The sequence below is a fragment of the Parus major genome, chromosome 1A (genome assembly GCF_001522545.3).
Source record: "Parus major isolate Abel chromosome 1A, Parus_major1.1, whole genome shotgun sequence".
Lineage (NCBI taxonomy): Eukaryota > Metazoa > Chordata > Aves > Passeriformes > Paridae > Parus > Parus major.
Genome location: NC_031773.1, coordinates 21,413,236 through 21,485,324, shown reverse-complemented (window position 1 = coordinate 21,485,324; position 72,089 = coordinate 21,413,236). Strand labels below are relative to the sequence as shown.

General features: G+C 39.3%; 2 protein-coding genes across 2 annotated transcripts; one reads left to right on the top strand and one right to left on the bottom strand.

Moving 5' to 3' along the window:
- Nucleotides 1-3,838: 3,838 nt before the first annotated feature.
- WNT16 (Wnt family member 16) lies at nucleotides 3,839-15,975 on the top strand. Its single transcript, XM_015628444.3, has 4 exons — nucleotides 3,839-4,146; nucleotides 4,239-4,477; nucleotides 6,364-6,644; nucleotides 13,239-15,975. Exons 1-4 carry the CDS (start codon nucleotides 4,061-4,063, stop codon nucleotides 13,701-13,703), a joined length of 1,071 nt encoding a protein of 356 aa, XP_015483930.1. The 5' UTR covers nucleotides 3,839-4,060; the 3' UTR covers nucleotides 13,704-15,975.
- Nucleotides 15,976-19,127: 3,152 nt separating this feature from the next.
- On the bottom strand, nucleotides 19,128-50,128 carry FAM3C (FAM3 metabolism regulating signaling molecule C). The gene is made up of 10 exons (XM_015628445.3): nucleotides 50,016-50,128; nucleotides 36,513-36,572; nucleotides 32,198-32,302; nucleotides 31,037-31,066; nucleotides 30,521-30,644; nucleotides 26,016-26,074; nucleotides 24,439-24,489; nucleotides 23,907-23,991; nucleotides 21,808-21,934; nucleotides 19,128-20,778 (listed from the first exon to the last, which is right to left on the bottom strand). Exons 2-10 carry the CDS (start codon nucleotides 36,523-36,525, stop codon nucleotides 20,689-20,691), a joined length of 684 nt encoding a protein of 227 aa, XP_015483931.1. The 5' UTR covers nucleotides 36,526-36,572; nucleotides 50,016-50,128; the 3' UTR covers nucleotides 19,128-20,688.
- Nucleotides 50,129-72,089: the final 21,961 nt, after the last annotated feature.

Genomic DNA, 72,089 nt, shown 5'->3' with positions numbered 1-72,089 from the left:
ATCATGCTACATCTGAATCAGCAACAGTGTGTACTTTCAGGTATAAACATTTAAATGAAGAACAGCAATAATGTTAAACCTCTGGACAAGGGGCAGAGGGATCTTGGAGGGCCATGTAGGGCAGAAGGGGAATCTCTGTCTTCCTCTCCCGACTTCCCTTCTACTGCCAGCCAGACCTTACTGAAGTCCTGAGACTTCTCTACAGACAATCCCCTGACAGAGAGATGCTGCACTGTGAGGGAGCACTGCACCAAGAGCACCAGGACTCCCACCCCAAAATCCAGGGACTCTGCACGTGTCTCCTCCTGCCCCTTCTCACTGAGGATGCAGTACTCCCACCACCCCATGCTGCAATGGCTCTGCCTGGGTACCGCTCTTTTGCCAGCAGGGTGCCTTCAGTGCAAGGACTTGGCACGTCCTCAGCTCCCAGAGTGGTGCAGCCAAGCACTGCAGGACATTGAAAGCTTTCTCTGTTAGAAGTACAGATTTTGAGCCTGACCTGATAAATGTCATAGCTGAAGGGATACCCTGATACCGGTTTTCCTCTGTTCTTTTTTATAAGATAAGGGGATAATGATCCCATTTTATCCACAGGTGGGATTATGCAGTTTGTTCTGTCATAGTCATGTCTCTGATTAGCATCAGAAGTTCCAGGAGAAGGAAAATAATTTGAATAAAGCTTTCTAAAGTGGTGGCTTGTTTAGGAGAAGTTAACTTTACATGTACTTACATCTACTAAGACAACAAACCTTGATTATAGTGAAAGCACTAACCACTACCCTTTTAAAGAGATAATTGGTCTATCTCTTAAGCACATTATCTGTGAAGTGAAACTTATTCACAGAGCTTCTGCACAACATAGTATTTTTTTTATATATTAGTGAATCATATATATATTTATACATATATACATATATATATACACATACATGCATATATATATATATATATATATATAATTGTATATGTAATTGACCCAATCAGGATCCCATTAATGTTCATTAAATATTAAATTAATAAATGTCAATTCAGGAAATACAAAGCTGCTTAGACTAATTTTCCTTTTATTTATTTTTTTCCTTTTGTCAGCATTTGTTTTTCATCTTTTTAACATAAAAAAATTTGGGCATTTTAGTATGAAAGGCCACAGATAGCCCCACCATGGCCAGAGAAAGCGAGATAAGCAGAAAGTCAAATTTATCTTCTGTGATTTATAGTAAGTTTTGTTCACTGAATCTTGGCACTTGACCTTAGCTTGGATTCGCTTCACTGTCTCTGCATCCCACTCACATTGCTGTCTGTGATGGAGTGAATGGTTTTCCAGCACACAGGGCTCTGAAGCCTCAGTAAATTAGGATTACAGCCTTCAGAAACATTTGGCAAATTACAATAAATTTTGGGAGATCAGCAAGGCATTTCTCAATTGTTTCCCTTTGCAGGTTTGCAAAGCACATTATGTGCAAAGGTGTATGCTCTTCCACTCCTGGTAGCCAGCTGACCTGCATGCAGACCCAGAGCTCTAGACTAGCAGGAACGCTCCTCTGTGTGCTGCCTTTGCCTGGGGAAGAGTGTTGTTGGAGGGAATAAAGCAGAGAGATGGTGTAAATAGCAGGCAGGAAGCTAAAACACAGGAGAAGGGCAGAGGATGGGGATCTGGTGGGGAATCCAGCTGTGACAGCAACAGGGGAGTGGTTGTAAGGGAAACAGATGGGAAGAAAGGCAGATGGGAGATTAGGATTCAAACACATAGTAACTGAAACTTTTTTAAATCAGATGGTCATGGAAAAATGTAGATTGCTTCCAGTCACTTCTAGAGATTGAACTGGATGATCTCAAGAAGTCCCTTACAATAAATACTATTTTTTGTTTAGCATCAGCCAGCCAAATTGGAAGTGTTTCACTTTGCAATCTATACAGTCAAAGGGCTTCCCTGACTAGACAAAGATGATTGTAGCAAAAAATGTACATAAAATCAGATCCCCATGAGAACCCAACAGAAAGGTAGTTTCTTTATTTAAGGGGCCATATATGAAATGCTACAAATAGGATTGGAATTTTTGAAATCAATATTTTTAAAATTTAAATCTTACACTGCAATTTGCATGTAAGATCCTGTAGCTAGTATGGAAAAATTCACACATAAGAATTTAGAACCAAACTATCCATATTAACATTAATAAATTAAAAATAAAAAAACAGCAACAAGAAAATCAAAACAAACAATCAACCACAGAGAAGAAACTTGTTTAAAGAACCTGCAGGAAAAAAATAGCTTCAGAGTGGATGATAAACTCACAGAGCAGATAAAGCAGCACATAAGGAATCCATGTCTGCTAGACCAAGGCTTTGAATTAACTTTAGAAGATGGAGCCAGGAAGCAGCAAAGAGGATAAAATGAACCGTGTGTCCTGAAATAATTAGATAATTCTCTGACAAAGCCCACACATTTTGGCTGGTTCAGGCCTGTTTCATGGCTGGCTCCCTGTGTTCCAATGTCCCTCACTCTGGTCTGAGTTCCTCTGAGTTCCTCTGCAACCACAAGCAGATGTTCTCTAGACTAAAATTCAGTACAAAACAGAGAAAACAAAGTTGTATTGAAGGTTTTAAATAACTAGTGGGGTCATTAGCAATCTGCCCAGAGTTGATTATGCTTTGGAGACACTTTGAGAGCAGACACATAAGCATGAAGTAGGAATGAGGCACCATTTTATAGATCTAAATAGATCACAGACTGTGCTCTTAAAACATCTCTGCACATTCAGGGGGGGAAAACGCAAGGAAAACAGCATATCTACGTGATTATTTCTCAACATGTTGTACTCTTAAAAATGTTCATTTGTCATTGAGATGATTTATTGTGTTCTTCACTTAGAGCTATTGTCAGTCCACAAGAGCTGTTTCACTAATTTACAACAGTGTCAAATCAAAGTTTTACAGATCTGTCATTTTATCCAGATTATTTTTAGTGCAGGTGTTTTGCTTACACAGAAAGAAGCAGCAATATATTGTGATCAAAGAGGACTTGAAAGTCCAGAGTGCCAATGCCAGCTCTCCATCAGGTGCTAGCTGACTCATTGGCTTTTAATGTGTAACTAAGGACTAGCAATCGAGGTAGCAGCTGATAAGACTGTCTCACTGAAGTTAGCAGGAATGAACAAATGTTGGCCTAATGAATACTGATGCTGACTCAGTGAATGCTGCTAAAGCATTAGAAAATATGAATAAAAAGTGTAGGGAATGTTAGGATGTATTAACATCTCTCTCATTTCTGTGGATTAAATCACTGCAGACCTACGGGTTCCTTTGCCCTCAGCTCTGCTCTGCCGTGCCCGGACCCCTTGCACCCCTCGCAGCCCGGGAGGCAGCGCCGCAGAGGTGCGGCCGTGCGGGACCGTGTGGAGGGGTGTTTTGAGGGGCTGAGGGGTGTTTTGAGGAGCTGAGCGGTGTTTTGAGGAGCTGAGGGGTGTTTTGAGGGGCTGAGCGGTATTTTGAGGAGCTGAGCGGTGTTTTGCGGCGCTGAGGGGTGTTTTGACGAGCTGAGCGGTGTTTTGAGGCGCTGAGGGGTGTTTTGCGGGGCTGAGCGGTGTTTTGCGGGGCCGAGCGGTGTTTTGAGGGGCTGAGCGGTATTTTGAGGAGCTGAGCGGTGTTTTGAGGGGCTGAGCGGTGTTTTGAGGAGCTGAGCGGTATTTTAAGGGGCTGAGCGGTGTTTTGAGGGGCTGAGCGGTGTTTTGCGCCCCCACCTCGCCCCCGCCCGGCCCGCCCCGGCCCGCCCCGGCCCCCGGGCGGCCAATGCACGGGCGGGGAGGCATTGGCGGGGAAGGAGCCGGGGAAAACATCAATCCCAACTTTCTCACCTTGACGGGAACGGAGCGCTCCCGATGTGTCCCCTCCCGCCGCCCTCCCTGCCGGCCCAGCCTCCCCAGGAGGGCCGTCCGACGGGCCGGGCTCGCCTCGCCAGCTGCCCCCTGTCCCTCTAGGAGGAGAAACCCGAGTAGGGGGGTGTCCCTGGGCACAGTCCCCTCGGTCCCCGCCGCCCGGGGCCGGGCTTGATGCGGCTGCCATGGGGCTCGGGGCTCCCCTCGGACCGTGCCTGCTGCGGGCAGGGCTGCTGCTCGCCCTCTGCCCCGCCGCCGCCAGCACCTGGATGTGAGTAGCCGGGCTCGGGGTCAGGGTGGGAGGGCTGCGCGGAGCCCTCGTGTCCGTCGGGGCCCGGCGCTGACGCGGGGCTGCCTCCGCAGGTGGCTGGGCATCGCCGCCGCCGGCGGGCCCGAGAAGCCGGGCTGCGCCAGCCCTCCGCTGAGCCGCCGGCAGCAGGAGCTGTGCGAGCAGAAGCCGGAGCTGATGCCCGCGATCCGGGAGGGAGCGCGCCTGGGGCTCCAGGAGTGCCGCAGCCAGTTCCGACACGAGCGCTGGGACTGCCGCTCGCCGCCCGCCGCCCGCCGCGGCCCCGCCGCCCTCGGGCAGCAGCTCAGCAGCGGTGAGTGACCTCCAGGCACGGCGGGAGGGACACGGGGCTGGCCCCGTCCTGGGTGTGCGTGGCCAGGAGCCCGCGGGGAGCGTCCCTGATCCCCGGCGGCAGAGCCGGTCCCCGCCGCCGCACCGGGAGCTGCCGCGGGCACACCGAATGCACCGGGCAGACGAAACCTGCCCTTGTCTTTGCTATGCTGCTGTTGCTTCTTGTAATTTTCGCGTAGTACGTCCGTGGATGACACTGCCCGTGGTTAGATCTACTTAACTGTGTTGAAATGCTGTTGTTCTTAGGCTTAGGTTGGGTTTTATCCCCTTGTGTCATAGTTACTAAATAAGTGGGTCTATGACATATTATTTCGAAAAGATCACTTGCAGGTAAAAAAGTCTGTTCAGGGCACTAAATACAATGTGAAATGCTTTAAAATATACCATATGTTCTCAATTATGTGATATTGATCAACACAGTAAAGCCAAAGCTGCTTGCTTTTTTTTTTTTTTTCTTTTTTGCATAAAATATTTATGAAATTGCTGGAATTTCCCCTGAAAAAAGGATGAGGTTTTTTGTATGAGATGTTGCACAAAAGATTTCCTGCAAGTTGCAAGGATCCTGTAACATTTTTTTTTTTTTTAGCTTCCTGGTAACTGAATGTATGGTAGACGCATTTTTAAGTATTGGGGTACTTGCTTTGTGTTCATGCAATCTTCACTTTGTACTAAAAGAGGCTAAAGTCCCTAAGCTTTAATCATGGAAACAAAAAAAGCGATGCATATCCCAGAAAGGAAAGGGGAAAAAAAGAAAATGAGAGTTTTCCCTGCTGTGTGGAGCCATATGTGTGTTAGTCCTTCTGTTCAACAGGAAGGACTGTTCCTGAAGACCCATAAATGAGTGCCACTATTCACCCACAAAGCTTCACTGGCATGTACTGTGGAAGCCCTTTATGATGGTACCACCACCACAGACTAATACAAACATGAGAAACAAACAGGAATTTTTCTTCCCACGAGCAGGAGCTTTGGAGACTGGAAATAAATAATTTTCACATCAGTGAAAATTGGCCCATTTCAGTAAAATTTCAGCTACATTTATTGACCACTCACTGATACTCAATTTCAATTTGCTTAGAGTATGCTCTGCTTAACACAGTCTAAAGCTGTGTGCTACATTATGCCAGAAGTTTCAGAGAATGGGACAGGCACAAGAAGCCCAGGCTGGTCCCTCCATGATTCCTCTGAGACATAGTGTAACAAGGAAAGGCCTTTCGTGCTGCTGTCCTTCCCATGCCAGCTTATTCTAGGAAAAGCACATGGCCTAAAGATCTTTGTGCCATCCCGATTTCTGCCTGGTTTAAGATTTTTAGGGCTCTTTGAAGCCTTTGTGAATTAGAAGAATGCTAACGTTTGCTAAATTTAGCATGAAGTAAGTTTTGGCCCTGTACCAAGTAACCTGGGATCATGACAGATTCTCTGAGGTTTAAACTGACCTTTTCTTCTTCAAACCAATATGAATAGTGAAAAGCAGAGTGGAGAGTAAGGGGTTTGGAATGTGGTTAGCTTTGAGTTTGATTTTTTATTTATTATTTGGCTTGAAAATTTCCGTGGCAAATAAAATCCCTAATCAGATTTAGAAAGAAGTTACCAAAAAATTGCTTGGTACAAGTAGTGAGAAACAGCATCATTAATAGCATGGTCATATGAGGAGGCCCTGAAGTCATTTTGGGGTGTGAACATCCACTGCTTTGAACAAGTTAACACTACAGCCCAGGCCGTGATGACTTTAGACTTGTAACCGTGCTCTTTTAATAATCCTCTGGCTTGTAAAGGCCCTGTGTGTAGCCCAGCCAGGAGGGCGATCGGGGGCAGTCACGGGGTGACATTTCACGCCTTGCCGTGCAGGCACGAAGGAGACGGCGTTCGTGTCGGCAGTGACGGCGGCGGGGCTGGTGCACTCGGTGACACGGTCGTGCAGCGCTGGGAACATGACCGAGTGCTCCTGCGATGTCACCCTGCGGCACGGCGGCTCGGCCAGCGAGGGCTGGCACTGGGGCGGCTGCTCCGACGACATCCACTATGGAATGGCCTTCAGCAGGACCTTCCTGGACCTGCCTTTCAAGAACATAACAGGCAAGAGCGGACTGGCGGCGATGAACCTGCACAACAACGAGGCTGGGAGGCAGGTAGGTGTCATTCAGATGTGACAGCACCTGCTCGGTGACCTTCATTGGCAAAATGGCATCAGCCAAAGGAGGCGGGTTCTTGGCATGAACAGCAGTAACATGATCAAAGAAACATGTGCAAACTCAAAATCAGAGCTGGTTTTAACCAACTAATCTCTGTATGTTAAAATAAAATCCACAAAAATGTAGTGCTTAGGTAGTAAATTTATCTTAATTAGATATTTGATATTCAGTTGCAAATTTGAAATAGTCCTGTTATCAGCATAATACGATATGATTTTTGTCACTGATTATTCTGTCACTATCATGACCTGCATTTTTAATTCTCTCTAATACTGAATGAGAAGGTCAGCTGGACAGAAGGCTTCATTATTCATCTGCAGTCTGCAGTCCACACCTGTGGGTGCAAATTTAACATTGTTCAAAGGGGAAATAAAGAGTTAATATTTTCTATAAAAATATGGGATAGAAATGATACCTTCAAAGTAGATCATTGGTTAGGACATGCATCAAAGAAGGAATCAAAGGAAACTGATTTTAGATGGCTTCTTTTCATCCCAAAGAACTTCCAACCCAGGGCTGCTGAGGAAGACTCTGTGTTTGGGTGTGTGACATTGGATTCTCCTTCCTGTCCTGCAGAGGATGTAAAACGGGGGCAGAAGTCACTTATACAGGGAGATGTGAGCCTGTAATCTAGTGCTTGGAGTTTGCATGTGGCATGGCAGAGATTTGTAGCCTTATTTTTACTTTAAATTGCTTTCTCTGCTTTACCTTGGAGATTTTATCTTTAATGGTCTCTCTGGGCCCATAATACTTTAAATCTGTTCTGCTTAGTGACACAGTTTTAGCTAAAGGAAAAAAAAAAAGAAAGGGAAAAACCTGGTTTTGACTACACGTTTTGATGGACTCCATTGTGACTCCAAAATTTCCTGTAGCTGTAAGCAGGATCAGTGGGTTTTACTTAACCAGCTTTCCTATCTGCCATAGACAAGGAATAGCTATTGTAAGCCATCGTAAGAGCCATGATGGTATAACTGAAAATTACTTTAATTTGAAGTAATTTTTTATAGGTAATATGTGTTATTTCATATAAGCTATATAATTGGAAAAGCAGAAAGTCTTTCAGGTTCCTTCCAACCCAAACCATTCATCAATTCCATGGTGACAAAGACCCTTTTCATAACAGAATTAGATAAAGCAAACTTTAAACCTAAGTAAAAGCAGAGAACAGTTACTATTCATTTAATTAGATGCCAGCTAAATAATCTCCAAGGAAGGGTGATTGGTATCTTGTAGTAGGAGATGTTAATAAGAGAAACAGAAGATTAAATGATTATTTCCTTAAGGAAAGAGAAAAGTATTGTTTATCATATTTGTAGAGTGAAATAGTTAAGGAAGAAATACATAGTCAGCTTCCATGCATAAATATTTTGTAATTTCTTGGCAAAATGTAGGACAAAACAAATATTTTGGTCACTGTCCAGAATGGAAAATAATGTTTATTGTTGGTACTTGGGATTTCTAGCAGCAATATTATCTGAAGTAAAGTTAGCATAACTCTTCCTTTTTTGTATTTTCAAATCTTAACTAGGAGATGCTGGAAAATGTTTGCCTTCATGTTTTGGGGCTTTCAAGAAGGATGTTTTGATCTCTTATGACCTTTTATAATAAATACTATCATGTTCCTGGTTTGGTGTCTTGCAAATGCAGTCTTCCAGAGACAATACATCTGAGTTTGTTTGGAGTTAGTAACAGGACTGGTATGTGTAGAATTCTCTTGTTTCTCTCCTATTTCAGTACAAAACCTTATTTTACACTTCCACATTTCATAGTTATCATATCAGCATCTAAAAATCTTATATTTTAAAACTGTGTGTCTTTTGAGTTGTCCACTAATCTGACTCAGAAGATTCAGATTGCATCCTTATTCTGTAACAAGAAAAGGATTCATCATCTTTTAGCATGGCAATTTTCAGTGTACTTAGATGTCCATATGTGAGTTGAGTTCTTCTGCTCCTTATACAAAAGGATGTGGGGAGTCAGGCACTATGGGTTGAGTACCACAGTAGTCAACTATGGTAGTCATAAAAAAAACCTAAAAAAAAAAAAATTGAAAATACTAACGATAGTATTTTTTTACTGCTGGAAAAATTCTGCTCACTTTTCCACTTGTGGAAATTTATTTGATGTGGGACTTGTGTTCTCTCATTGAAAAACCTGGCTTATCAGAGAATTTGTTTTTGCTGATACTTGTGGATTGGTAAGAGACTCACCAGCAGTTAGAGCTGTTCTTAAGTGCTGCACCTCTGGTAGGACGTGCTTGTCTTCACCAGTGGCTGAAATTGGACTTTTGATTACAGGCATTGGTTCCTATGACAAAACAACTACTGGCAGTCCTTGTCTCACAGCTGAGAACAGTGCCTGCGAACAGAAAGCTTAACTTGGAGGTGTTAAGCATTAACTGGCATTAGAGGGTATGCAAACTGTGATTCCATTGACACTCTTCATTGCTGCAAATCAGTCTCTGCTTTCTGTCTCCTCTGTCTGTTCCAGCCACAGGTTCCCACCCTGTGCTGCTCCCTCTGTTAATTGCATTGGATCTCTGAAAGGAAGACAGTTTAAAAATGATCTTTCTCTCAGGTTTAATTTTCAAAAAGAGCGGTGTTCATCCTGTTCATCACTTAACCCTGCACTCTTGTTGTGCGTGTTGTACCACCAAGGTTGAGTGGTGGCAACAGGGGCAGGAGGAACTGCTCAGATGGGTTTGTGGCTGTCCACAACACTTGTGGACCCAGCTCAGCTCCACACTGACCGTTTCTCACAGGCTATCAGTCAGTTCCAAACCCACCTAAGAAAACCTGTCACAACTTGCTCAGAGCAACACATCTATCTGTCTATCCCCTAGGTTTCTGTAACAGTGCTCCTCTGGAGCTCTCCATGGAATTTTGTTTCATAGGGGGAATCCTCTCACTATTCCATGAATAACTGAATAGATTCCCATATGAATTTGAAGTGTGGAACAGAACACTGGTTGTGGAGTCAGTCTGGAAGTCGTGGTCCCAGTAACTCTGCAGGCACTGCTGAGACACAGGTGTGTGCTGCAGCTGTGTCACACCTGAAGAGTGGCTTTAGAGGCACGATCTTAGGTTTGTTTGCAACATCAGAAAAAGATGCCTAATCCCTAAATTTTGCCAGATGTTCAATTATGGGAACTTTTTCATTGAAGTTCACATGGCAGACTGAGATGCAGCAGCATGTTCTGTGATCAAGCAAAGCAAAATGTCACCTCCCTGTGCTGGCAGCTTAAAGTATATTAGAGTCCAGGCTGAAAATTTGCCCATCCTAGCAGCTAGAAAGCAAGACACTGAATCACATTTGTAGTTACTGCATTCATCTTCTCATCCACACACTGCTAATGTATGCTGCATTTTTATATTTTGATATCAGTCTAAGACTTCAACATCAGTTTCTGCTCCTGTTTAGAAATGGTCTCCCTCTACTTTTGTTTAATTCATCCTCAGATGACTCTGAGTGTCATCTGCTGGGCTACCTGCCCACATGGAAGTAACTTACCCTTTGAACCAAGCAGGCATGTCCAGAGCTTCCTCTGATAATTTCTGGATCCTTCAGCCCTTATCTCTTATACACATCTAGATGTGGAAGTAACTTACCCTTTGAACCAAGCAGGCATGTCCAGAGCTTCCTCTGATAATTTCTGGATCCTTCAGCCCTTAATAAGTACTGCAGTGAAAACAAGGATTACATCTGTAACCTTATAAATCTAGTAGCACAATTTGATTTAAAACTACTTTGAGATTCTAGTTATTCAACAAAAATAAATTATCATTCAAAATTTGAAAAATACTATTAAATCCTCTCTATTTTTAAATTGTGTGCAAAATTTATCTTCTGATATTGTGTTTCTCTTTTCCTTCACATTTTTATTAGGTCATCTCTCCTCTAGCAGACTTTTTGTCCTTTTATTTTAAATTCTTATGTGCCTCAATCACTCTTACATCTTAATGATTAATATTATGACTATCCAGTGATTTCACTATTGACAGATTCTCGAGATATGAGCAAGGCCAAATCTGTCTATTAAAGAGAAAGTAGTCTGTGTAGAAGAGATGGTAAGTATCTACCAGTATTGACTAGCAGTTGATTTGCCACTAAAAGAGTCTGTATGTGCTCATGGGTGAGAGTTTGCTTGTTGCAATGTTTTTTTTTTTCTTCCAGTAGTGCAGAAAAATCTCCAATTGCAAAAGCAGCCCACAGCACGTGGAAGTATCTCCTCTCTTCTCCAGGTTTAATTTGCAAAGGCTAATGGCTGTTCTAGGTCAGGGCCTATGCCTGCTCTTTCTTGCTAATGTTTTTTGTGAATGTCTTGTATATTTGGCTTCCATAGTAACCTCCACCTACAAATCATTCCTGTTTATTCACCAAAGATGTGACTCCAAGCAAACAGTTAAATCATGTATTTTTTAAAATGTTTGTAGAATTTTGTCCAAATGCCAGCTCAGGATTGTGTACCTTTGGGGCAGAATGTGGCAGGAGGCCTCAATGCCCACTGAAACCAATGGAATAACCATGCTGGACTCATCCCCAACTTCAGTGACCACAGTCACACTCATGAAAAGTCCCAGTTTAGCACACAGATTTGAAATAGCTCATTTGATTTGACCTATTCCTTGGCTGGTTGTGGAATTTGTGCTGCCTGAGCTACCAATGTGGAGCCTGGGACTTGAGTTTTTTTCTGGTCCTGCAGAGGGACAGTGGGGCTCAGTAGGATTTGAGGTCTCAGATCTCACTGCAGAATCAAGGCTTAGGAACTGGCACAAATGAAACTACTTTCACAGGTACAACCAGAGGAGGATGTTATATTTGTCTTCTCTTTTTTGAATTCAGTTTCAGAAAGATATAGACTGACAGCAGTTAGTATCGGTGGAGGCTAAGGGATAAGTGAAGGCTTAGGATGAAATTTAATAAACATCTTGTAGTTGGGATGTTGGGTTTTCTTTTGTTTTCCCCATGTTTTGGTAAAAGTGGTTCCTCCAGAGAGGATTAATTTGAGTATGCATTGGCCTTGATGAGAAGTTTCCAGACAAACTTACTTGTGAGTTAATTTAAAATCCACACTTACTGTTAAATTTCCCAATTGCTTTGATTTTGGAAATTAAATAGGGGGGAAAAGTTAATAAAATGTAAGATGGCAACATGAGCTTTTCACATTACTAACCAATGGCCCATATGATTCTACAGGATGTCTCAGAAGGTACATTAATGCAAATGTGAAACAAACCAAAAATTATGATATCTTGTGCTACATCTGTACATGTGTGGTTCTTCAGTGCCCTTTCCAAACTCTAATGTGAGGGTTGTCACAAGACTAATTGTATGATTTTATACCATGACTATTAGATGTTAGAGAAGGAAGTATTGTATTGATTGTCTCTTGAGTGTTTGAGTCAGTCTCTAGATAAAGATATGTGACAAAGGAAGTTACTGCTTGTTTACAGATTCCAGTTATTTGAGGCTTGATATCCTATAAACTGTGCCAAAATTGTTGTGTGTTACAAAAAGCTTAACACAGGCTTCAGATTCCCATTGTTGGTCAGAGCTTTACTGTTCAGCCCAGCCCTTGCTTCTCCATGGGCATGGAAAAGTAACTCAATTAAGGGTATTTAAGTGTTGTCAATAACTGTGTAAACCTTGCTAGAACATTGAGAGTTTTAATTTAATATGAATGTAACTTCCTAATTGTGTGAAATAGGAAACACTAGAAACCCATACTAGAACTAGTTAAGTCTAAATTAAAAGAACAGGGTTTAAGACTATAAGTGAGAAGCACCTGAGATTTATTCCAGAATAACTGAGCTGAAGACACATCTGCCAAACCATGGTGGGCCTTTTGATAGACTTTCTGTGAAGTTCAGAGATGTGGGCATCCTCCTGCTCTTTCCACAGTTTGCCCTGAGGTGCCTCCTCTTGTGCTGCTTTGGCTGCAGAGCCACATTTGTTGCCCAGGCACTGTTGTGTGACTTCAGCCATTCCTGTGGCCTTAGTTACAAACAGGGCTGTGAATGTTTAGTGATCATCATGGTAGCTGTAAAGTGCCCTAAAAAGGCAACTTAACTGGGCACTTACTTGCCTGGTAAGTGTCTTCCAGCATAGGAAGGGTTCCTTGACCTGCCCTATCCTTGCTTTCTTTTTCTGCTATTCCCCATTAGACCCTTTAACCCATGAGAGCCTTTTGCATTTCAGCAGTGGGAGGAGTGACTCAGGACATGTTATTCAGATATTTAGGATCCTCCAGAACGGAAAGCCACCCAGAAATCACAGCTTTCACTGTTGTGGTCAGTATTGCTACATTACACCCATTGCAAACAGCAAATGAAGAGCACATCTGAAGATCATGCCTCTCACAGTGGGGGTCCAGGTCTGGAAACCTGGTTTCTAACACATGCTCTGACTTCCCTGTTACAGAAATGGCAGTGGCAGCTGCAATATTAAATACTTTGAGACCTCTGTGTTACTGATGTCAGGCAGCATTCCTGAAGAATGAAAGACCAAATGTTGTTCTCCCTTTGCTTTCAGGCTGTAGCAAAGCTGATGTCTGTGGATTGCCGTTGTCATGGTGTTTCTGGGTCCTGTGCTGTGAAAACTTGTTGGAAAACCATGTCATCCTTTGAAAAGATTGGCCGCTTTTTAAAGGACAAGTATGAAAACAGCATACAAATATCAGACAGACTGAAAAAAAAGCTGCGCAGGAAAGAGAAAAGCCAGAGGAAAATACCAATCGGGAAAGAGGACCTGCTGTATGTGAACAAATCACCCAATTACTGCGTCGAAGACCAAAGACTGGGGATCCCTGGCACTCAGGGCAGAGAATGTAACCGCACCTCGCAGGGGCCCGAGGGCTGTAACCTGCTGTGCTGTGGGCGCGGGTACAACACCCACGTCGTCAGGCACGTGGAAAGGTGCGAGTGCAAGTTTGTCTGGTGCTGCTATGTGCGCTGCAGGAGGTGCGAGACCATGACCGACGTACACACCTGCAAGTAAGATGAAGTACAGGAAACCTGGCCAGACCATCCATGCTGTGTGGTGCACTGGGGCAGCAATCACTGTTACCGTATGGGATTTCAGAGGGATCGGCCTCAGGGGGAACAGGTACTGCCGGACAACGGGGAGCCCAAGCATGCCGCGACCGAAACAGCTGAGCAAACACCAGGCTGCATGCAGGGACAGCTTAGACAGCAAAAAAGGACTCCTGATGACACATTTGAACGTGTTACTCCATGAACAGGGACAGATGCTAAACTTTTCAAGCGTTCAATAGACACGGTGTCCTGAAGATCCATGTGGTGGGTAGGTACAGTGGAGAAATATCAAGATCTCATTGAGCCAGAGACAGAAGAGTTAAGAGAGTTTGCAAGACACATTGGATATAGTCCTTATGTCTGTGCTTTTAAAACTGGGACTAGATGGATCCACTACATAGTTAATTTTTGCAGACTTCAGAAAAACCCACAAAGGTAGGGAAGGAGTTCAGCTGTTGACCACAAAGCATTTGCTTTGCAGCCGTTCAGAAAACTGCCTTCTGCATAATGTGCAGGAAAGTGTTGGGAAGTGAGGAACATGTGTGACTGCAGAGAGCTCAGCAGTGTCTGCTGGAAAAGGAGGGTCAAGTGGTGCCCAGGGGAGAGAGGCAGCAGAATGTGAATGGGGTACCAAATAGCAATTTCAGGATTTTTAACATGTTGTCCTTCAAACATGCAAGGGATAAGTCTGCATAGGGACCAGTTTGACATTTGAAGGAAATAAAATCCTCTGCAGGCATTTCCCGAGTATCTGAGCACATGTTCTGTAAGTCAGCTGGTTGTCACCCCACTCTTGAATTCTATGCAATAACCTGCTGCATTCAACAATCTCACTGGTGGTTCACCATCGTTATCAAAATTTAACACATGAGATTTAGACCAAAGGAATCTGCCATAAAGCAAAGGATTTTTTAAAACATATTTTCTGTATAGAATCAGCAGCTAGAATTTTTCATTAGGTTGCATCCTCAGTAAGTTCAATGCACAAAGTAATTTATAGATTGACTCACACCACTAAAATATTTAAACTGTTAATGATAACATTTTCTCTGTCTCCATATGTTGGCTTAATTTTATTTTACATCTGTGAAAGATTGTTTATTTTTATGCAGCGATTTAATGCCTGGCTTAAAAAGCATCATGTGAAAGGATTACTGTTGTTTAATTGTGCAAAGAACTATTTTTGATAAGACAAGAAAGTTTATATTTTGTAAATATTTAAATTATGCAAGTTATGTAAAAGGTTTCCAAAACTAATGTGATAAGACTACAGCCCTTGAGATTTGTTGGTTAGATATTTGTTGATATTGTAGTAGCCTTTAATTGATTTTTATTTGCATGTGCTGGGGGAAATGAGTCAGAGAACTGCATAAATGTTAGGGGTTTTTACCATCAGGGTGGTTATAACTATTGCAGTTCATACACACTGATGAGAAACACTATGACTTTGTAAATGATCAGTTAATTAGTATTATGCATACTTTCCTTTTCATTATTCTCTTAAATACATTTTACAAACATTGAAATCCCAGGTCCAGCAGTAAGTTGTCCCACTGAAATCAAGGGAACTTGGAAGGGTTTGCAATCCCTTTTCTTCTTTCACACTAACAGCCAGTTTTTAGAAACTTGGGACAGTTTGGCTGGGGCTTTCAAAGTTACTTTGAAGAATTAATTTCCTAGTTGTCAGTTATTTTTCCTGGAAAGATGGTACCCAGATTCTGAACTGTCACTCTTTATTGGATGTGTAGGTCAGGAAGAAGGAAACAAAATCTTCTGTGTTGTGGTATTTCATTGCCTTTATGTGGATTATCATAGGAACATCAGTTCAGCAACAGTGGAGTCCATTATCTGCTATTTGGACCTTTACTCCACATTGGCCAGTCCATCTCCATTGGCCTGACCAAATTATTATCTTGGGACCACAAAATCTGCTGTCTTTGGGAAGGGTGCTCAGCATGCCTCACTGACACAGGAGGTTTCAACACCTTCTCTGTGAAAACTTGGTAGGGAGAACATATAATGGTGGAAGACCCTGAAAAGAAAGTTGTGACCCCAGGCTGTTTCCACATGAAAACAAACCCACAGGTTCCTCAAGCTGTGCCACAGGACTGACTGGCAGCAAGGATGGAAGATGACAAAAAAGTCCAGACAGAACAGTATCATACTCTCTGCTGAGACCATATTTGGGATAATACAATTTTGACCACTTAAATAACCTTGAAATATTATTTGAACTTAGTAGTTGTTTTGGTTTTGTTTTTTTATTTTTTTTCCTGTTCACTGATTTAAAGATCAGCAAGAGAAAGAGAATTAAGTAGCTGCTTTGTCTGCCTCCAGGGATCAACAACTCCCCAAAGGATGGAGTGATTTCCATACATTTTACATAGCAGGCAATGTAGTTGGACTATTACAGTGCTCTGTGCTGAACCCTACCTCTCTCCACATATATTCTAATGCCCTGAAACATTGTTTTCATATCTGCATACTTCAAATGATGATAAACAGATGTTTTTCATTTTACTAACTAATATACTAAAAAACACAAGGTATAGCTATCTACATGGTGGGTTAAGTCTTTTTGAGGCACTTACGAGAACTAAGATATAAAAGTCAGAAATCGAGACATCCACCAAAGTTTTCAATGAGATGATTCACCTACCAAGACCTGGGAACTTGAAGGCTGTACTGATAACAACAGGCAGAAAAGGATAAGTAGAGAAGATTGCTGTAGCATTTGGTAGGAAAAAACATTTTTGCAAGCTATGTTCCACAGAAGATAGCAGTCTCTTCCACTGCCACTGATCAAGCCCAAAGAGGAGTCATGATTCCTTCTCAGTTTGGAGTTTCATTTTTCATGTTTTTGCATGAGCCTGTAGCTATATCATGCTATGGACAACCCTAAGAAAGATACAGATCTTTCTGAGGCAGCAGGTGATTACACATTTAGAGATTATAGCAATCAAAATACAAGATTAAAGGAACTGGTTTGCAAGTTCTGGGGAGGAGAACATAGGGAAAGGAAGAATGTAAAAAGATACCTAAATATAGAGTCATCAGTTTTTAACTTGCTAAAAAGTAATTGTTAACTTTTCAGCTAAGAAGATTTGGACGGCACATGAGTCAGCTCACCTAGATGGACAGTTCAGCAGAAGTGATCTCTGAGGAATCTGTTTTAACCTATGAGTCTATGAAGGATGCATTAGATCTTTGTAACTTTGAAAGGGATAACTACAGAGGCAGCGAGCAGGAACTAAAAGTGGCTTTAATGTTATCAGAAATGCAAAGAAACAACTCAAGCAGAGCATGTTCTCTCTTGCCATTCTTCATTTTTTCACCCCCCAGGGAGGCAGGAGCAGGATGTGGCTGAAGCTCAGGTGTTTGTGCCCTGTTGCTCAGAGGGTGAGAAGCAGGGTCCCTTGTATCCCTTGTACAGCATCAGGAGCCACTGACACCCCATGGTACCACAGAACAGGTCATGAGCTGTTCTCACACTTTCCTGTTTCAGCCTCAAAGTTCCCATCTAGCCTTACAGGCTTCTTCAAGTTTCTTTAACAGGCCCCTTGGATTAAGGCTAGGCTATGGCCCTACAGCCTTAAAACTGAAGAGGATTTCATCAGTAAAAAGCCCTTTGCTCAGTATCCACCTTAGCCATGACCCAAGTCAGTTGGGGGGGCACTGCAGCCCTTTCTGTCCTTACACAGGAAAGTCAGTCAGCACTTAGGGTGGCAATATTATTTCCCCTTCTGAAATTACCCACCTGGCCTCTTACTTTATTAATACACTTATTCTTGAGAAACACTCAGACTGCAGCAAACCCAAACAGTTCAGGAGACATTACATACACATCAAGCATTTAGCAGTCAATTCAATGTTTGAGGAAAGTCCCACAGTAAGACATCTGGAAAGCAAAACATGCTGAGCAAAATAAAGCTTTTTCCAAACTGGCAACCAGGAAACTAAGGCTGTAAAAGGGTCTGCTTTTTTCCAGAAGGAGGAAAAAAAATTGGATCACGAAGGACACTAGGGAAGGTCCAGAGGCATCAAGGCTCTGAGAGCCCCTTCAGTTTATTTCTTAGGACTCCTATTAATCCATATAAAGCAGCACTAGTAAAGCAGTTGAGAGCTGTGGTTTACATTGAAGTTATATTCAGGCACTTGGAATCTCAGCTGGGTCTTCCTTGGTGAAAATTAAGTTGAATCCTTCTTGTGTCCTTCCCCCTCTCTTCTCACAGCTCTACCTTTTCAGGTAGACATACCTCACAACCTTTTTCTTGCCCTTCCCTTGTTACTCCGTTCTCAACAAGTCTGAATGATGTTAAAATATTCCCATCACCTTACATTGGAAAATATGGATCCTGGAGCTTTGTCACACACAGGTATTTACACACCTGTACCTTTGTGTTTATAACTGATCTCCAGCTGGAGAGGCCAGAACAGTCATCTTTGTGCTTGGCAACTCAAATGAAATGCAGATAGATTACCAGAAAGTCTTGCTAATAAGATTCAGAGTTCATCTCAGCAGCAGGATACTGTAACTTCCCCACTCAAGACCGAGGGGGCAGGACCAGATCTTGCAGCAAGTGAAGGAGGCATGATGGTGGAGAAAAGCAAGGAGATCCCATTTGTGTGGCCACACCAGTACAACTTCCAAATATTTGGTAAGTCTTACTAAATATGAAACCATACAGCTGTGAGGACACTGCTAAGAGAGGAAGAGGAAGATTTCCATCAAAATTGTAAGAATCAAATTATTTAAGATGTGACAAAAATAATTCTACCACATTGTCTTAAAATTCATTGTTTAAAAGGTTTGTTGCAAGTCCAACCTTAAGGGGTTAAGAGAATCATGATATATTTATTCAACTTGTAATAAAGGCACACATTCTTCATTTAATTTTGTAGAGGAAATTTGAACTTTTTAATTTGAAGAGAGATGAAATATTCATTGGCATTCAAAGTCAAAAGAATAAAGACATGTGTAGTCCAGGGAAACTACTAATGAAGCCAAATAGTTTCTTCCTCTTAAGACCCTGCTGAGTAACTTCAAAATTATTTTGATATTATTCTGAATAGCAGTGTAGCCAATACAGGCATACACACCAACAGAACTGTATTTATGTGAAAACTCCAGGAATTAAACAGTTAGTTTTTCACAACAGGCTTAAGTAGTGAAATAGCATTTCAAACTAATTAGAAATGGGGATTTTACTTCAGTGAAAAAAATACATATGATATTAACACATCCTCCTACACAGGAAAATCTGGAAGATTTAACAAAAGCACTTTCACTGTGTCAGGTGCATTTATAGCTAATTTACATTAATACTGAGGGAAACACACATTATTTAAAAAGCTAGTTAAACATACAGAACAACTCAGAATCCAGTCTTACTCTGGTATCAGAGTATTTATTTTTCTTACAAGATAATTCTCAATATTGCTTGAAACTTTTAGTGCACATAATTTGACTCAGATAACATCAACAATAATACTATTTCTAATGCCTCTGTGTTAAACTCACTGTGGGTTCCTGAAAAATCCTTTGTGGCTTTTGTCCCACAGTAGTAGCTTGAAGTTTTTGAGAAATAGATCAAAATTCATGACACAAAGCTCCAAGAGATTGTAGCCAGTTCTGTGTCAGCCCCAGTTTTGTGAATATGGACACAGTCAGCATGGTATAACTTAGTTTCAGGAAAAGTTCAAGCTGGTCCTACTTAAAAGAAACACGTGTTTAGAAAGAAAGCAAGATCTTCACACTGCTCTGATATAAGGTAAGAATAAGGCCACTTAAACTTGGTCCTTTTTTTTCCCCATGAAAAAAAGGATGAGGGAAACATCATCAGTGAAGTTTACCCGTCACACATTGCATATCCCAAGACACAATGCTCTCTCTGACATTCCACTGAAGACAAGATTGCCCCGGCTCACGAGAAGTACTGTAGGTGGTGAAGGTGCACAAATGTGTACCCTGAAACAACCCTCACTAGAAGGCACACTGCTTTCTAACAGGCTCTTTGTGATGGGGAATTTGTTCCTGATGTTAGAACTACAAGAGGAAGCTCTTCCATCACACACATTCACTGCGTGACCAGCCACTGCAGCTGATCAGCCATCGGGAAAAATCAATGGATAAGCAGCAGTACAAAAGCTGTAATAAAAAAAGAAAAAATCATCTGCAGTACTGCTGCTTAATGTGCCAGTTCCTTTCTATAAAGTAAACACTTTCAAGTTAAGTACAAATTCTTCCAAGCTGCTTTTAAATATCACACATGCTATTTATATATTTACCTTAGTTCATCCCCTAAAGATAGGAAAAAAAAATTCTATTGTGCCTTTCATGGCATATCTGTCATCTGTCATAAACCATCATGTAGTCTTCCTTTGCTGATCATTCAGTTTTGATGGGAGACTACAAAATACATTTTTGGAGCACTTGGTATTAGAATAACCAAATAGATTTAATAAAAATTGATGCTGCCATTAAAAAGGCAGAGGATAAAAAAAACAAAAATCAAAGCTCCTTATTAACGTATTACTAAAATCTACAATATTCCACCAAGTTAACATAGTCACAGCAACATTGCACTGTTACGAGGACAGTACATTTGTCACAATCTCTTTATTGTCCACATACATAATTTATTAGCCAGTTATCTACAAGTATTATTTACCACAGGCAAACTAAATACTGTGCTTTTAAGAAACCTGCATAGAAATGATTGGATGTTTCTTTTATTTTGGACTTATTTACAAAAAGAATTTCTATGTGTGTTAGCAATAAATAATCCCAATATTCAAAATGTCAGTGCTCATGCACACACTGACAAGATGGCTGCATGCTTTAAAAAAAAATTTTACAGTACAGTCTCCTTCATAGCCCTCTCTCTCTAATAATAGCAGAAAGTGCATTTTCTTCCATATTCTTTTTCCTTTTCTTCTGTTTTCATTTACTCTTGCTTCTGAGGGATACAGCCTTCCATCTCAACAACTTCTGGCCAGCCTTCATACTTGTTTGTGTCCTTGTTATTCTTTATATGCTGTAAACGGAAAATATCAATCTGCCGTTAACGTGAAGTCATTTATCCTTTTGCTTTAATTCATAGCTTTAAGGAATACTTATTTTCAGGCCATGAACAATGAAAAATCATTATTAACTTCTAGTACTTTAAATCAAATATAACAATCTGTAAGTATTCGCCATTTAAAGTAACTTGCTCAGACCAGTGTATGGTAAAAAGTTAAGCCATATGGGGAAAACATTTTTAAATTTTATTATAGATATTAGTTTTATTGTAGTCTGCTTTGGAAGCGAGAAGCAAGGAAAATTAATGCATTAAAGCATGAACCACTAGGTAAAAATAAATAAGGATTTCTAAATTTAAAGGCAATGAAAACAAATAGTGAGATTTGGATGAACATTTTATTTGTCCACCAAACAACCATCTACAGTCAGGTAAGACCTTATTGCCTCCAAGAGTCTGCCACTGTTTCTGCACTTAGTTTCTCCTCCCTTACAAAGCTGGCAGAAGAAAACACATTTTCCTTACCCTGCTACTACAGAGCTACTTTTACCAGTAATTAAAGGCAACACTGACACATGCTGAATTGTAACAGCTAAAATATGGGAATATATTCTATTTCAAAAATTTTGTGATGGCAGCAATTTGAGAGAAGAGCAAAGGTAACACCTGAGAGCTGGGAACACCAACACCTTAACTACCCACTTATCTCATGGAAGTTCAGTGTTCTTAGTGCATCTAAAATACAACTCAGGCAGAAAGCTTTGAATTCCTCAGTTCAACTTTATTCATTAAAAGGATGAATAATCTAGTTACTGGCATAGTAAGATCTACACCATTTAAGATTTTTTTTCCTTATTTATGAGTCACCAAAGAACTTCTTTTGGTATGTTTAAAAGGAGGACAATATTTAAGGAGAAAACGTGAAAATAACACTGTGTGCCAGTACTGCAGTAGATACCCATCTTGAAGAAATGCATTTATAAAACATGCTATGCCTCTATTAATGCAGGCTCTTAAATTACAGAAAGTTATAAAATCACAAACCTGTTCAAATGGACTTTTTGTCTTAATTCCTTTACCACCACAGAAGACCCAGTTGTCTCTGAAGCCAAGGTTAGTAATGGATGTGCTTCCCAATTCTGCAATCAGTTTCCGTGCTTCCTCATTAAGCCTTGAAAAAAACAGAGAAGTTTGTATGCAAATAAAATGCATTAGCCCTTAGAGCTTTCATTGCTCAGTGCACCTGATCTTACTTAACATACTTCAATATATTTTAAGTCAGTCAATATTGGGCAAGATCTATCTTTCAGAATCAAGCAAGGTTAGTTCTGAAATCACCTGATGCAACAAGTGCTGCTCTTTCCTACTATAATGTCAAGGAACCAGGATATAAAGCTATCACTACACCAACAACAGCCAAGAACCCTCTCCTGTGAGAATTTATACATCTCAAGTTCTGTTAGCAGTTCTCCAGGCAACTAAAAAAGTCAGCCTTTAAAGCAAACATTGTTTGCAGGCTCAAGCTGAAGTCTAGATAAAGTAAAAGCTATTTTAGATTAGAAGAATGAAATGAGTATCTGAAGTTCTCATATGCTTGGGACAGTTGATTGAAAATCCAGAATGCTGCCTCACAGCATGGTTCAGTGTCTGTAAACCCAAGTAGGATAATTTTAGTACCAAAAGGAAAACAGTTCTGTAGGATAAGATATCATTCCAAAATCTCCAAATAGAAGCTCTTTTTTTCTTCAATTTACTAAATGTGCCTGATTACCAAACAGGACACAAAACTTCTGATTACTACCACCTATTGAGATATAGCTGTATGACTCACTTTTGGCAAAATTAAGAAAATAATTAAATACTGTGGAAGTTATTTGCCCAACCCATAGTCCAACTTTCTCAAGCATTAGGGCAGCTTGATTCTTTGCAATTTTGTTTCTAAGACCTGGCATTTATATTTACTATCAGCTACCAGTGGTAGTTGTAGTATTGTCAGTAAGCAGTAGTTCCTGTCTGTCAGCATGACAAGGCCAAATACAACTTCTTGTTTAGCTGTATTTTATCTACATACAAATTTGCAAAAACATCAGCTGTAACATAATTACTGAAGCAAAACTAACACTACTTATCTAAAATGTCAAAGAAGAAAGGGAAGAAAGTAAAATGTAAAGTAAAAAAACAAGTGAACAGAACAACAGAGATTGATCCAATCTTGGCTAAAACCCCAGTAAATTGCTGTCTTCTTCCCTAAAAGCAGTGGATGCAAACACACACTGTTTACTGTGAAGATTCCACACTGCAAAGTCAGGACTTAGTCACAGGGAGGCTGCTTCTATATCAAAAATACAGACAAGTTGTACATAACAAATTGAACCAAAATAGAAAAAAAAATGTACAGATCACATTAACAAAAAAAGTTAATTATTAGTAAAATAACGGAGGAAAAGGAAAGAAGTTTCAATTTTCACTGTGAAAGACAATCCTTTGCATAGGATGACTTAAGTGAGGAGTAGATTACAATACATATTCTACAGTGATTTTAGTATCTATTGAAACTGACCCAAGTTGTGAAAGTTGGAAGACAATGCTTCTAAGAGACCTGAACTCTCTTAGAATACATCTAGATTAATAAACTGAATAGCTTTAGGGTGGAACAGTAAAACACTGAGGCAAAAAAAATATAAGGCTCAAACTAGTAACCTCTGTGACTTTAAATGTAAGGATACAGGCAAGGTTTGTTGGAAATGGTCTCTGCCATCCTGTAACCACTAAACTCTGTCTTGGAGATGATCTGAAGGAAGTGCAGGACAGAACAGTCACTTTCCACCACAGTATGTTCTCATAATCATGTTCTTGTGTCTGGACCTATCTGAATTTACTAGCCTAAGACAGAATGACCTATCAGCAATAGAAAAATCAGCACACCTATATCTGCTTAGTTTTAGTTTGATTTTTTTTGTGCCCAAATCACATCCGCATTATAAAACTAATGGACTGAAAGTATAGTTCCAAATCTGTCACCTTGGAAGAACAAAATCTTATTAAAAGTGGTTGTGTGATAATTTTTTTTTAGTGTATATTTAATGTATAAAACAGCATGCAAAAGTTAAAGAGATATTTAGTGTTTAAAATCAATTACATACTTGGTTGCACCATCATCATATGTTGCCATTAACACAATCGTTCCATCCTGGATGGTCTTCAGAAATTCAATAAGTGGTGCCACATCTGAAAAGAAAGAGAACATAGAACTGTTTAATAATAAGCAATAATTCAGTATTTAAACACCTGCAAAGATATTACTTTTAAGAATATTTTTAAAGATAATATTTATATACATAAATATATATAATACTTGTATATATATCTTTATTATAAGATACGGAGTGAGAGAAAGCTAAAATGCATCAGAGAAATCTTATTTTATAAAAAGATTGTATAAAGGCATAACCACTAATGAGAACTACTCTGGAGAACAAGTCTGATTAACCACACCATTCCCTCCCATCTCAACTACTAGTGTTTCTTTAGAGTTGCACTCCTCACAATTTCCAAGGTAGAGGTGAAGCACTCCCTTAACTATCACCTTAAATCACACAGCAAATGGAATCTGAACAAGAAGGAAGAAAAAAGGCACATTTGTTGTTTCTCTCTGACCAGTGTAATTGCACCTACCTCCTCCCCACATGTCAAAGAATTTAGTATCCAGTAATTCTCCTGTTTTACCTGAAGAAAAAGAGAAAAAGAAACATTTGGTGCCATCAAATATAGCCAAAATTATTTTACAGATGACATGCCTGACTCCTCTTACAGTCTTTCAGAGAAAGTGCAGCAGAAGACATTAGAAAAATGAATTATGGTAATTTTTTTTTTTATGGAAACAGCGTAGTGGTTTGTGAAAAAGTGCAGGAAAAGGTAAGAGGAAAAAAGTGGGAAGATCCACAGAAGTGTTGGAGTCCAGGCCAGATGTGGCTTTAAGCAACCTGGTCTAGTGCAAGGTGTTGGGGGTTGGAACTGGGTGATCTCAAAGGTCCCTTCAAGCACAGATCATTCTATTATTCTTGGCAAAATTCTGATTTTGCATCAAAATCCCTTTGCTAGAAGTGGAATCTAAAATAAATGGTAACACCCACAGGCTCTAAAACCAACAAAGAATATTCAGTTCATATATCTGCCTTCTTTTAAAGACAGTTTCGCAAAAATAGACAGTACAGCCTTAGACTGCCTTTCGTGCCACATGGAAAGTCAGAAAGATTAAAATTAGACTGCATGTTTTGCTATAGACTGGAAATTTTAAGTAGACTTAAACATCCAGAATAAATAGAAAAAAGTGGACAATATAGTTAATTACCTTTTTTTATTATGCTGTCTACAAAGGAGTATTTGATGAAAGGTGGAGTATATTTTAACATGTACATTTATTTAAAGTTTGGAAGACAAAGACTGGAGCTATAAAATACAAAGATAGGTATTTTGGTTTTGAAAAGATTGAGACAATTTAGGAAAGCAACACAGGATTAGGAAGTATTGTTCAAGTTATGCTTTAAATTATGTAAATCGGAGTACAATCCACAAATAACAAGAATTTATGTTATGCAGTGAAATGACAAAGTGTTATCTCAGTGCAACAAGGAATCGTTTACCAACACATTAAAGACAAATTTGCAAGTGCTGACATTCAGTTCAGCTTTCAAGGTAACACATAGTTAAACTTGTTTGCTTTTAATGAAAATTACAAACCCTGAACACAATTACCTAATATGATGTATTTACGGACAAGATCTATGGACCAAATATTCTGATTCAAGTGAGGAAATAATGAACTGCTCTTGTTGTGTAGTAACAAAACTATTGAAGATGCTAAAGAAGTTTCACTGAAAACAGAGCAACAGAAGAATACAGTCTACAGTTTAATTACTGGTGGCAACACACAAGGTCAAGAGAAGTAGCATGCATCTCATGTCTTTTTCCATTTTTCTGTGCACTAGGAATTTACATGATATATCAAGAAGGCAGTCACCACAGCATTCCACATTACTATTTTTATAACCCATTTTTAGAAGCAAAAATGCTGAGTTTTCTGCTTTGTAACAAGGTGTCAGTGCCAATACCTGACGTGATCTCAGTATAAATAAGCTGAATACTTCCTTTTCTCCTTGGTGCTTGCCTTTCACCATCAAATAGTATTTCACCTTAAATTTTAGAAACAATTTGAAAATGAAGACAATCTGCCCACTTAAAATGTCACTTACCATTGACCAAGGCCATATTTATTCCTCTGCCAACATTATTTTTTACTCCACTCATTAAACTGCAACAAAATAAATATTTTTTATTTTTAATAGGGCAATCTTCTGATTTCTGGTTTTTAAATAGATTGAGTTGTAAGAGATACATAGTTAAAAGACTGCATGTTCACAAGTATTTAAATGAAGCAAAATCTCCTTGAACTAATCTATGTTCTTAAAGCACTGCTGAATTTAGAATAATACATCATCACCAGCTGTATTAATTTTATTTGATTGCTTAATCATGGTTTCAAAGTATGTCTGTATATTAAAATTGCTACAAAACTAGTGTTATTTATGTAGTTATGTTACTAGTGTTTTAAAAAATAACCAAATATTAATTTGTGGAGCTCAGCAGTCACATAACCAACATTTTAAGCTTTAACTTTTTTTTTTTTGCAAGAACACAATGAAGAAAAATGTGTCAATGAGTTTAAAAGTTAACTGAACAGAAGCATTTAAAATTCACATTAAGAAACAAGAAAGGCAAAGCACTTAGCTTACATGTAACAGGAAACCTAACTGTAAGAAAAATGGTGCAGTGATGGGACTTCAAGCAAAAGTTGCATGCAATCTTGGACTAAAATCCCAAAAACATGTCAGAATCTATGACAGTAACTTATTGAGCAAACTCAAGAGGGGAAAAGGGGCTGAAAATCAGAGTCCCATTGTGAAATGGAAGCCCTTCAGAGTGGTAAAGAGGAAGAAACAGGAATGTTAAGATTTAGAGAGGATGCTGTGCTGCCTTAGACGATGGTGGCTGTACCACTCCAGTGAGTGAAAGCTTCCAGACCTGCCTCACTGGCAGTTCACACAGTGTGAAGAACTCTGATCTGCCTTCAGGCCCCAAATATCCCTCAATTAACAAGCTAGGATTAAAAGAGGTAACAAACAGGACAAACAGTTGGAACAATTACATAATTTAAGATAATGAAGAAGCCTTCAGCTGAGATTAAAGAAAGCATCTCAGCAAGAGCAGAGAGGTGCACACATGTCCTTAGTTACAAACACTCTAAAAGATGTTTTAATTTCATCCTGACCAGGATTTCTTTAACCTCCCTAGCTGGCTCTAGGAAGGGGCTGCACATGTCTACAATCCTGTTACATTCAAAACTTTTTTTACGTTTCTTCAGCAGCAATATGATTTTCAAGTCATGTCTGAACACCTGCTATCAGCAATGCATCCTTACACACACAGCTTCCACACCAGCTCTCTCATGCCAACTTCCTAGTGACAGGCTAGAAACAAGAAATGGTCTATCATGGAAGTATGTCCAAAATCTTCCTCTCTGGTGCTATCTTTTGCACCCAGGATGAAGAGAGAAGCCAAAATTTAGAAGAATGACAAACTGAATAGACAAGTATCAGAAACAGACTCATTATTCAGAGAGGCTGTGAAAGACCACCAGATAAGGCACCTCTTGGCAGAGTGAATTTAAAAGGTATTAAAGAACTAGTAATCAGAGATGATCAAATTCATATTCTTCTGTTAGTCCCTTAAATTATACTATCTGCCAAAAACTGTGATTTAAATTAAAACTCTAATTCAGTAATTTCTGAAAGAAAATACTTGAAATTTTCTGCTGACATTCAGAATTTAATTCTAGTTAGTAGGGAACTCCAGAAGTATTTTAGCTACTGGAGGATCAATTCTGCTCTGATCATGTGATTTTGATGTCATGTCTGAGCATCCATTCTAAACAAGAAAAACATGGCAAATAAAGATTGGAACATAAATTAATAAGGGCAGTGAAGTTCTGAATCCATTCTTTTCCTCCTGTAAAATTAAGTGGGCATTTAATTTACCAAAAATAATAACTTCCTTTTATTTTAACTACAAAATTCTTTGTAAATAAGTACCAGTAGAAAAATATCTAATACTGAGGTGACTAGACACTGAAACTCCACATTTTCAGTATCTAGTCATAGACATATATTAAAAGAGTTATAATGGATTCAGATATCAAAACCTGCAACTATGAATCCAAGAATTGCTAGTTACTAAAGGAATGTAGTACAACATTCTGCCATTGGGTTACTGTGGCACAATCATGCAACTGGCTTCATACTAAAGTAAAACTGCATGGAGAAGTTGCTGGTAAAAAAGTAAATACAGCCCCTTCTAAAAAGCCCATGAAGTGGCAACTACAATATTTAATATTTTGATGATGCGTCCAGCATGTTTTTACTATTTCAGATTATGGCCTCTCAATACAGAATAAGGCTACAACTGAACTTGTATACAGCAGAAATCCTGTTTCACATTAAAATACGTATATAATAAAGAAAAGTTGAAAAATTATTTGCATTCTGAATAGTATCAGCAACTTGAGTGCTTTCATACATCAAGTGACATCCCTACATTTAATACAAAGGAAAAATACTTTAAATATCATTCACAAATTATGAAAACTCTTTCCTGATGTCCTGTCTTGGAAGTATGAAGAACACAAAGTAATCAGAAAAAGAAAAATCTCTTTGCAGGTATGAGCTCAAAATATAAAAAAAATCAACTCAAGAGGAAACAATATTCTTTCAGAGCTCAGATATATTACTTTATACACTTGAGACAGCTTGTGCATCATCACAAACTCAACAGGCTGCAATGCAACAGCTTCTCACAGGAGGGCAGCCCTTCATCAGTTTTAGAATTCTTCCAAGAATTTACAGTCAACAAGTTGAGAGCTTTTGAAAGAGAAAGAAAACCTCTTTTGAGCAAAGCAGGAGATCATATAAAATCAATCAGAAAATCTGATTGATTTGACAGATAGGTTTGACAGACATGACCAGTTCTCCTCTGAAGGAATTCAGAAATACGCTTGCCAAGGAAAGCTGGACTTTAGAATCCAATAGCTGTGAATTGAAGTGCCTGCTTAGAGGACTTTTTACAGCAACTACTTTTTTTTCATCACTTTCTTCAGCAAAATATCTAGACGAGGATTTTCTCTTTTTTGGACAGAAATAACAAAACTCTTCTTAGTTAATCAGTTGGCAAGACATCAAAACAAAAAAAAAAGGTCAAAAATCCTTGGTCAAAACCAAAAAAAGGTCAAAAACAAAACAACCCAACAATCCTGAAATTAAAATATATTACCTGCATTCTCACAACTTTTAATCATCAAATCAGCTTAAGTCTTCACAGATATAAAGCTTCCTATATTAAGCAACCAGAACGAGACAGTGGCATGTTTTGTAACAGCAGCAGAAATACCATGCTGAGAGATGAGATTAGCCTGCCCAAGGTCACCAAGCAAGTCCCCAGTGAGAATGGAAAGCAGAAGGAGCAGCCTGCAGTTGGTAGGTGCCAAGGTGAGCTCACGTGCTCCCCAACCACACCAGCTGCTCTGCTGCAAACTGACTCCCACACAAGGGAGCTAAGCCAGCCTTACACAGGAATGCTGCTTGGTGCTAGATACAGGCTCCTCTAAGACCACTTGAGACTAGTTCCACACCTATGTTAGACAGTAAGGTGGTGGAAAATGCTGCCAATACATTTTTGTCTCTGCTACATGAATTATGCTATTTAATATGTGGGGTTCTGTTGTTCACAGCCAAGTTGCCACTGGCTCTAGAATTCATTAGCACCAGCTGCTGTGTGTGCTATCTGTACTAATATAGAGTGAGTTGAGAAACAGGTAAACTGGAGAAGCTTAAGTGGAAGGCAAAAGCATTAAGTGTGACTGATACTGAAAAAAACAACTCCTTTCAGCAACATCATGCCTTTTCTGACATGTTACCTACAAAATCAAGTGGATAAATTATGAAATAGGAAGCTTCACACTCTGGGTAACAATAAGCAGGAACAACATAAGAGGAAAAACACATGTAAAAATAAATACTAATATTGCCATTATGGGAATTACTGAAAAGTACTCAGTTAAATACTTTATGCACAGTACTATTGATAATACTGTGTCAAAAGCATTATTAAAAAGAGGACTTAAAACCAAACTGTCTCAAGCACTTGTTTCAAAATTATTTAAAGTTTATTAACTTTAGTTACCATCAGCACAGATAAATAACTACCAGTGGCAAATAAATATTTTCCTTTTTGAAGGCAACCTTAGAAGGAAAGTAGAAAATATGTTCTGACATTGGTACAGACGAAATATAGTTTAGAAGATTATTTGCAAAAGACAATACAATTATTCACTGAATTACTGTTAGAGGCACAAGGACAAGTTAGAGACAAGTGTGCATCTGACTTAACAAAATCGAACTAACCCTTAAGTCTGAAAACCTGAAACAAAGTGCAAGCTATCTCACATGTATTAAAATAACATACATTTGTTCATTTACTGGCATAGCATTAAGTGTGCTTCATCAGAGATAAGGTTATAATGCAATGTGACCTTTCCATGGAGTCAAACTGTTTACAGAAAAACCCTAATTTAACCTGCTGATTTTGTGTGTAAAGTGATCTAAGTATTTGAAAGAGACACTTAAAAACAACAGGTAAAAATACTTACACATTATCCTCTACACAGATTTTGGGTCCAACTACATTCGCTGCTCCACTTGACATTTTGAATGCAAAATGCTTTTCAGGACAAGCTTTGGAGATTCCACACTTGTATCTTGGAGGTTTTGTAGCTTTCAAAAGGAAATAAACCAAGATTTTAGAGAACACCAGAGGTAGGCTAACTGACTAATCTATTCTGAAGGAATTCAAGGAAGAGAGCAAACACAAACACTATTGCATCTGTAGTTACACAGCAGTTTAAAATACTCTAAGTTCCTGAAGCACTTCATTATTCCAACTTGTTGCCACCCTGCTGCTTGTTCTGGCAATGTCATCAAAAGCCACAAGCCAAAACTACAAAACAGACTTTACCAGAAATTTAGGAAAATCAGGAGAAGAGGAAAATTAGTTTCTGATTGCATTTGAAGTGTAATTAAGACTTTCTTAAGTATGAAAATTCATCAGTCTTTCTGTTATTAGTAAAAGCAAGTCACAGCAGTAATACATGTCTATGAATACTCACAGCGTGCAGCTGCATCCAATGCTGATCTAGCTAAAATGAAAAAAGAAAGTTTTACAAGATGTTACTATTAAAATGTCATCTGCTAAATCATATCCTATAAATGTAAAGTCTTTATATACCCCTACAAAAACAGGCTGGTTGAAATGAAGTATCAAACACACCTGAATATTATGCTCCAATATAAAACAACTTTTATGCATTAGCAGAATGAAAGTGATTAGGAATCCAGTTGAGAAGCACTGCTTTAATTTATGGCTCCTTGAGAGTCATGGAGTCAAAAACCCACAGATATCCAAAAACCTCTGAGAGTTTATGGAGTTCAGGGCATTGAAGTGAAATTAATTCCCTGCTTACAGTTTCACTGGGATATTTCACTGATTCGCCTAAACTAGAAGCCTGCAGCTCAGCTGTATTTCAACCCAGCCATTCCTGACTCCCTTTCCTGAGATATGAAGAGACACAGGAGCCCCCATCATGCACACATCTGGATGACACCTCTGTCTCTTCAGTAACTGCTAAAGATGTCTCTGCTGACTGGTTTGGATGGCAGCTCACACTGCAGTAATCCAGAGTTAAAGAGCACAAACTCCACCCATGTACTGACCATTGTTTGGGGGTTTTCTGGTAATAAAAAGCACCTTGAAAGAAAATTCTGGTCCAAAATAGACTCTGAAATTTGAGACACCTCAACTGCTAATCTTTTTCTGCATAGGACACCTGGGCACAGCTGGAATGTTTTGATTACTGTACATTCAATTAAGCATGGTAGCATATCTGCATAAGAGATAAAGCCCCCCCAAAATAAATTCCAAATCTCTTTAGCAGTAGTAAGGCAGAGCACAGATTTCCAGAAACATGGTTCAAGTCACCTGATTTATTATTCTACACTAAGAATGCATTTCCAGTAAACAACAAAAAAAAAGCAGGTAAAATTATATCTCCTTGGCAGATAGAATCAAACTGATTAAGAGAGTAGGTTAAATATTTCATACAGAAAATAAATTATACATATATTATATACAAAAAATAACAAGCACACATATTAAGGATAAACACAGTATTCTTAAGTTGAAGAGTCTAAGGAAAAACTAATACGATATTCTAGATAAAGGCTCAAGTAAATATTAATAAACATCCAGACAAAACAAAGCCACCACTTACCAAAAATGTGTCCTAAGTTTGCATCCATTTTTATTTCAAACACTTGAGATATGACATAAAATGTCAACAAAAATATTGCTATGACTACTACCAACTTTGCAGCACCTGTTAAGAAATGGAAAGAAGTTTCAAAAAATTATCTGCAAATGGTAACATTGGTTTACCAAAACTAGCAACATGAGAAACATGTATCAGATTACATTCTGGGGAACTCAAAAACAGGATGATCATTTGTAGACCTACTAAACAGAGTAAGTCTGAAAAAAAGGATGGCTATTCAGGATGGATATCGTAACATAGGATGGATATCAGAATGTAGGATGTAACTGCACCAGTCCATCAGGTTATCATACTGAATGCACTCTGCTCTTAACTTTCTCTACCTTCATGCTTGTCTGACACCATAGTACACCAGCTTAGCTCAGCAGCCAGGAGAAACCAGACTTCCATGAAAATCCAGCTTAACCAAATGAACTAAGATGATCTACCTAGCTATCGTCCAAAGGCAAAATTCCCACCTTCCCCATTCCACTTCCCTCTTCTTAGCCAGGAGTTCTGTTCACAAATACTGTGCTTCCCCCTGCCCTCAAGTTGAGCTACCTCTGTTTTAATATATGGCCCAGACTGAGTGATTAGGGATCGAAGGTTTATATGGGTTTACATGCTGTAGCTTGGCTACTATAGTCAGTCAGCTCTGAGTAGGATATTTAAAAAAAAACAACCAAACAACAACAAAACACCAAAATCAAACCACCAGCCAACCAGAAACAAGCAGTCTCACTTAAGAAAAAGTGAGACTTCTTTTAAAAAGCAAGTTGGATGACTCAAAGGCTATTTTAAAATAAGTAAGAAAAAGCAGTACCTCTCCTGTCCCCCTTTTAACATACTGAAGCAGGCAGCTCTAAGTTTTACAAGGCTAAGTTCCTGAAGTGCTGGGTGGCCAATCTACTTCCTGGGAGAAGAGCTGTAACCACACAACCACAGCAACCTGTATCTGAAATGGAAATGTATCTGATACTGCCACAAATCTCACCATTTTTTAGTATAATTTGCAATACATTTTTACAGAATACTCCACTCTTAACTGACTGCAAAATACTGACTAAGAGTACGAGTCATGTGAGGAGGCATCTGATCAACATTCTGCCTTCCTATCTCACTGCAGTATGTCAAACTGGTTGGAAGAATCAACCTGAAAGCATGCTCTTTTTTCTCAGATTGCCAGCCAAACCCTTTAGAAAAAACCAAACTTATATACTCCTGCAGATCTCAGACTGCTGCTGTGATGGGCTGCTCAGAAAAACTTAAAATAGACAGATTACTCAGCCTTCAGAAGGATGAGAGATGCTAATCAGTCCTCCCAAAAGGCTAAAAAAAGACTAGGGGATAGAAAAAGCAAATAAAGATGAAGAAAGATACAAGGGTTTTTTGCTTGTAGTTTGGTCTTTTTTCCTGTGTGAGCACATACATATTATGATGTAAGAAAACACAGGTGCAGACCTAGTTTAAAAACATTATGCTGGAACTCCAAAGATCACTGCACTGGAAAGGAAGGGAACCATGTGTAAGCACTGGAGAAGCAGATGATCTGAACATATGTTAAGAAATGGGGTAAAGGTTTTCCAAGCAACACTCCTTAAAACCACAAGATGGTACCAGATTTTGGAATGTGTCATCTAGCAAGTGGCATTTGGAGAGCATGTTTTAGTATACAGTATGTGAGATGAACAAGAACTCCATCTGAGGACTAACCATCCCCTCTATTCTATATTCTGAGCTTTGCAAGTGAACTGCAAGTGCTCCCTCCAAAGGAACAGTAAGAAGTCTCCTAGAAGGTTCTTGAAGCATTTGAAGCAAAACTGTATGTTTGATATGGGTGAAACATTCTATGGGAACTGCCATATCTACTTTGTGGTTTTTAGAAAAAAAATAAATAAAAAACATGTATGTAAGGGGAAAAAAAACCCTAACCATGTTTAGAAAGTAATTTTTCAGGTGAATCAGGCACCTGGAAAGTGGAGCATTTTCCAGCTCTTTATCAGATTTACTTTAACAAATTGCTCCCAGTTATATATATTGTGGTTAATAAAGCAAAATTAGGAGTAGTGACAAAAATTGCTTGCATTAACAAGCTCTTGGAAAAGGTGTCATTCTCTTCCAGATGAGGCAACAGTTTCTCCTTCTGCAAAATAACACTGTAACTATTAATAAAAGTGCAATGCAGCAGAAACTCAAAACTGTTCCATTGCTACACAGGCTATTCTACTACTGTCTGTGTCTGTAAATGTCTAAAACAATGTTTTCTTTTACTGCTATATTAGCAAAGATCTTATTTTCACAACTACTATAACTTCTGTCAAATAGAATTAGTTTCTTAAAGCCTGTTCTACAGTAACTTAGCTTTGTGAAAAGGCTTTTATAGTTTCCAAGCTCCCAGCAGCCATTCAGAAAGTTTCAGACACTTAAAACAGCACATAGCAACTTTAGTGAGGCGGGAAAGAAATGGCTTAAGACAACCATTTCCAATTTCCTTATTCCTTCATTGTCTTACAGAAATAGCAGCCGAAATATGTCAAGTCAAGGCACCCTAAGCAGTCACTGCAGATCAGCTACAAGCACTTTAACAAGGTAATTTCTCTTCAACCAATGCCAATTCCTAAATGAGTTTCATTAAACATCAATAAAGTAGAACAGCAATGCCTGTTATGCCAGTTCAGTGAAGCATACCCTGACAGAGTTTGATGGTGATACCAAACTGAGTGGGAGCAGGCATGTCTAAAGGGAGAGCCAACCTGCAGGAACACCTGGATGGGCTGGAAGAATGGGCTAACAGGAACAGTGAAGTGCAACAAGGACAAGTGTAAAATCTTCCACCACAGAACTCATAACCCAGCAGTAAAGAACAGACTGGAATCTACCCAGCTGGGGAGCAGGTTTGTGGAAAAGGACTAGAGCATTCTGGTGGACAACAAGCCAAATAAAAATGGAGGGTGCTGGCAAAGAAGCCACAAGATGCTGGGCTGCATCAAGGAGAGCATCACCAGCAGACAGAGATAAAGTCATTATTCCTCTCTGCACAGCACTTGTCAGGTCATACTTATTACACTCCCTTCAGTGTTGGATCCTGCTATTAAAAAAAGAAAAAAGTCAAAGACATGGACAATCTAGAGACAGTCCAACACAAAGATAATCAAAGGACTGGGAAGCCTGCTGGATGAGGAAAGGCTGAGACTGCTGGGTTTGTTCAGCTTTGAGACAAGACTTACAGGAGAACTTAGTACAATGTTCCAGTATTTCAAGGGTGGCTACAAAGAAGATAGAGACTCCCTTTTTAAAAGGAGTCACATGGAAAACAAGAGGGGTAGTGGGTACAAGTTATTCTGGGGAAGATTCCAATTAGACATGGAAAATTTGTCGCAGTGAGAACAATCATACATTGGAATAATCTCCCCAGGAAGTGGTGGACTCCCTAACACTGATCATCTTAAAATCTGGCTGGATAGAGTGCTGGGCTAGGGTTGAAATTAGGCCAAGTTATAGCAGTATGAAAATTATAGGGTAAAATACAGTTGCCACTTCCTGGATGGAATGCTGTGAGCATGCTCAAATCCCACCCCACAGTGATTCCATACACACACAATCCGCAACCTCAAGCACATGCTAACGGACAACAGAGTGGAGCAGAGTGGAAACTCCTTGGACAGGCTCTGTTGAAATCAAATGGTCCTTTGAGCTGATAAACCAGTACCAAGGGAGATAGAGCAGGTATCCTGCTGCTGAACCAGCAACTGTGGTGAAATCACTCATCTGAGATGAACTCTGTTCTTTGTAACTTAACTGTAATATTAACTTACACCATCATCCCAAAGTTACCTGCCCCCAGTGTACAACCACCCCTCACTGAGCACATGCTCTATATTTTATTGACTATATCTGTAGCAGCTAAGCAAAAGAATTTCACATCAATGAGTAACAGAAGTATGTATTACTAGAGTCACTCAAGATCCACCCAAATGAAAAGGAAGTTCATTGAAGGGTCCCATAACAGGACACAGACTAGTCAGGCACAAGGATCTCGGCTTTCCTGGTGTGCTGACAGACTAATCAAACACTTAAGGTTTGAGGAAGTCTCCACTTTTCACATGACAACTTTCTTGTGCTTCTGACAAGAAATGTCAGACCAGATGATTCTTGAGATCCCTTTTAATCTGTTATTCTACAATTCTATGACTTTGAAACCTTATTGTCACAACTTGATAATGTTGTCTATAGCATTCATAAATGACCAAAGTCTGATTTTACAGAGCATACTTACCTGCTATTCTCATGTTTAGTCTTCAGCCAGCTAATGACACTATTGCATTAAAACAGCCACCTACGAGAAACAAACAAAAATAAAAAATAAAGCAAAAACTAAAGAAACAATTCACCGTAATTAGAGCCAAAAAAGCACTTTTGTGATGAGTAAAAAAACCCCCATCCATTTTCTAGTCAACAAAAGTAATGATGATTGTTCTGAATACCTGTTTCTTAACACTCACAGCTAAGGGAAGATTTAAGATGTATTTCTGATGTCTTGCTTTCATCTGTTTCTCCACAAAAGAAGTATTCTGAAAAAAACCCATAAATTTCACCTAATCCCCTACAAATTCAGTTTAACTTTCAGTCCTTCAATTTGTGACCTAAGTACTTATCAGTGCACTATCTAAGCAGTCTTTAGTTTCCTAAAGCTATGTGGTAAAAGTCAACAACTCCACCTGCACTCCATCAAAACCCTACCTGCTTCTGGGTGCAAGTTGCTATTTGGCAACATAGCATAGCAAACTATGCTTTGGAGAGGAAAGATTTAAGCATTTTGGTCTCTAGGATACTACATAAACGGCATTCAATGGAACTGAAAGAAGGTCAGCACTTTAATCTCTACATCACAGAAATGTAACAACGCATTTGTCACTCATAGGTACAGAGGAATAACATGATGGTCAACAACGACAGAAGCACCAACCCTAATACTACAATTACTTCAGAATAAACTGAAAACCACTCTAAGCAAACAGTGCCTAAGCATCTACCAGCTTCTTGAGAAGAGCAGGTCACCACACCGAGTCAAACTGGGCCACAAACTCCACGGGCTCTGAACAAAAGCTCCCACCTCCTCCTCCCTCAAGCAGCTCAGGGTCCAGGGGCCATACCAAATCTTCTGCACTCCACCTGCAGAGCCAGAGCTGCTCCAGGGTGGCTCTGTACCATGCTCAGGCTCAGTCCTGGAGCACACATGCTGCACTGAGCCTGGACATCTGGTCCAACTTTCCCCGATTCAGGGATCTTGTTAAGTCATCTACACTATTGCCACACTGAAAACATGTAATCAGCTATCACTATAATCCAAGCAGCTGCCCCAGACCCACCACAAAAGCTACAGCATCCCTAACCCTCTGCAGTCCTATGCCATGATTTTGAAAAACATCAAAAACATTATCTTTAGAAATTATTAGAAAAACTACTGTTATTAGAAATACAAATTATTTGGAGACAAGCACTAAAACACCCACGTAGTTCTCATGGTTTATACTAGAGAGAAAAAGTTGGTATTATGCAGACGACCTTTTGCCTTCACTTAGTTTAGTATCTTCAAGTTCAGTGGTGTGTGTTCAGACCCTCTTTTCTGAAGACTCAGTCATTGTGCCCTATCCCTTCAAGTTTACATGAAAATGTCAGCATAGGAATAAACAGGAAAAAAAAATAAATCCAAGTACAGAAATATTTGTTTCCATTCTATCAGAATTTGAAAATGCTTATCACCAAAGTTTAAAAGCAGACAAATGTTTTTGAGTACTAATGTTGTACAGTAAAGGAAATTTCACAGCATATTATAGACCATAATATATCCATTTAGCTGCAGCCACACATATTAAATCCTCATAGAAGAACTTCTTTCAGTGAAAGGCTAGTATTTATCTGTCTTGTAAAAAGGCAAAAATGAATCTGTTGGGGCAGATAAACTCATTTTATTTCAAAGTCTGGGAATAGAATTATTCTAGGCTTCTTCCTCTGCAGACACCCAGAAATATCTCAATGTTACAATAAACACTGGCTGTTCTTTGAACAACTATAAGCTTGTTTTAGGTCTGCATTGAAAAAAAAGAAGTTTCCTTTTTTGTTTTACCCTGAAAAAAACCACATCATGAATTCAAAGCATGAAAATAAGAATATGAACAAAACCAGAAAGAAGAATCTAAGTGAAACAATCACATGATCTAACCTTGACTGCTTTTATCCCCATATTCCCTTTCACCCATTTCAGGGATCATTATTTGCTGCAATCAACAAATGAGAATATGCATTCTTTTTTAAGTATGGAATGTGGTTTGATTTAGAAAAAGGAAAAATGAGTATACTATGCCTAAACTTGAAAGGAATGTAAAAATTTAGTGATTCTTTTTCTAAATTACAGTATACTGAAAAATCATGAGGTTTGATTTACCAAAAAATATAGTAGTTCTACAGTACAGACGTGTTACACAGCACTTTCCAGCTGCAGGAAAATAATTTATGGACATCAAGTCCTTTTCCTACACTTATTATCTTAGATTGTTTTTTTGAACTATTTCAAGACAGAACAGGAATAAAACCGGAGAAGCTGTGAACCCTTAAAAATGCTTATGGACCATTACTCCACATCTTTGGTATAAGATGTCATTAGATTTGGAATTTCATAATTGAAATTAGAGAACTGATTAGAATTGGTTTGGAATTTTTAATAGTCTACATTTTTAGATCATTTAAAAACAAACAACACAGGATTGCAACTGAGCTTGCTCAAACTCAGACGCAGAAAACCAGTACCAACAACATTCCTTTGATTGCTTTAGAAATGGGCCAAATCAACCTACATGCTATTTTTCTCTTCTTTGACTTAAATTCCATCAAGCAGAGGCAGGAGAATTAGAACCTTAGTATCCTCCTGACTTAGGAGGGACAAGTAATACAAATAACCATTTATTACTACATCATTCTCTGTCAGGCAGTACAAAAAGGCCCCTGTGTATCCCTTACTAGAGACTGAGGCAGGAGCTGCAGCCCATGGCAGGGTTGACAGGCTTCCTGACTCCCCATGAGTACAGCAGAACCTATGGAGGTGCAAAGACCAAGGAAAACACCACAAAACAGGCAGCAAAAGCAATCAACATCTTCAAGTTGCAAAGTAAATGGCTGGGTTTGGGAAGCATGATGTGACTTAAATATGGATTTTCTTTTTCTTCAGACTCTTTTCTTAGCACAAAACTTAGGAAGTTTTTCAGTCAAAGTCTACAGCTTGGACAGCAGAAAGAAACCAAAAATTCTCGCATGCAACAGTGCCTTGAAATGAAAAGATCTCCACAAAAGACCCTGAACAGGAGAAGACAAGAAATTAGAGGTTATAAATCCTTTTTGAATGCTGGCATGTCACTGTCCAGTTCCCCACACAGAGTTGCAATCCATCCATGCAGAAAAAGATTATTTATTCTAGATACAAATTAGGGAGAGGATATATGTAAAGACAGCAGGGAGCTGAGATTACTGGTTGCTTTTTTCCTGCCTCCTTGTGCATCCCAAATAACCCCCATGGCAGTTTAAAATGCTCTCCATGGGACACAGAAAACAGCAGTTTACAATAAAAAAAAAAGAAAAAGGTAGAGAAAAAACAAAGGGCTTTCCCCCACTCTGCTCCACTTGATTAACTTGTGTGCTATGACATACTCAAATACAAATACAAAAAATTTCATATATGTATTTCATATATAACTCCACAGAGCTACTACAAATATTTTTGTTCATACCTAAACTAGTTTCAATAAGTAGACCAGTAGATGCTTGCTTTTAAAACTAACCTGTGTCTCTTGAGGGAACCCTGCTAGGCCATTCCTGGAGGAAGCTAATAATATGACTTCATTTAGGAAAATTACAAGCCTTTAATCCTTCCAAGCAAATCATCATCATATTTTGTTAGATGATATAAAGTTTCTAACACACCAAGACTGAGTTCTTCCTACATTCATGTGTTAGACCAAAGGGTCATCAAGCAAGTTTTCCTCCTAGAATCATTGTGCAAGAGAGGAAATGGCATTGAGATAATTGACAAATTAACACTTCCTATTAATCTGGCCTCACTGACATAACACTGAATGAAGAGCAGATTTCAGTCCCAAGCTGAATGCAATTCAATTTGGTTAATTCTTTATCAGGCTTTTCTCAACACTTGTCCAGAGATGGGACACACGTCACTAGGGCAGGAGCACAGCCTCTGCCCTACTTACTGTGCAGAAAGCTGTGGCCACTTACCACAAACTTTGCCTTAAGAGGGGTTTCAGATATGATTGTAATTAATGTTTTGAAGGATGATAATGAAACATGTAGATTAGTCTATTTCATTTGCAGGATAATAGTATTTCCATTAGCAACTTGATAACACGAGTGGATTATGCTTACAAAAAGGGCACACAAAAACAAGCAAAGATGAGAGGCAAGAATTTAGAAGGTCAAGATAATTTTGAATGCTGACCTTAGCTGATTAGGAAGAGGTCCCAAAACCAATAATGATACTTAATAAAACCGAAAATTATACACTCCAAAACTGACATCAAGTGCAGCAAAACAAGCAGCAGAAATGGAAAAAGAGATTATAGCAGTTCTCTAATATTGGGGTCAACAGTGTTGTACTGCCACAGAAGTCTAACTGTTCATTGTGAACTGCACTGATAGGACAGCTGTGCATGGAAAAAAAAGCAATTACTCTGTACAGCCTAAATAAACAAAAAATACCCTGCTCTATGTGCTATCTTGACTTTTAATTGAGACTTGTGTAGTTTTTTCCTATCTCAATGCATAATCCCCAAATAGAAGAATCTAGATAAGAATTACATGACCTAAATAAACCAACTAAGGGATAAAAGAATCAAGTCTGCTTTGCAAGGAACTGTGAAAGAGAAAAGTCAGTCTTTATCTCTTATCTTCAAGGTGCAATTCTAAAATTTTTTAGAATTTTTTTTTTAAAAATAATACTACTATTTATAGCAAATCTAAAATATATATTAAAGACATTATTACTTTAAATATATATTTTTATAAGGAAAAAAAAATGCTGAGAAGAACCACTCTCAGTATTCCCTGGCTGCTGCTTACCTATTTGCAGTTATAATATTAAAGAAAAACAACCTTACAGTTACAAGGATAAACAAAAAAATTAAAAGGAGGCTGTAAATCATCATAAAAGTCTGGAAACAGACAATTTTTCTTAACACAGATAGTCTACAAGGTGTGAGCTAATGTCCCCTTCAATATTAAGCCTACATTTCTATACTACTACATGCAAATCTGTACCCAGGTTATGTAATATTAAATGTGTGGCAGCCTGACATGTTTTGCATTCAATTCAGGAGGAAATTTTTTCCCCAGACAAGGACTTAAGTGTTTGTACACTTTCTAGCAAGGTCAAATAATGTTATACCTGGTTTTGTATGTATCTGCTATTTGTTAATATGAATAGCATACACTACACTGCATTTAAACACATATTCAAAATTACTTGGCACCGAAAAAAAAAAACAAATTCTCCCCTCAAAAAAACCACACCCAAAGGAAAAAATCAAAAACACTTGAGCTTTTAGTTTTATTTCCAAGACTTTAGTAGATTAGGCCATTGTCTTTTGTTTTAGGGTTTTTGGGGGTTTTTTTAGCACTAACCACATTCCTCAATGATTAGCAGATGCATTTTATTCCTGTGAGAGAACAGCAAAAAATCCTCCAAACAAAAAAAATTAGCTTTTCATACCTGGCAAAATATAATCATTGTGTTTAATTCAGCTTCTGTTGATAAGACATTTCAGTCTGCTGTGTTCAAGCAGTTCAGAGCAGTGGTGGTTTTTTAGTCAATATTACACAGGGAATTAGATATGTCAAGGACAGCATTAGCTATTTTTATGTGAATTCTGGTTTTAAACAGTGGTTGTGCCAACCTGAATTATATGCCATGGACAAAAGAGCTGAGACATCCAAAAGCATTCAAGACTATTTTATTTAAATGCAGGATGCATTTTCTTATCCAGATGATTGCTTACTTTTCTGCTAGGCTATGAATAGTTTTTCCAATACATTTAAAAAATTAATTTAATTTGCAATTAGTGAAGTACACACATGGAAAAGAATTAAAGTAAATAATATAACTCAATTTTATTGTTATGATCACACACCGTTTGTGTCTTCTGGAAAACAGGCTATGACTCCTACAGGAAGCACTCCTACATCCATACAAATTCTTTGAGGTTCTGGTAAAACTCCACATAGGGGAAAGGTTTGTCCACACAGAAAAATTTAGAGATTCAGGAATACATATTTTCTTTTCTCCCTTGTGACAAATGTTACCATGAAGTAAAAATATCAATTTCTTATAAAAATGAGAATCTTATAAGAATTGTGTTCTTCCAAATACATATCAAGATTCATCTTGGTATTCCAGACAATTGAATCAGACTCAAAGTGTTAGCTTGTAAATACAAGTTTTACTTCTATCAAATTATAGCTACAACAAATGAATGTAGATAAATGTAGGAAATTAAACTCAAACTTCTTCCAAAATTAGGAGATAATCCAGCTACTGTTGCATGTCCTGTGTTGGGACTACCACTCTGTGGTTTCACTTTTAGGAAAGGAAATACACACGAGAAGCAGCATTGTGCTGGAGTGTTTTGAAAGTTGATGTGCAAAACAAACCTTTCCCAAACAGGAAGTCAAATCACTGACCATGAGAGCTTTTGCTAGTGGCATCAAGCCAGTATTTTCATTTTAGGCAGCACACAAACTAGCCAGGCTCAAACACTGAAAAATTCTTCTGAAACCCAAGAAGCTAAGATAAAAGTACTAAGGCATTCATTCTTCCCACAGAGAATGAAACTCAAGCCACATTCCTTCTGCAATTAAAACAACAAAACCACAGCAATCCAAGAAAAGAAAGCAACACAACCAATCAACAGCAACAAAAAATTAGCCTTATACCAATATCTCAATCCATACTTTGAAGACTCTTCCCAATTACTACAAAAATTTTCTGGTCCATATAGATAAGAATGTGATTTATGGTCCCTAAAACCCACACTATTTATATGTTATAAAGGAAATTGTACCATTACTGCTGATGTACCTATTGAAGAGAATCTTAACTCTCTGTTTCATGTGGTTGGATAATATCACATATTGAAATTCAGATAGATAAAATTATCAAGGACTAATTGCTGAACTTCATCCACCAACTTACGTCCCCACATCACAGCAAACTACATAAATATCACAATAAAGATTTAAAAGAATGAGGTAACTCAAACTATTTTGTAACTGAAACACTGCTGTAATTACCACCTGTTCAAAAGTTTAAAACTTAATTAGTTGTTTTCTGTCATACTTTTAAGAAATAAATTACAACCTTGATTTCATAAGACAGCAAAGTCTGTTCAGTTTTCCCACAACAGGAAGTAGATAAAGCTTTGCAATACTTTAATCTGTGGGATCACCAGGTCTCACTTGAAGGTGTTGCCAGAACTTAGTAGATGTTTCCAATATACAAGAGCATTCACATCAATAAAAAATGCCAAGCCTCTTATTAGAATATTGCATCACTATCAAGTAATATTATCCTGCCCTGCTATAGAGCAATTCTCAACAGAACTACCAAACCAAAGGATATGTGCCTGAAGAACAATAAATAATAAGTAATAATAAATAAATAAAAATAAAGTACCCATAACTGTGACTTCACAGAATGGCTCAGGTTGGAAGGGACCCCAGTGGGTCATCTGGTACACCCTCCCTGCTCAAGCAGAGCCATCCCAGAGCACACAGCACAGGACTGTGGCCAGTTCTTGAGTATCTCCAGTGAGGAGATATCTCCACAGCCTTTCTGGACAACCTGTTCCAGTGCATGGTCAGTGCACAGTAAAGAAGTTCTTCCTCAGAAGAACTCTAAGGTGGAACTTCCTGTGCATCAGGTTCTGCCCATTGCCTCTTGTCCTATTGCTCAGCCCCACCCAGCAGAGCCTGGCTCCATCCCCTTGGCACCCTCCCTTCAGATACTGACAGACAGGGATGGGGTCCCCTCTCAGTAGTCTCTTCTCGAGGCTGAACAGGCCCAGCTCCATCAGCCTTTCATTGAAAGAAAGATACTCCACGCCTTCACCTGGACCTCACCTCACTGCTGGACCTGCTCCAGGAGCTCCATGTCTCACACGTACTGAGGACTTGATAAAACCACATATGACCACCACATAAATTTACTTGATGGAATGGTTATGGAACATCATTTTACACTGAGGTCCATTTTAAATAAATTTATCAAGCAAGCAAGAAGAGGAAAGGAGCACTACAAACACCTCCTCTACAGTTCCAGGTTTATTGCAGGAAAACTAATATTCTCTCCAACCACAATAAGACTCCAGATAGTAGCTTTAAAGTGTCAGAATGAGATGATCATCCTTTGAATGAGATTCATTTACTACACAGACCACCACACCAACCTCATGCCAGAGATGCATACCAAGGCTACAAACATGGCAAGCCACTGAGTTTGTATATACTTTGCAAGGCAGAGAGGATTAAGACTACTAATTGTAACAAGGCACATCTCCATACACTGCTGGAAATAAAACCCAATCTAAAATCAGCATGATCTGAGGCTGCATGTTGGAAAGAAGTTTTAACCTTTACTTAGTAGCACCCTGATCTCACCAGGGAGCTGGGGAAAAGTCCTCCCCAGTGACAGGCATTGCTCACAGCACTGTTGGTATCTCAAGTTCTTGTTCTAAGGGACAATGAAATCCATGCTTCACTGAAGAGCCCTTTGTCATCTACTCATCTCCCATGTGAGGTAGCATTTGGATAGGTTTTGGCCATTTGCAGGATTAGAAGAGCACATCACTGGCTGAGCAGAGCACCCAGCAGAGAAAGCGCTGCACATCAGCTTGGGGAAGAAGGGCAGCAGCAGGCTCACCACACCACACCACACCTACAGGATACTGCTAACGGGATCCAGTGCATATATGAGACTGCTGCTGCTGCCTGATAGCCTCCATGTGCATGAGACACCCAGAACCAAAGTGCTTCTGTGGTGCTGGCAAAGCATTGCTACTGGTCCACATTAGCACTGGACAGGCCACCATTGGTGAGAGATGAGGTGAAAGATGCTTGAAAATGGAGAGGAAGTTAGGCATTGACATGACTCTTAACAGCCCTGAGTGACTCACTTCTTCCTACTGAAGACATACAAGATGCCCAAAACCTGTCGTTTCCAGGTTTCTGAGTATGAAGATAGCAGAACAAAGGTTCACAACCTACATCTTGGCTAGGTGCAATCTTACAGCAAATATATATATATAATTATTTATTTTATATTTCTATAATATATTGAATTATAGATAATAGACATAATATATATTATATTTATAATTTATATTGTTTATATATATATATATATATAAAATACCAAAACCATAAGCCATATATGAGAGGAATAATTTCACCAAAAAAAAATCTAGGGACAATGCATTTTTTAATACATTATATATTTACATAATTTGTACACTTTAATATTTAGTTAACAACTGGCATATATCCACAAAGTAAAATTCAACACAGACATTTTCTATCCTTTGAGATGTTATAATCTAAGCATCATCATGAATGGAGAAATCTAAAATTAGGCTGCAAAGCAATTTACTGCATGTCATTACCTATGTAGAAATTTACCACATTAGGAACACAAACTCCTTTGAGGAACAGCATCCCTCAGTGACAGAAAGGTGCTTATTACAGTGACCTTACCACTGTGACTCTATGCACAGCTGACACAAAGATGCTGATATGCAAACACTGCATACTCTAACAACTCATTGTGATCCCCTCTGGATCATACTGTTCTAAGAGAAACTCTCTAGTTGTTATGGGAACTCCTTTAATCAACCTCTGCCTGAATCAACTCAAATGCAGTTCCAAGACCATTCATGTGTCACTGACATTCAGCTGACCAGCAAGCACACAGACAGCCAGGGCAGCCCCCCTAGAAAGTGCAAGAGTATCAAGGCTGATCCAAAAGCACAATTAAGTGTCTGGGAGCAGGTCAGTGGCTTTCTAGCAGCGGTAATACTAGCAAACGCCAAACATCTGTGAAATTATGCCTCAACTAACTGATACCAAAGCAGATCAAAATGAAAAATTAAAATAAAAAACTTTTGCTACTAGAAGATGGTTACTTTTTCCTCAGACGAAAGACAACCGGAGAGAGGGTGGGAGAAGGGAAGCCAGCCAGCCACAAGAAAGCAAGTCTTATGAATAGAGGGGAGACTCTCATGTATTTCAATGGTAAGATTTTAACTGGACTGTCATGAGAACTAGCACGTGTTTGTACATATAAACATTGTGCAACTTTCTGCCACTAATACTGACTCAACAGTATATCAAATGCAGGGCAAAGTTTACTCCAGCAGCTCCCTCTGTCCTTGGAGTCTTACAAAGTTCCTCCTCTCTTCCACAAAGTCTGTTCCACATTCTCTTGGCACTGAGGGTATGTGAGGCCAAGGCTGGAAAATGCTATTTGCAGCTCAGTCTGCAAATTAAGATACAAACTATTTTTGTATTATAAAAAACAGTATTGTATATGGGGAGCAAAAATAGTGGAACAATTCCAAAAGAGTAGCTATTGTTAATACCCTGTGAAAACTTCAGTGTGACTAAATTTCAGGAACCTTGGGTGAAATACCGAAAAAATTTACAGGGTGGAATTAGAGTTACAAATTACCCAGAAAAATATTCATTTATTTATTTTAACAAAAAAAGTCCTAAATTCCTCTCGGGATGCATATACCTTTAACAAAAGTATGAGCAGGCTATGCTTGGATTCATGGTTAGACACAGAATTGTAGATGATGAAGCAGGAAGCCAGAAGCACCTATTTATAGGTTACAGATGCTTAATCTAAGAAATACTAGGAAATGAGATTTCAAGCAGCAATATCAGTTTAAAGTTACTTCCTCATCACCCTTCTATCGTGTCCTCATGCCAGGAGATCTCAGACATATATAAGGAAGCATGAAAATTGATGAGAGGTGAGCTCACCTGCCAGGCTGCTCCAGCTCACATCATTTTGCTCACTAAGGAAACTTAATGTACTAAAAGAGACTATAACTTAGATTAGAGGACAACTTTCAAGAGAGCTTTCAAGAGAGGCAAAGTGAAGCAGAATCGGCCTGCTAGTTTTGCTCACCCATATCATGATCTCACTGCACAACTATCAGATTTCTGACACCAATGCAAATTACGTTTTTTCCGAGAATTTATGTACAATCTTTGTTTCAGACCAGTGTGACACTTCTCAGTTCCTTTTAAAATGCATAACAACTACAGTAATTCCAGAACTGCTGACAGCAAAACAATTGTCACAGGGCTAATGCAGCTGGCCACTGGCAGGTGAAACATGGAGGTTTACAATAATTATGCCTCAAGTCCTACACAGTCCCAGCAAATATTGGTGAAAAACTCAGAACTGAACATACACATGACTTATGTAATGACTTATGAACATACTGATTACCAATATAACTAGAAAGACCTGCAGCCATTACACTCACATGTCAGTCCCCTGACTTCACTGGAACTACAGGTTTAAAAAACCAAACCTAAGTTCTATTTGAATAACAAATCCTCTTTGATCAATTTAAATCTTTAAGAACAAGTTCTCTGTGTCTACTGTGGGTTCATTTTATGGACACCTAACCTTCAGGCTGCAATATAATCTGTAAGTAGACAGGTACTTTTGCACAGTATCAATCCGTCCTATGATTTTGTTTTAAAAAAATAAAAAATAAAAAATCTGTTTCTTGCATGTTAGTATTTTCCCCAAAAAAATTAAAACTAAATATTCAGGAATTAACATTTTAAATATTAATCTTCCAAAGGTCCACTGAAATTTTAAACTCTAAATTATCCCTCCCTTCTACAAGCACTAAGAATTCTCATTAAATGTGGGTGGCCACTGGATGGTTGCACTCAGAGTTGTAGTCCAGTGTCCAAGAGTCTAGAGCAGTGCCAAGTGGTGTGCCTCAGAGGTTGGTATTGGGATGCTGATTAGACACAGGATGGTGAACTGACACACTGGAGGTTTGCCAGCATCCATCCCTGGAAGCACTCAAGGCCAGGTTTGGATGGGGCTTTAAGCAACCTGGTCTAGTGGAAGGTGTCCCTGCCCATGGCAGAGGGGGGTTGGAAATAGATTGTCTTTTAGACCCTTTCCAAACCATACCATTCCATGTAGAGCATATATGTCCTAAAGCACTTGGGCTACACTTCGAGAGGCTGGACAGGAACTCCTGGTTCCCTGAAGCAACTGTTATTATCTATTTGCTCTGCACTCTTACTGGGTGAAGTGGTCAGGACTTCTACAAAGATGGAAGCAAGCAAGGGCCTCCAACAAACAGGTGCTTCCTTCATCCTGAAGTGATTAGATATTATTACATGACAATAACAAGCTATTTGCTTGTGAAGAGCCTACCTGCAGGCTTAAAACAAGTCACAAAACTTGTTTTGCCACACAAACAACTATGCTAATCAACGGTTAGAAAAGATTTCTTCATACTTAAAAGAAACCCTGAGGGAAAATATGTGCTAATGAGAAGACACCTATACCCTGAGAAGTTTCGAAAGCTTTAAAAAAGAAAACAACATGACAGTCATTAAGTAGCCTTTGCTGGTGTGGGTTTGTGGTTTTGATTATTTTTCGAAATAACTCGCCAATTAGTATTACATAAATACTTTGTTAAAAGAGAGGAGCAGTCAGCTGGTTTCACCAGCAAAGAGCAACCACGGGCTCCAAGTCTGTGCGATATAACAGGCCACACAGAATATGTAAAATATCTGGAATATGCAAAGATCTTCCAAGTCCGGAGTTACTGTCATTTAATCTCTTTTAAATGTGAGAAAATGGGAAGATAAACAAGTCAGGTGAGTTACATAGCCTCTCAGGGGCTCAGCCATACACGTGACTTAACATATGGTGGCATTTACCTAAGAGAAAAAAAAAAAGAAAAAAGTAATTTCTATATGTTTTCCTACTTCAGCAACTCAGAGGCCAGTAACCAAAGGCACACAGACTGCTTCGACAAGTGTCTCTCTGCAAAATGCACATTTAACTTCCTTAGGAGTTCACGGCTGCTCTCTGTACCGATGCATTCATTTAGCGTTCCTGTTAAACAAGAGCTGAGCCACATAACCCAGGTGCCAACAGCGTCCGCGACCCCGTCCTCCACAGGGAAAGCCACGGGAACACCAGCACCGAGCAGCAGCAGCAGCTGACTTTGTTTCAGCAGGAAGGGGCTGCCACGCTGCCAGGGTTTCACTCATTTCCCTGGACCGGGGCGTCCTGCCGGCCCGACCGCCGCCTCCCGGTGCCTCCCCCTCCTGCTCCTCCTGCGGCCACCACCGCAGCTCCGGCCGCTCGCCGCCCGCCCCGCCGCCGCCTCCAGCCTGGCCCAGAGCCCCTGCCCGAGCCGGGGACCCCCGCCCAGCGCCCCGCCCGGCTCTGACCCGCGGCCCCGGCCCGCCTCTCGGTCGGGGAGGGAGGGGATGGCGGAAGGGCCAGCCGGGCCGGGGAAGGGGCGCCGCCAGGGAAAGCCGGCCGCGGGGGCAGGGGCTGGCGGCTGCCCCGCGCAGAGGAGAGCGATGCGCGCCCGGGCGGCGGGATGCCCGGCGGGACACGGGCGCGGGCCGGTCCCCGCGCAGCCCCGCGGAGAACGCGAGCACCTACCGGGGCTGTGGGGCGCGGACACGTCGCGCAGCGTCCCCTCGGCGGCCGCGCCGCGAAGGCTGCCCCGGCCCGAGCAGGAACCGAGCGGAGCCGCCGCCGCTGCGCAGCCGGAGGAAGGCGCGGAGGGCGCCCCCGCCCCCTGCCGGTGGCGGACCGGGAGCGCCGCGCCCCGCCCCGCGCCCCGCCCCGCCCCGCCCCGCCCGCCGCCCCGGGCCGCGCGGGGGCCGCGCGGGGGCCGCGCGGGGCAGGAGCGGGGGCTGCGCGGGGCGGGAGCGGCCCCGCACACAGCGAGCCCGGCGGGGCCTGCCCGCCCTCTGCCCGGCCCGGGAGGCACCTGGACACCGAGATGCTTCTGCTGGCTTTCTCTGGCATTTACACACCTGTTCTTTTTCCTTACCCAAACACACCCCAAGTTATCGTCTGCTACCGAACAGAAATGACATTTTCTGCTTTAAAATAAAGTCCAGCTTTTTTTCTTTCAAAAACTTTATAATCAGCAGGACTGAGGTGCTCTGTGTTATTGCATAAGAAGAAAACATAATTCCTGTCTCTTCTTTATCCTTTTTTTTTTTTTTTTGTGGCACTGATTTTCCTCTATCCCTGCCATGAGTTGCGGCAGGTAGGGAGTTAGGGGTAGTTGGGGTGGGTAGGGATGCAAGCAGGAAGAGCAGCATTTTATTTTGTGGGGGATTTCCACTGGCCTAACTCCCTCAGCTGGGCTATTACTGGGGTGGATATGGAAAGTACTGGGGAAGCAGAGCTCCAGACTCTGTAAATTCCACTACCGCAAACAGCGAGAGAGCATTTTTACAAAATCAGCATGGAGCTTCTCTTAGCCAAGAACAAAGCCACAGACAAAATGTAGGGCATATCGCACATCATCAATGTCAGGTAGACAAAAGGAAGTTTCTATGTCTTATTTTAACGACCCTGGGCAATAGGTATTTCTTTTATTGGTTTTAAAATAGTGTGCTTTGAGACCGACTGGTCATTGGTATGAGATGGTTATTTGGACATCAGTCAAGTAATTTCTTTAGAAAATTTTCACAACACAATGAAGTTTCAGGCATAATGTAATCTCAAAATAAGCAAAAGAGTACACAGTGGGAGCATTACACAAAAAAAGGAAGGTATTTATAGCTTTTAGTTCTAAATTATGATATAGATATGTAATTGTTTAACAGAGTGCTTAATACATTAAATTTAACCATGTTCCCCTGGTTTTAATTAGGTGTCAGTAACTGATTAGTCAAGTCGGTATGCTAACAGATGCTGACTCCTTTGATAAACGAATGTTTGCAATTGAAACAAACATTTTAAAAAGATTACATAGGTAGTAATATCAAATTGTTTAAAGAAGAAATAATATTATCTGCACAATAAACAATACCTCAGAATACATCTGTATCAAAGTCAAAAAAATGAGTTAGACTTGAGAACAGCTACAATTGAATCCCGTTGATTATTTACTCGGCTGAAAAGGTGCCACAGCACACAGAGGGGTGTAGAGTCGCACTTCCCTGGAAACGTGGCAGCTGACAGAACCAAAGAAGAAGGGGTATGACTGCCCTCCCAGTATCTCAAGAAGGCTCATAGTTCCTCTTTACCATTTCTAATTTGTCTTCTAATTGTCCATTTTTCCATATATTAAAATTGCTATACACATTAAGTAGAGGACTTCCATAAGAAGTATAAATATATATACCTACAGGAGCTTGCTTTTTCATTATTGTCTGTGATGAACTGACCATTTTTTTCTTCTGTAGATTAAGTTTGTCATGAAACAGAATGTGTTTCATAGCCACATATATTCTAAATGTTTCATCATGACCTAATATGTTCTAAATTTACAATTTTAAATTCCAAAATTCTGATATTTATTTAGAGAGAAATCAATGAAATAACTTGGTTTTATAATTACACTGTCTAGGAAAAACATATACTATAATTTTTTAGTTTGCAAACATCATAAAGCAAAGTGTCTTAAGAATTTGAGCTCATTGGGCCTGAACAGAGATGACCTTGATGGCCTTACTTACATCTTTGACAAATTTCTTTGCTAGTGTCTCTAGCATTTGACCTGAACTTTCTTGTCTGTCTCATAACTACATTTTTTTACTAAGTGAAATCAAAACATTGAACTATGATTTTGGATTATATTGAGAATGAAACCATTTCCTTAAAGTAGTTACAGGAAAACTAGATGTACTGCAAGCCTCATTTAGCATCCTAGAGATAACAGGAATAAATGAAAATAAAGTAAAATACGGAAGCAAACCCTTTCATGTGCTTTACCTTTGTTCTGCTGATTATTGCCTCTGGCAAGAGATGTTCTGCTAATTAATCATGAGTCTTGATTCTCAGTTGTGGTATCAAAGCAGTTTCTGGTGACTTTTAAAAGCATGATTTCCCTACAAGGCTGAACTTCATGTTCGTATGCTATAAACTGATACTTCTGCCCTAGCAAATCTTTCCATGGCACTTTGAATGAGCCAGACTCAGATTACTGGTGGAGACACAGCTCTCCAGAATTAGAAATATCTGTGGCATAGAAGTTACTTTTCTCAACACAGTAGTGCAGTCATAAGGAAACGCTTTGCATTTGATAGCACCATTTGATAGCTGTGATATATAAGCTGCATCCCTAAGCCCTCTTTTAAACATTAGAGAGAGAGAAAAAAAAAAGAAATAAAAGAGAAGAAAGTTCCTTAGAGAATGCTACCAGCAATTTGCCTTGAAGAAGTTGGAAAATGTGATTTTCACCAAGGTGTGAGTCTTTTAACTATAAATAGAAACTAAAATATGTAAGTACAACATGAATCTCACTCTTCTCTCCTGCCTCTTCCAAACATGTGAGAACATGCATGAAAAAAATCTCCCTTAAAATCATGTCATGTTGGCTTTTTGACTGGTGTTATAAAATTTTATATAAGCAGTATGGGTGTGTGTCTGAAAGAGAATGTATTATTTAGTGTTTGTCCAATGATGTGGTAGAATTTAAAATATTTATACATTCAGTATATATTTTTGTGTCCTCACCCTGTTGCTATCAAAAGTTGATTTTCAAGCAGCCAAAATAGCAGGTCTGATATGAGATGTCTGGGTAACAGTGGGTATGGAACTAAAATCAGTGCTCCAGTTTTAGACGAGAAGCATCTGAGGAACATTTCCAACTGAAATTGTACTCATGGAGATCAAGAACAAGCATCACCAGCTGGAAATTGTAGATGTCCTGAGAAAGACACACTACAGACTATATTGTTCATGAGCTGCATTGTAAAAGGTCACTAGTGCCACTCTGAACATCTTGTGGCAGCATGAGAATTCTTCCACACAATAAACCTCCTCCAAATGTAACTGTTTGTCATAGAAAACATATGGAGTTTGCTTCCAAGTTTATTAATATTTCATTTCAGCAAGTTATATTTCCTGATCCACAGGCTCTCAACCAGACCCTACCTTTCCCAAGGCAGAGCTCCATGCATCCCTGCTGCTCTCTCACAAGAGGTCAATTCCTGCTCTCCCTCCCAGTCCTGGCTAAACTGCTTGTATCCATCAGTAGCACCACCCCCATGTGTGAACTATGCCATGACATCACGGTGATCCCAATGAGATACTGTGGCTCTGCAACTGCATTCCAACCTCTAATCCTCCTATTGATTCTCCATGCTGTATGCATTCATGTACAAGCATGCCAGACAAGCACCAGGTTGAGCTGATGTCCCAGAAAAAGATATGAGAGCTTTTTCTATAATGCCATACTTTTGGCACTCTCTTATCACTGTGTATTGGCTTAAAGTGACCTCTTTCACCCTGTTCCCATTATACCTCATCCCACACCACTTCCTTACTTGATGGTAGGCCATCATCTCCCTCCCTGTTGTTTTGTCATTCCTAATTTCCAGCTCTCTTTACCATGCTTGCCAATAATATGGCAGAGCTGCTTTAGCTCCCCTCTTTCAGGAGTACCCAGTTTGTTCCTAGCAGCTGACACTCAGATAGGATCTTATAACCATAAAAACCAGGTCCCTGTTATTGATGCCAGCTGCATGATGCCAGCTGATGATCTGCAGCGTCTGTCCACTTCTTTTCAAGACCTGTTTTCCTTTCTTTGGCAGGATTAACCGGAAAACCACCTGGCCCACCGTGTCCTTGAGTCTCACTACCAGAGCCATAGAGTTATGCCTAACATGTTCCCAGCTTCCCAAGGCGAAAACCATTGCTGCCCATGTGGAAGAGTAGCAAAGGGTAACAGTATAAAGCCCCACCAGTCTTTCTTCAGTATCTGAAATACAAGCCCCAGTGAGAAGAAAATTCCCTTTGCCAGCAGGTGAGGTCAGCCTATGGGGACCTTCTTCCCCATACCAGGGAGTCTGCCCCTTCTTTCACCTGCAGGTTGCACCTGGTGGTGTTGCAGGTTCAGGCTTAGTTGGTGCAATTGTTTTACTGGACCAAGCTGCTGGACCCTGCTGCCAGGGCACTCAGTACTTCGTAGGTGCAGGTCTGCAAATAGGAATAGGAGCCTTCCTCTTGTTGCTAAAGCCAGAGGTTTCCAGTCTTCTTCCCCCCATCTGTGTGAATGTGTGAGGAATGTGCTCTGATTTTTTCCAACACATCACAAAGGATGAGAGAGGAATGGACTGATAGTCTCTCTGTGTCCACCCACACCTTAGTGCTCAAGCAAGATAACCACTCCCCCTGTCTTACCAACATATAAACCATTGTCAGTAGTTATCATGTCTGTGTTTTTCTAGTGGAAAGGAAAGAATTTCATCTTCTGAGAAACCATTCAGGGTGATGGGGAAGAAAGACAGGGCAGCTCAGCAAACATCTGCAGAGTAGAGACTATACTCGGTTAGGCACTTAGATGCTACTATAATAAAAAACATTAAATCCCGTGTATTCAGAAATAGAAAGCAGTCTGTATAATTAAGGATTCTGCCAGCTCACACATCTTTCACCAGGATGGAATGACTGGATCCTCATCTATCTAAGCTTCAAGTGATGAGTAAGATAAAAACTTCACGGGCAGTGTTGATCACTCCATCCATACTGTCATGCTTGGCTAAAGCACAGAAAAGAAATTGCATCCTTACCTAGATTGATAAGCACAGCCCAGAAAAGGGGATTTGAGCCCTAACCACTGAACTACAGAACTGACATCTGAATGTCCTTGAAAGAGAAAAAGAGAGCTTGGACAGCAAACACACTTTGGGTGCAGCAGACCAAAATCCAGAAGGCTTCAGGTCAAAGGGATTTATCTAGAAACCAGACTAGGCTTGAGCCAGTACAGGCAGCTCAAATCTAATCAAAGGATCCCTGGTAACTGTGGAAATTCCAGAAACAGATAGATGGTGATGAAGCAGAGGTTCCAGCTCACCAGCCATGAGATCACACAGCAAAAATTATGTCTTCAAGGACCAGAAGACACAGTACTCTGAGGGTAAAATACTGAAGCTATGGTAGTTTGGATGCTGAGGTTAGAAAGCATTGCTTTGCAGCTGTGGGCAAAAGATCCAGAAACATAAGAACTTCAGGGATGGCTTGGAAGTTGTTGGCCCCTTGTTTAACCCATATGCCTCTCTGACACTGTTCACTTGCTATTTCACACTGTTGTTATGCCTCTAGTATCTATGTAGCAATGGCATTGTTGAGCATCTCAAAGTACCACAATAACATTCACAGGGAAATGCAAGCAGACTCTGGCTTCTCCTGCAGCTAACCAACTCTTGTCTCAAAGACTCTTCTGGCTGAGACAGGGGCTCAGCCTTTCTGAGCAATAAAACAAATGCAGTGGAGATTTTCTGTTCACCACAGGCATGGTGGTTTTATGAGCTCAACAGTTTAGGCGGAAAAAAATATTTCTCATTGGTTACTTCCTTCTCCTACAGAGTTGATATAGTCACTTAAACTCAGATGTCTTTGAAGGAGGCTTATCTCAATAGCTAAAGTGGTATGGTGTTAGAACCAGCCAATTTTAATAATAGTCTCATTAAGCACAATACCCTATCAGAACAGACGCCTCCTTTTTGCAGCAGGACAGCCCCTCCCTATACATCAGCACTTTTAAGTGTTTCTCATGCTGCTGGCTTCAATACTGTATGAGTTTACTGCCATATATTTTCTGACAAAAGAATAGTATTACTTTCATTGACTTTTAAAAAAACATATATTCCATATGATACAACAGATAACTTACATTTTAGTTAAAATAATGCCACTGAAAGAATGATTGCTTTGTTTTGCAGCAATGTGCTGTACATCAAAGGAAAGAAAGAGCTCATGAGGTACAAGAAGATGCAGCTTTTAAGTTATTCCAAGGCAGGCACTCTTTGGTGCTGTGGTGTTTTGTGCTCTGCTTTTGCTGGGTCTATTCACCCAGTTTGCTAAACTTGTGTTCAAGTTTCTACTTGAATACTAGCTTGTAGATTGTCCAGACAGAAAAATCTCCTAGATCCTCCCCACTGAAAATGCAGAGATGCACAACATCCAGAGGAAGGCAAACTTCTCCAAAGCATGAACTTCTTCTATCGGGTCTGCACAGCAGGCCATGGCCTGTCTTATGACTCTGTCTTCTGTAGGAAACCTCACTAGTCCTACTAATGTGACATTGCATGTGTCTTGCAGTGTATGCGTACAAAATGTCTTGCACTTCTGAAAGAAAGTGCTAACAGTCCCTTCTAAAACAAAACAGACAGCAGTTTTGGCTTTTGGCATTTGTATTTGCCTGAATGTGGTCTTTCTTTTTCTTCTTTGTTCATTGGTTTGGTTGGTTGGTTGGGGATTTTTTTGGGAGGGGGGTGTTCTGTTTTTGTTTTTTTTTCTTTTAATTTTCAGCAATAAATCTTGTCAAAAGGAAAATCTATTAACTACTAAAAAAATAATCTAGGCAAGACTTGAATTCTAAATTTTTACTTCTTCTCAGTCTTATCAGTCTTTTATCTTGCAAACAGAGCATAAAGGAAGAGGAGTGGAAGTGAAAGTCTGTTCTGCTGTTGCAGTTAGTTTCTAGGCCAGACATACTGAAATTAAAGTCACTCCACTTAGACTAGACAGAATTGTTACTGTAACAGATTTGAGTTACAAAGTATCTTTTAGTGTACTTTCCTTCTTGTAAAGCTCTATTTCTGTTACAAATTCACTGAAAACATTTCTCTGAGAAAAAGGATTGAAATTATCCCTCAATCTGTTCCTTTCAGGGTTTGCTAGAATTTATTGGTTGATCAGATAAAGATACACATAGTTTTCATAGATGTCAGGAGGAAGCTGAAAAGGGCCTCTGGTGGTCTCCTATTTCACTTTTTCATTTCCCATCAGAATCACGAGAGTCTGGTCTGTGTAAATCACCTATGCCATTACCCATCTATGTTTATAATCCTAATGTGTAATCTAATATGCCTAACCTATAATCCTAATGTCTAAACCTTCCCTGTTGTAGTGCATACTCATTTCTTCCTCTCATCTACATTATTTGCTTTGCCTGTGCTATTCTTGTTTGTGATATTCTTGTTTGAAGACTTCTTCTGTTTTCTCTCAGCCTTCCCTAAACAAAACAGTAACACTCCCTCTAATCCTTACTCACAGATCATGTTTTACAGATTTATAGTCTCTTTCTCTGGATTGTAATTCCTCTGGAACATGGTAGCCAAACTTCAATACACCTTCCCTATGTAGGCATCACCAATATAAAATAATCTATGGCACACAGTACTCTTCCATGATGTTTTCTTACATTTCATTTACTGATGCTTGCCTGTGTGTGACCCCTACATCCTCATCTGTGGATCTGCCACCCTGATGAGAGTTTCCAGTCCTATGTTTATGAAGCTGATTTTTTGAACTCTAAGTTGTAGCCTTTTTTATATAATTTCTGCTCTTTGTCAAGAGCTTTTTGATGTTATTCCTCATCTCTGAAACTCTCACAGGCTCCTACAGATTGGTTGTAGCTGCTTATTTAGAAATATTCCATCATCTGGAGTGCCAATGGAAGCAGCATTCTTTACTAGAACAGGACAGGATAGACCACCAAAGCAGCACAAGGATTTTGGCATTACACAGATGAGTGCATTTTCCTTTCAGCTGTATAGCATACATGTTATGCAAGTTTTCTTCAGGTTGTGTGTTGAAAGACCCCCGAGCTATTCACCAGTCTTCACAGAGGTAATTGTGAACGCTGTTTATTTCTATCTTTAGCACACCTTTTATAGGGTTCTACAGGGTCTGCGGGCAGAGCAAGCTACTATTGGCTAACACACAGAGTTTACATATTTTCCCCTACACACAAGGATATTGTTTTGCTTTACTCTCTCTTCTGCAGGCAAGTTTCAAGGATTTTAGCCCTTAATATCACAACTTATTTCGAAGGCTGGTTTGTGCATACAGGCCTTTACTAATATATAAAATATATCAACAGTTGTGTGCCAAGATTACACCTGAAAATCTCAAAAAAGACAGAGTTCACAACCCTCCTACCATATTGCAGCCACTGCATTTCTCTCATCTGCATGGCCTGTTGACTTGGTTAGACCACTCACTTAAATAATTTTATTTTTCTTTAGCATGATAAGGCCTCAGATGATTAGCTGAGGAAAGATATCTAGTCTTTGTAGCGTTTGGTGAAACATTTCTTCTTCATTAACAGAATTCTCATTGACTTCACAGCAACAAATGACATTAATCTGACATTTTCCCACCTACCAATAAAACATATTTACAGTCACAGAGTGGTTTTTTACTTACCACCATTTTATAATTGAAATAACTAGAAAATCCTACACTTTTTGTACCAGCTTTTGGGACTACAAGGTTTTATTTCTTGTAGCACTATTAGAAGCTGTCTAAGTGAATAAAAACTGCTTAGAGGAAGATATACCAAGATTTCCATAGGTAATATCCCCTTCCTGTATTTAGGACTAATCTGGTATTAATGCCTGTCTTTAATCAGAGGCAGGCTTCTAGTTCAATTAATTGTTCTGAGCTTAAGAGCATTTATGGACATTAAAGAAATGTGGAAGTGGAGAGCAATTAATTACCTTCTGGTATCAGTGTCACTTGATAACAATTTCCCTAACTGAAGGGAACTTAGATTTCAGCTAGAGGGAGGGTTTCCTGGAGGAAAGTCTCAGAATCAAATGCCACTGAATGTTCAGAGTGCTTTTCTCATTAACCTGATCCTACCAAACCATGTGGGTGTGGAAAAAATACCCAACAAATAACAGAAAGCCCCATAAAAATAGCTTTATCTACTTCCAACAGAGAGCAATCTGGCTAGAAAATTTCTGGTGAAACATTTCTTCATCAGGGTATGCCATTCATTGAAATCAAAATGTCCCACAAAAGAATTTCCATTTTTGACCGATTTCCAATGGAATCTGGGCAGGTTTCCAAGACAAATGAGCCTGCCAGTTCTCTTCTTAACAGCCATTTGGCTGGTTCCAAGAGATCCTGAGCTTAAAGGCTGCTTTGCCTTGGGTTTGATGGAGTGCTGAGAGCTGGGAAGGAAGGACCCTCCTCTTCGTGGCTTCTTGGCAATCCAGACTTGTGGGGGTGAGGCTAACAGGCTTCCCCAGAACTGAGGCATAATGCCATGAAAAGACTCAACACTCCTTGGTTTCATTCCAAATTTTGAAATATTAAAATATTCTATTGTATTTTTTAAAAATTGCATTTCTTCCAGATGCTCTAGTGAGTTTTTATTCCAGATCAGAGCCTAATCCTGTAAGCATGTGCATCTCCATTTATTACAAGCTGTTGTATAAAATTACACAGATTAATAGAGTTCTGGCAGGCTGACTATACATAGGCATGCAAACGACAAAGGCCACACCTTAACATAAGACAAGACAGTAGTGCCCATGTTGATGTGGTCATATAGCACTGCTGTTGCTAATGCTTTCTTCACAGTACTTAATAACTGCTTCTTTCGATATATCTTTGAAGTGCTATTCCGTTTTACAAGGAAAAAAAAAACTAATATGGAAATGTTACTGGCATTTTAGAATGACAAAACATATTAATATAATCAGGCTGACTATTTCAAAGTCCAGCATATTCTATTTAAAGTCTTAGTTAAAATTAAATGCCTTCTTTTGTGCCTTAGATGATCATCCAATTCTGTCTTCAGCCAAAGAAAATAACAACTTTATTGCCTGTTCTTTTTACTTTTCACTTCTCACATGCTAGTCTTGTAGTCAAGGGACTTACAGGCCTTACAGCTCAGCTCACAGAGTATGTGTCTGTTTCTTTTCCAATCCTGTGTAATACAGTTGCTCTTGTCTCAAAGTTAGCCTAACATGGCAACAAGATCTGTGTACTGGTGCTCCTTGGGCTTGGTGATTCTACAGGGAGGAGAGTACAAACAGGAGAGTAGAAAACAGCTATGGAGATGGCAGTGACCTCAAAGCCACACTAGTTTTTTCAAAAAAGGCTATTTGCTCTTCATGTGTTTCATGGTTGTTTGGTATTCTCACACTAAAATGTTTTGGGAAAATCTCCAATATCTCTTTTGTGATGCACAGTGTCAAATATACAATTAGAATTACTAAATGTGATGAAAACTACTTACAATCCACAAAATCGGGGTAATGGGTGGCCCACCAAAGAGTAGAGCTTCAGTCCAGGATGACTTTTGGAAACTTGATGATTGGGCCAACAGAAACTTCACAGAGGTGTAAGAGCAGAGGTGCAAAGTTCTGCACCTGGAGCAGGATTACCCCATACACAGAGAATTAACTGGCTGGGTAGCAGCACTGATGAGAAGGGCTCGTGGTGGAGGTCACAGTGCATGTGAGCTTGAGTATGAACCACTATCATGGTGATGGGGTAGGAGCATGTCGCAGCATTTGTCCAGCCTAAGGAAAAGCCAAGAGAATAATAAAATTGCTGTTTTAACCTGGATAATGAGGGAGGGTCTAAAGGTACGACAAGCTATAGTCCTGCTTTGAGTGAGAATGGACCAGTCAACCTCCACATTCCTATGATTCCATTCAAACTGTATTTTCTAAAATTTTATTTAATTAACATTCAACACAATTGTCTAACCAAAACCAAGAAAGTTTCTTTGGAAGTTTCTTTATTGCAAATAACCAGGATATTATGGTAGGATATGAAAAAAATGTGCTCTATTCATGGCTTTTCGTGACCTTTTTTCCACAAATATATAGTATTAGCCATTGTCAAATACAGAGCTAAAGGGACCATTGACCTACCTGTTAAGAAAAATACTGGTTCTAGATTCCTAAGGGAAATTACAGTGGCTCTTACGCATTTGTAGAATGTAAATATTTGCTGAAGGTAATAAAAATCTGACTGTCTTCCAGTCAACAGTCACAACTGATAGACACGGTATGTTTAGATACTGCCTCTGAGGCAGCATGAAATCCTGGTATTATGCAACATCCAGGAAAGTTTTTGTATCAATTTCAGTGTAACAGCATTCAACCATATAGTTTTTATTTGCCTATTTAAGAGATTGTAAAGCAGCGCTAATTTACCACTCACTTGACTACAATAGAGAAGTATGAGCATTTTAGAAACCAAACTATGCAAAAGAGTGCGCCTTTTGAAGGATAGATGTGTGTTGGCAAACACAAGGGATTGAGTGGATTCACCATTGACTGGTTACCTAATATCCATTTTACTCCTTGCACATATTAAACGAGTTTTAAAGTGTCCCCACTTTTGCTGTCATGACAAATACACTGCCACTTGATGAATATGGGGATGATCCTGACTCCTTTGAAATCATGGCAAACCTCCCATTGTCTTCATTGGCCAACACCTTCTACTCTATGAACCACTGGAAGCAAAACTTTGACAAATGTGAGCAAGAGTTGCTGAAAGAGTTGTATCTAATAACAAATTATCTGTTATGTGGTGATTAAACTTTATTTCTTGCTTAATCAAACATTCAGTCATGTTATGGGATAACAGCTACTGTGCCATAGATGGAAAACACAGAGTGCCTGGGAAGCACATGAAAAGCTGGTGTCTGAGCCTACCTCAAAGCAGAGGCTTTTCTTTCTGTTACAGCATTCTTAGGCTAACCTACACTCAAGTTTATTGCCTCAAGGATATTATTTCTTGATTTTCTTTCTAAAGTACTGGACTGTGTCCCCAATTTTCCTCTCTTTGCATTCAAATTAAGCTGAATCAGTCCCTCTCTGGTTTTTCATGTACTCTGCTGCAACATTTTATATTTAATGGGCTGCTTTTATTTAAAACTTTAATTTCACTTTTATTTTTTTTTTATTTAAAACTTTTTTTTTGTCAAGCAGAACCTCTGTGTGGTTTTGACTCAATCTGAAATTTATGAATCTTCAGGCTCCTACTACTATTTGTCTTGGCTTGCTTCCACAGGTCTCATTTCTCTGTATTTTGCAGTGCTTGGGAATGCCACTGGTGACTTTTCTTGGTCTTGGATAAGATTTTTCAGTCTTAGAAATTAAAACTTCTCCAGGATAGAAAAAGAAAATATTGGGTTCAAGAGCAAGACGGAGTTTTTCCTGAATCAACTGCTTCACTCAATTGACTACCTGGTCAGTCAGAAAAACACAGCTGAAAAAGCATTTAATAGGTATAAAGTTAAGTTCAAGTCAATTTTGCACAGAGTGGAGAAACCCACCCAGAAGAATCAGAGATATCAGTGGAAGTTTATTATATCTATCCTCATAATTTCTTACATGGTTTTCCAATCCAATATAACCCCTCAGACTTCCTATTCTCAGTTTAGTGTATACAATGTTTAAACAGTTTCCAAGCTCTCTGAAAATATCTAAGAATCTAAATTGGTTTAATTGTAATGTAAATGGTCATCATTCTCAGATTACACTGCAGTCTGGCATTATGACTGAGCTTGCATTGGGAACACAACTGAAAACTTGTCTGCAGCACAGCTCTGCCAGGCATTGCACTCTGGCTAGTTTAGTTAATAGCAGAAAAAAACTATAGCAAAATTACTTGAACATTATACAGATAATATCCATTTCAATATTTTGCAAAAAGCCAATATTATAATAAGTATTTACAACACTTCCTCTGACTTTGAGTTCACCATCAGAATGACATGTTGCTCAACATATGTCTGCAATATCACTGGTTTTGGGCAATGTAGATCCTTTCCCAAAGGCTGCAAGATAGTTTGAAATCAGATGGCCAGGATGCTTGTCACTAAGGAAGAAAACAAGTATTCTCATCTCAGTCTCATACCCTGGTAAAACCTATGCAAAACTTCATAATCACAATTCAGAATAAATGGCTATGCATGAATTGTTACTTCTTTAAGAACTGAGGTAGTACAGCATGACCTTCCCTCAAACCTGTGAGACCAAGGTGGCCATTTTCCAGATCATCTGAACAAAAAATATGTCGTATGAAAGACACCACTGTGGCTATCTGCCTTACATGCATGATAGGCAGTGTGTGGGAAACTTTCCTGACTTCCTATAAGGACACGATCCTGTAGTTTTATCTCAGTGCTTTGAGAGCTCTCTCACACAACACAAAGCAAGGAACAAAATTTAAACCTGTGTATTGGACAAAACCAGAACATTAGGCTTCAATGCTGAAAGAAATGAAGAAATAGATATTGATGCAGTAGCTTCTAAAAACTAATTTTGTTTTCTTCATATGCAAGCAAGCCACCAAACCTTCCCACAGAGCTTCCTGAGTTTGAACAGGCTGCACACATAGGAGCATGGTACAGTAAATTTCTACTCTAATAATTTCCATTGTGTAGAAGGGCTATTTTTGACTAAGCTGAGCAATAGTAGAATCATGGAATGGTCTGGATTGAAAGGGACCTTTAAAGTTCATCCAGTTCTAACCCCCCTGCCACCAGCAGGGACACCCTCCACTAGACTATGTGGCTCAAAGCCCTGTTCAACCTGGCCTTGACCTCTTGCAGGGATTGGACATCCAAGACTTGTTTGGACAACCTGTTCCAGTATCTCACCACTCTAAGAGCAAAGGAATGCTTCTTAATATCTAATCTAAACCTACCTTCTTTCTGTGTAAAGCCACTATACCAAGTCCTATCACTACCTGTCCTTGTAAAAAGTCCATCAGAGCGTCTTATTGAGAAACTAATATAATTACTGCTTCTAACTTCCTTTTTACTGACACACACTTGTACTTGGAGATAACTTCTGTTTCAAGACATAGCTGTTACCAGGAAAAAACAAATGATTTTTCCTGCTAGGCTGGTAAAGAAAACTGTGAAGCAGTATCAATTCCACCTGAACTGCAGTGGCTTGAGGTATGAAAGTCTGTACAGATACAGGCTTTTCCACTTGGTTTTGCAAAAGTACTCCAGTCAGGATGTAGAGCCTGTAAGCTGTTCTGATGCACAGCATGGGCCAAACTGAAACTGCCAGCCCTGATGATCATTGTGATATAAACACAGGTCTGTGTGAGATAACCATCTCAGTTTTCACTTAAACTACAGGTTAAAAAATAAATTAGTTCAAATCATACTGTGCCTTTTAGATCTTCAGTCTAAGACCTTGGAAAAAAAAATGTAATTAATTTTTTGCAACTGTTGCTTGATGAAAGGAATTTTGATGTGGTAGCAGGTTACAGCATTCAACACTGTAGCCTTGACATCTCTTATTAAATATTTAACTGCTGGAAATTGTATACTTGAAAAGCATCTGTGAAAATGAAACCTGTTCTTGAGAACACAAGGTTGATACTGTAAAAGCAAGGATGGATAAAAGAAATATTATGAAGTTGTTACATAATTTTTTTATCTCTGAGAGAGACAAGATTTTTATTTTTTTGATATTAATTTGAACGCATATTTTTCACGTGAGACAAAATTTTGTAGACTCACTAAAATAAGTGCATTTAATTCACAGACTGGTTTGGTTTGGGGCTTTTTTTTCGGACTGCATGTGAAACATTTCTTGTGTTTGTAAAGCAGATTACCTTTGAAACATGGTTGTCTAAGAAAGGAAAACAGATGAAAAGATGGAGACCCTCACACAGGTACCAAAACTTTTGTCCTTCACACATGATCTCAATATAACACTAGGAAATCTCAGTTATTTTGCTTTTGAGAGTTTAAAGCTGGTGTTGATCAAAGTCTCTATAGAAATTTTACACTGACAACCAGATGAAACATGGTAAATAAAGAATTATTCCTCTAGTTCTTGTATTAAAGTGCAATTTTTTCCATGTAAATAATAAGCTTTATGATAAATCAATTAAATTGCCTAAGCACCTTCAGCTCTTTTTTGTTGTGTATTTGTTATGCACTGCACTTCTCTATCCATATTTTACTGCAGCATAAGGGAACATTTAAATTGTGATTGTAGCAAGGCCTAGTAACACCCAGGTTTTGGAACAGGAATGCTCTAAGCTGCTGAGGAGGAACCTTGGCAGAGATTGCTTCTCAGAGGCAGCTAACATCAGTCTGTCTCTAGTTGTTTCTGAGGACAGCAGTTAACTATTTTCTGTTCTGTGTATTCAATCCCTTGAAATACAGATCATGTAAATCTTCTTAGTAAGGGCAGAAATACCAGTTTAAAAGCCAATTGAAAGGACTGTAGTAATCTTGAATGAAATCTCAAAAACAAAAAGTGGATAAACAATACACTGACCACAAATAGTGACAACATTACATACTTGGTATTGTTGTATTTAAATAGTAGAATAAGGTTCCTGCATACATACCTAGAATATATAAGCAATTTATACTCTGTCTTATTCTTAAATGTAATACATGCAGAGTATCAAATCTATAAAACATATCACGCCAACATGTCTGCAATTTGAAAACCTCTGTTCACCCCAGCTGGAAGTCAACCATTTGTGAAACAATTCTCAGGAACCTGGCTTTGTGCCCAGAGACTATGATGGAAGCAAGAGCAATGTTTTTATAAGCGCTGGTAAGTCATTTAGCAGGTTCACCTCACTTTTTAATCCATTTGGAAGAGAAAGGGAAGGAATGCTTTTGGTGCTTCAAAATACATGAGGCAGACACACACACTGACACACACACACACACATTACTCAAAGTAATTGAGACATGAAAGCTGTGAAGAACAGATGATGGCCATAAGGGCCTTAGTTAGGAGTTAGTGGGGAGCTGCAGGCTCTCAGGCAGTACATGCAGGCACTCTTTGCTCCCTACTCCTGCACGTGTCTCGTGCCTGTCCCAAATGACAGCCCTAAGGAGCAGTAAAGACTCCATTCCCTATCTGCTGGCAGTGCTTTCAGCTCTTCTGTTGAAAATACCAGCACAGATGCCTGTTAGTGGCAGAAGCGGTGATGATTTATTTTGGGATGAAGACATGTCTCTCTTGGAAGCTGGATGAAATCCACCTATCTTATTTTGCAGAACTAATTTCAGCAGACTGTATTATCAACCTCTTTCAGTCACTATGAGCCTTACTTGACTCAGATGAAGAAGAGATTCAGATAACAAAGAGAGATATAAATGCACTCTTGAAGTTGCATTGCCATATCTATTCCTGTCTCTATAGGTATATTTCTATATTTTATTAGCACTGTTTCTGAGCTATAGGGATTTTTAACAGCTCGTTGCCTAATTTAATTCTCCAAGAAGAGACACAAAATTTGATGGCGTATGAGATGCTTTTATTTGACATTTTTATTAGACCTGTATCCATCAGTGTACTGGGAAAGACCAAGCAATCAATTCTGCCTTGCCCTTGACTTTCCAGCATGTGACTGATAATGTTCACAGTCACAAAGCTGACTATGTGAGTCAATAGTTAATTTGTCCATCTCTCTATTGCTCTTCAGATGAGTTTGGATTGCTTTTGGATGAGTGTGTTCTCTTTGTTTTTTGCTATACACAGACACCACAGAAAGTTTTAGATTGTGGCCTGCCCTTCTTGTTTCACACCAAAGCTAATGTGAAGTTCTGTGTAGATGCATTGATTTACTCTAACTCTGGTGTTGCCTCCTGTTTCTTCTTATTATCTTACTAGAGTTTAAGGTTAAGGCTGTTAGCCTGCCAAGAGAGCCATGGTGATCAACAAGAAAAGCTCCAAGTGTGCAAAAGGTTTCTGTGTCACACAGTCCATAGGAGGAAAATAACAAAAGGTTCAGAATAAAGAAGACCTCATTTTCATGGTAAGTATCTCTGCACTTGAATTTGTCCCTTAAAATAGAGGGAGATATTATGGTATCTGAGATTATATTGAACAGCAACTACAAATAAGAAAGACTTCTTAGTGGCAATTTTTATGCACAGTAAGTTATTAATATATCATGGAGTATCATAACTATATTATGGAAAAGAGTCAATTTTTCATGTAAAATAGGGCTATGAGATAATATGTGTTCGTGTCCCACTTTGCTGATGATCTCATAACCCTTTGAAACTCCTTGACTACATTTACTGTTTTGCATGCAAATTAATGGAATACTTATGAAGCAGAGTTGAATCTTCTTGTACCAGTGGTGCATTTGTTCCTGTACAAGTGGCCAGAAAACATCAGACCACTTCCTAAATGTTCAGTACAACGCATGACACTGGAGTATATTTTAGATAACTAATCTTAAACAGCAGTTTCTGTTTTTAGTTTAAAGCAAAATGTCACTATTCTACATGCATATGAGTTTCTGGGTATATGACTTGCTAGGCAAAATAACTAACACTGTTTGCATCATCTAAAAGAATAATGCTTAATACTATGGGACTAGATGTAATAGCATAGAATAGCAAAGCTACACTAAATCTGTCTTACATAGTATTAACATAATATTATAAGTTTTGTTTGTAGTATTGCTTCAGGACCAAGAATAGGTTGTCCTATACCCCTGGAAAAGTGCTACTATGCAAAATAGTAATAAGAGGTGTGGTCTGATTATTTAAGGGCTCTGTGTGCTTACAAAGCACTTGTGTCTGTGTGAATAATAGGAAGTTCCATCAGTCCCGTGACACTTCTGGAAATAATAAATGTATTCAAAAAAAGCTTTGGATCCTTAACTGAATTGTCCAACACACATTCTCAAATCAATGAATAGAAATAGGTGCTTTCAGCTGGCTTGGCCAAATCATTCTTTAAAGACATTTCTCCCTCTTGCTGTAAAATAAAACACTAATCAACGGGAACTTCAGTTAGGAGATTAAAATGACTGAGATGAATTGTGTAAGTGACCACCCAAATTTTGTAACATTCAAGAAAATATTTGCACTGTTATACTTGAAAAGGGCATTTTCTCCTTTTTGTTCTGTATCCTTCTGTGGTTGCAGAAGGTGTACTAGCAGGGGTGCCTAATTCTGCCCTGCTAGAACAGAGCTGATCACTTTCTCAAGAGATAACAAGTACTAGGACTGTGATCATTTCACAGGCAGAGTAAAAAGGGATGTCCTCTGATACTTTTCACCCTCTTAGATACCTAAAGAAAAAAGATTCCTGATTTTGCTCATAATTACTGTCCCTTAATTGATTTCAAAACCAGGCAGCACTCCTGGGAGAACATTTCTAAAGGCTACTTCTATGTCTCTAGCAGTCTCTCACTTGGCATGCAGAATCATGGCTTTCAAGTTCCACTACCTGAAGCATGATAATAATTACTTGGAAAAAGATTTGTTTGCTTGATTGAGACAAAGCCTTTATTCTTGAAGTTGTCTTGATCGGAATGTTAACAAAAGCCATAGGCTTCCAAGGTTGGACTGAATACTTTTTATTAATATCAGTATAAACAAGCTCTGCATAATTCAATTTCTAACTGAATCTCTCATCTCAGACATAGCTGCTTGGATAATTACTCTGGAAATTTATTTTTTTTTTTACCTGACTTGCTTTTAAAAATGGTTACTTCTGTGATACTACAATGAAAAGTAATGTTATTTGGGAACTGAGGTGTCTTTATGATCTAATGACGATGATGAAAGTGAAAACTTCATGCTAATAAAGTTTATTTTTGGTATTATGATTTCTACATTTACTGTAAGATAAATTCAAGCTTGGCATATCACATTTTGAAACTTTTTAGATAGCTTATGCTAATTTATGCGACATGGGGATTAATCTCTGTCAACTCTCAGTCAAAACCAGGCTGTCATCACTTTTATTTATTGGAATGCAAAAATATGACTGCAGAAAGCAGAAGGACTTCATGTGGGTGCTATCAGGAGAAGATAGACTGGTGGAGCTGTGGTTTTTCAAGAGAAGGAGGAATATGGTGGAACAGTGCAGTTGACAGGGGCCAAAGGATGACTCCAGCTCTAGGGCATGATATTCAGCTAGCAACAAAAGAAAGGGGTTTGGGGGGAAATGGGGGGTGCAGACCAAAAGAAAACTCAAATATGAATAACCCAATTTTATTTCTTTCCTCTTCCTCAGTGCAAAGATATGGACTTGATGCCTGTTTGCAAATAACGAGAACAGTAACAAAGAACCACATTGCCAATCACTTTCGCATCTACACAGATTAGGTCGTAACTCCACTGATTCTGCCTACATGTTCAAGATGAGGGGACTAGCAGTATTACATAAAAATGCTTCTTTTTCAATAATATTTTGAGTCTGATTATCTTAGAATAACATTATGGTTTCATGAGTTAACATATCTTGTTATCAGAAAACAACTTCCAAACTTGTGTCTCTTCCTAGCATAGCATAATTATTATTGCTATCTGCTTTTCCAGAGCTTCAAGTGATTAAATGAGTACTAGGAATTAAAATTAAATATTAGGTCTAGAATTGGAGAAATGAAAAAAAAGGAAAAAAAATTGAATTCACATTTGGAACTTATAGCATGACAGAATTGAGGATCTCTGTGCAATTTTAATTTACTTTTTCAGTGTACAGACCTTGTGATTGTCTTTAATAATATGAAACTGTACTTCCATTTTTCAGTGCTTCCCCCCCTCAGACCATGGTTTGGATTAAAAAGAAATTGCATTTTCTTTTCAGAGTTTTCATGATAGCTGTTAACAGAATAAGCTATTTAATTCAAAAGCATTGTTATTGTTACCTCCACAATGTGACTATTACATCATGTGGTATCATTTTTCTCATTCTAGAAGCAGAGTCAGAGAAATGAAACCAAAAATTATCAATGCACAATATATGCCAATTTCTATTAAAGAAGAAAATTCCACCAGGGCCCTACATTTCCAAAGCACGAGGCTCACCTATTGACCAAGACAGTAGGTTAAATGTAAGAAAATGCCTGGAATCATAAAAGCTGTCTGTGGTTGAGGAAGGTTCAGTTCCTCAGAAAAGCACTCAGCTATACAGTCTTAAGGTCATCACTGGCTATCCTGCTTTTCCCTGGCTCACCAATGCATGTCTACTTAAGTCTTTAAAGGAAATAACCTTTAAAGGAACCTTACAGGCTCCAGATTTTTCCAAGAGCATCATCCATTCTCTTTGTGAATCTGGAATATTTTGCCACTAAATTAAAATTAAACAAGAACACACAACAACAACAACAAACAAAGAACAAAAAAAGAAGAAAGAAGGAGCACCCACCACGACAACATACAACAAGAAGAAGAATGCGCGGCGCTACCAAATAATTTTATTTTTTTTTTCAATGGTTGTATAAGAAAGAAGAAAGCTAATTTGAAACAGATTTCCAGAGAGAGCATGATAATCAGAACACTGGAGTTGCACTTATCTTCAGTATTAGTAAGAAAGCAATCATCAATTTAAATAATCTTACAGTAACTGCTGCATACTCAGCTGCTCAAGTGAGTAAAAAGAAAAGTAATTATAATTTTCAAAGCACTGTGAATTTTTTTTTAATGGTACAGGATAGTAGGCTGTAAATTCATTCTTTCACATGGTGTGATAATTACCTGCCATATTTGAGATGGCCAAGTCTAATTCCCCTCATACTGAAATGCATGAAAATCTTTTCACCATCTTCAGCAAGTGTGACGGCACCTCTGAAGGGCTGTAAGGTTTTTTGGCATTCCACCTGAGCAATGCAGATTCAGCACCTGCAAGTTTGTATTATTGTTTGTTCTTTTGTCCTAAACACAGTGGTTTCACAGAGATAAATAATTTTTTTCATTTGTTTGTTTGGAGTGATGCTTTGCCGTTACTGTATTTTTAAGCCTATGTCCTGTAGTAGCTGAACCAAAGAATAGACTCTGCAGAATTGTGAAAAGAATGTCCCTACCTAACTGCAGCTTTTCAAGGAGCATGTTATTGTTCTTGTTACAGCTGCACTGAGAAAATTAGAAAAGAGGGAAAGAGCACAGCCTTATAACTAACAAGCCCCTGCCATACCCACAATTACAAGGAAAGTACAAGTACAACAAATCCTCCTGCTGGAAAAATGCCAAGTGTGACTAGGACTGAGTCCAAAGTTTCTCAAGCTATGTAATTATGAAGTTATCACTTGAAAAAAGAAATCTGTAAGGTCAAGAAATCCCACCTCTTTCTCAAACATTCCTGCTCTGTTATCAGGGCCATGTGGGCTATGTCTGATACACTCTCCAGAGGGACCCTTGCATCAATGTGCAGGAGCAAGGATGTACTGCATCCCAGGGCTCCCACGTCCATCTGCTGGATGCAGACCCCTATAAACTTTTCAGCCCATTCCTGGTTCTCCCCAGGGAAACCTGTCCATCATTGCTGCAGGGTGGGGGCCCCAGCAGATGGGTCTGACTGCAGCTCTGAATACCAGGAGAGGGAGGAGAGAGGCACTGCACAGTGCTGGTGCCTCCCATGTCCATGACTGGGGATGATACTTTTACATCACCTCTCTTTTCTAAATAAAATCTTATGTCTTGTTTATTATCTGGTACAGACTGATCAACTCTACATTTCTTGTAACTTCTTGCTGAATTTTTCTGTGTTTTTTACACCATAGATTTTGCTGATTGCCAGATTTCTTAAAATGTGACTAGATCCTACTGCTTTGATTGTTTCCTGGACACTGGGCAGCTCTGAAAAGTCACAGGAGAATGGTTTGGTTGGAAGAGATCATTAAAAACCATCTAGTTTCAACCCCTCTCCATTGGGAAGGGACACCTTCCACCAGACCAGGTTGCTGGAGTGGGAGAATCCCCTCGCCTGACCTGCTGACCTTCCTTTAATGCAACCCTGGGTCCAAGGGCCCTTCTGTGCTGCAAGCATG

What these genes read in the sequence shown, in the direction of transcription:
- FAM3C (XM_015628445.3), bottom strand. An exon ending in AAACTTAGGACACATTTTTG is followed by an intron (nt 31,067 to 32,197) that starts GTAAGTGGTGGC and finishes TTTTCATTTTAG; the next exon opens with CTAGATCAGCATTGGATGCA. An exon ending in TATGATGATGGTGCAACCAA is followed by an intron (nt 21,935 to 23,906) that starts GTATGTAATTGA and finishes GTTTTTTTCAAG; the next exon opens with GCTTAATGAGGAAGCACGGA.
- WNT16 (XM_015628444.3), top strand. Translation starts at nt 4,061, where the DNA reads ATGGGGCTCGGGGCTCCCCTCGGACCGTGCCTGCTGCGGGCAGGGCTG. An exon ending in GCCGCCGCCAGCACCTGGAT is followed by an intron (nt 4,147 to 4,238) that starts GTGAGTAGCCGG and finishes CTGCCTCCGCAG; the next exon opens with GTGGCTGGGCATCGCCGCCG. An exon ending in CGGGCAGCAGCTCAGCAGCG is followed by an intron (nt 4,478 to 6,363) that starts GTGAGTGACCTC and finishes CTTGCCGTGCAG; the next exon opens with GCACGAAGGAGACGGCGTTC.